General features: G+C 40.8%; 1 protein-coding gene across 1 annotated transcript; it reads right to left on the minus strand.

Moving 5' to 3' along the window:
- Nucleotides 1-45,842: 45,842 nt before the first annotated feature.
- utp11 (UTP11 small subunit processome component) lies at nt 45,843-53,915 on the minus strand. Its single transcript, XM_062992143.1, has 8 exons — nt 53,767-53,915; nt 53,362-53,423; nt 52,321-52,423; nt 51,788-51,904; nt 51,574-51,667; nt 49,298-49,428; nt 46,365-46,475; nt 45,843-45,993 (listed from the first exon to the last, which is right to left on the minus strand). The coding sequence occupies exons 1-8, from the start codon at nt 53,824-53,826 to the stop codon at nt 45,910-45,912; spliced, it is 762 nt and encodes a 253-aa protein (XP_062848213.1). The 5' UTR covers nt 53,827-53,915; the 3' UTR covers nt 45,843-45,909.
- Between the last annotated feature and the right edge of the window lie 7,033 nt (nt 53,916-60,948).

The following is a 60,948-nucleotide window of genomic DNA, read 5'->3' on the forward strand; positions in this document are numbered from 1 at the left end:
ACCTCGATATGCAAATAAATACAAGATATTGGCACAAGCTAAGGGAGAGGGGTTTCACATAGAGCATAGCATAACGATGCGGCAAATGCATGCATCATAGTGGCTATGTGCAAGTCTGCTGCTCTCCCTCGCCAGAACAGTGATGGTGTAAACAGCAAAGCAATTACAACATGGTGTGTGTAATATATATGGAGAAAAAGTGGAAAAAACTGCTTTTAGGGGTGGTCAGTAAAAAGAAGGATGAACGGTAGGGAAAGTAGGGAGTTAGATAGATTTGTTGCAAAGTCCACTGAAATGTGAGACCATAGGCCCTTGGTCATCATCAGCAGATAAGGTAGACCCATGGGTAAGTGACGAGGGGTTTTGTATTTTGCCACGTAGGTCACAGGAATGGTCTTCTCTTTCTCTAAATGCCAACAGAATGTGTTTTGGATGAGCTTTAGTGGTCTGCACATTCTTGGGTGGCCTATATTGGCAGAATATAATTTCATAAATCGCATCAACCACATATTTAACCTAATAGTTGTGGGCAATAAGTGGGTGGCAGTTTGTTCTGTTAAACATGTAGAATCATTCATGATGGTTTAAAGAACTAGTGCTGCGATGCATCAATAGTTATGTAGGCCAGCAGCTCTTTTACTATCCAGGAACAGCGTTTGCCTTGAGCCTGGTCTGTACAATAAAATAAACTGAAAGGCCTGTTGGCTTTATTCTTTACATATTCCAGATTCTTTTAGTTCGACTCTTTGTGGCCAAGAGTTCTGTCTTTCATATCAAAACATCTTTGAGCTGGAGTGACCTTGCAGGAACAGAAGGCACATGTTATTGGTTACCATGTCACTTGGACAGAATGACTTCTACCCTAGTTTTGTATACTTCCAACATGAAAGGGAGTTTGGGAGCAGGCTGTCTCAATTCAGGACATTTCTTTAGAGCTTTAAGAGCTTGAGTTCTGTAGTATTTTTTAAGAAGTACATTTACATTTTTGGTATTTAGCATAGGCTTTTATCCAAAGCGACTTACAATTATGACTGAACACAATTTTGAGCAATTGAGTTAAGGGCCTTGCTCAGGGGCCCAACATGAGCAACTTGGCAGTGGTGGGGCTTGAACTGGCAACCTTTTGATTACTAGTCCAGTACCTTAACCACTGAGCTATCATTGAGACGACTTGATTTGTACCAAGTGATTAAAGATCGTAGCTCAGCAGTTAAGGTACTGAATTAGTAATCACAGAGTTGCTGGTTCAAGCCCCACCTTTGCCAAGTTGCCACTGTTGGGGCCCTGAGCAAGGCTCTTAAGGTTTAATTGCTAAATGCCGCAAGCTCATTTGAAATGCAGCTACTCGCTTGGTTTTTAACCAACCTAAACACTGCCACATCACCCCACTGCTGCGTTCTCTTCACTGGCTTCCTGTAGCTGCACTCATTCAGTTTAAAACACTGATGCTCGCCTACAAAGCCAAAAATGGACCAGCCCCAAGTTACCTTCAAGGTCTAATCAAACCTCGCTCTGTACCTCGCAACCTCCGAGCCTCTAGTCTCGCTCGACTTGATCCTCCACCCAGAACTCAAGGAAGAAAAGCATCAAGACTGTTCTCTGTACTTGCACCCAAGTGGTGGAACAAGCTTCCCTTGTCTGTCCGAACATCTGAGTCTATCATTGTCTTCAAAAAACGATTAAAAACCTTCATCACCTCTTTACTAAACACTTAAGCTGACATGTACTTATATATTGATTTATTGAAGAGAAAGTGTTCTTGGACTGTTGTTTACTTAAACTTGAGTAAGGTAATGTTTACTATGGAAGCACTTCTGTAAGTTGCTCTGGATAAGAGTGTCTGCTAAATGCCGAAAATGTAAATGTGGTGGCACCCAAGTGGTGCAGCGGGATAATCCGCTAGCACACCAGCGCTGGGATTCTGAACTTCAGAGTTCAAACCTCAGCTCTGCTACCGGTTGACTGGGCACCCTCTAGCAGGCATAACTGGCAATAGCCATTTAAAGTCTGCCGGGTGGGTTAAAGGCCAACTAAAAAGTGGGTGGGGTCTTCGTCGCTGTGTGAGAACCTTGGTTAGGAGCCCGAAGTGCCGAATAAAAAGGGGTCGGTGGACTGCGCACGCGTCCGAGAGAGCGTGAGGCAGGTGAAAATAACCTCCTCAGACACAACCAGAGTCTCCAGCAGCAGAAGACGAAGTGACTATAGGGAAAAAATGTATAAATAAAATAGCAAAATAAAAAAACTAATGTAGGTGTGGTGCCAGACCCAGGATTAAGTGGTTAGTGAAAATAAATGGATAAATTAAACTAAATTTACATTTTAATTACTAAAAAAATACAAATACTAGTGGTGGTGCATCTATCACAAACTCATGCATCAATCTGTTTACAGCATACACAGATCAGCCATAACATTAAAACCACCTCATTGTTTCTACACTCACTGTCCATTTTATCAGCTCCACTTATCATATAGAAGCACTTTATAGTTCTACAATAACTGACTGTAGTCCATCTGTTTCTCTGCGTGCTTTGTTAGCCCTCTTTCATGCTGTTCTTCAACGGTCAGGACTCTCCCAGGACCACTACAGGGTACGTATTATTTGGGTGGTGGATCATTCTCAGCACTGCAGTGACACTGACATGGTACTGGTGTGTTAGCGTGTGTTGTGCTGGTATTAGTGGATAAGACACAGCAATGCTTATGGAGTTTTTAAACATCTCACTGTCACTGCTGGACTGAGAATAGTCCACCAACCAAAAATATCCAGCCAACTGCGTCCCGTCGGCAGCGTCCTGTGACGACTGATGAAGGTCTAGAAGATGACCAACTCAAACAACAGCAGTGGACAGTGAGTGGACACGGTATTTAAAAACTCCAGCAGCACTGCTGTGTCTGATCCACTCATACCAGCACAACACACACTAACAAACCACCACCATGTCAGTGTCACTGCAGTGCTGAGAAAGATCCACCACCTAAATAATACCTGCTCTGTGGGGGTCCTGACCATTGACGAACAGGGTGAAAGTGGCTAAAAAGGTACAGTGGGGCCAAAAAGTATTTAGTCAGCCACTGATTGTGCAGGTTCTCCTACTTAGAAAGATGAGAGAGGTCTGTCATTTTCATCATAGGTACACTTCAACTATGAGAGACAAAATGAGAAAAAAAAATCCAGGAAATCACATTGTAGGATTTTAAAAGAATTTATTTGTAAATTCCATCCATCCATCCATCCATCCATTATCTTCCGCTTATCCGGGGTTCGGGTCGCGGGGGCAGCAACCTAAGTAGAGAAACCCAGACCTCTCTCTCCCCAGCCACCTCTTCCAGCTCAACTGGGGGGATTCCGAGGCGTTCCCAGGCCAGCTGGGAGATATAATCTTTCCAGCGTGTCCTGGGTCTTCCCCGTGGTCTCCTCCCAGCTGGACTTGCCTGAAACACCTTCCTAGGGATGCGCTCAGGAGGCATCCTTACCAGGTGTCCGAACCACCTCAACTGGCTCCTTTCCACGCGCAGGAGTAGCGGCTCGACTCCGAGTCCCTCCCGGATGACCGAGCTTCTCACCCTATCTCTAAGGGAGAGCCCAGACACCCTGCGGAGAAAACCCATTTCGGCCGCTTGTACTCGCGATCTCGTTCTTTCGGTCATTACCCAAATCTCATGACCATAGGTGAGGGTAGGAACATAGACCGACCGGTAAATCGAGAGCTTTGCCTTATGACTCAGCTCTTTCTTCACCACCACAGACCGGTAGAGAGTCCGCATCACTGCTGACCCTGCACCGATCCGCCCGTCAATCTCCCGTTCCATCTTACCATCACTCGAGAACAAGACCCCGAGATACTTAAACTCCTCCACTTGAGGCAAGAACACGTCCCTGACCCAGAGAGGACAATCCACCGTTTTCCGGCTGAGAACCATGGCCTCAGATTTGGAGGTGCTGATTCTCATCCCAGCCGCTTCACACTCGGCTGCAAACCGATCCATCAAGAGCTGGAGTTCACAGTTCGATGACGCTAACAGGACCACATCATCTGCAAACAGCAGTGACGTGACTGTGAGGTCACCAAACCGGACCCCCTCCATCCCCTGGCTGCGCCTAGAAATTCTGTCCATATATATTATGAACAGAATCGGTGACAAAGGGCAGCCCTGACGGAGTCCAACTCTGACTGTAAACCAGTCTGACTTACTGCCGGCCATGCGAACCAAACTCCTACTCCGCTTGTACAGGGACTGAATGGCCCGTAATAAGGAGCCATGTACCCCGTATTCGCGAAGCACCCTCCACAAAATACCTCGAGGAACACAGTCGAATGCCTTCTCCAAGTCCACAAAACACATGTAGACTGGTTGGGCAAACTCCCATGAACCCTCGAGGATCCTGCAGAGAGTAAAGAGTTGATCCAGTGTTCCACGGCCAGGACGAAATCCGCATTGTTCCTCCTGAATCTGGGGTTCGACTATCAGCCGGACTCTCTTCTCCAGTACCCCTGCGTAGACTTTACCAGGGAGGCTGAGGAGTGTGATTCCTCTGTAATTGGAACACACCCTCCGGTCCCCTTTCTTAAAAAGGGGCACCACCACCCCAGTCTGCCAGTCCAGAGGCACTGCCCCCGATGACCACGCAATGTTGAAAAGGCGTGTCAGCCAAGACCGCCCTACAACATCCAGAGCTTTAAGGAACTCTGGGCGGATGTCATCCACCCCTGAAGCCCTGCCACCAAGGAGCTTCTTAACTTCCCTAGCAACTTCAGCCCCAGTGATGGGAAACTCCTCTCCCGAGTCCTCTGGCTCTGCCTCCTCTGTGGAGGGCCTGTTGGTGGGATTGAGAAGGTCCTCGAAATATTCCTTCCACCTCCTAATGACGTCACCAGTCGATGTCAACAGTGCACCACCTCCACTGTATACCGTGTTAGTGGCACACTGTTTTCTCCTCCTGAGTCGCCTGACAGTTTGCCAGAATCTTCTTGGAGCCAATCGAAAGTCACTTTCCAAAGCCTCACCGAACTCTTCCCATGCCCGTGTTTTTGCCTCTGCGACACACAAAGCCGTGGATTGCTTGACCTGTCGGTACCTGTCAGCTGCTTCTGGAGTCCCACAGGCCAACCATACCCGATAGGAGTCCTTCTTCAGCTTGACGGCATCTCTCACCCGGGGTGACCACCACCGGGTTCGAGGATTACCGCCACGACAGGCACCAACGACCTTGCGACCACAGCTCCGATCGGCCGCCTCGACAATAGAGGAACGGAACATGGCCCATTCAGACTCAATGTCCCCCTCCTCCCCCGGGATGCGGTTAAAGTTCTGACGGAGGTGAGAGTTGAAAGTCTGTCTGACGGGTTCTTCTTCCAGACGTTCCCAGCAAACCCTCACTATACGTTTGGGCTTGCCTGGTCTGACCGGAATCTTCCCCCGCCATCTGATCCAACTCACCACCAGGTAGTGATCAGTTGACAGCTCAGCTCCTCTCTTCACCCGAGTGTCCAAGACACATGGCCGCAGGTCTGATGACACAACAACAAAGTCGATCATCGAACTGCGGCCCAGGGTGTCCTGGTGCCATGTGCACTTATGAACACCCTTGTGCTTGAACATGGTGTTCGTGATGGACAGACTGTGATTTGCACAGAAGTCCAACAACTGAACACCCCTTGGGTTCAGATCGGAAAGGCCGTTCCTCCCAATCACGCCTTTCCAGGTCTCACTGTCATTGCCCACGTGAGCGTTGAAGTCCCCCAGTAGGACAACCGAGTCACCAGGAGGAGCCCCCTCCAGCACCCTCCTCAGAGACTCTAAGAAGGCTGGGTACTCTGAACTGCCATTTGGCGCATAAGCACAAACCACAGTCATAACCCGTTCCCCAACCCGAAGGCGTAGGGAAGCTACCCTCTCGTCCACCGGAAAAAACCCCAGCGTACATGCGTCAAACTGAGGGGCTACAAGAAGACCCACACCTGCTCGACGCCTCTCACCATGGGCAACTGCAGAAAAGAACAGAGTCCAGCCCCTCTCAAGGAGATTGGTTCCAGAGCCCGAGATGTGCGTTGAGGTGAGCCCGACTATATCTAGTCGGTATCTCTCAACCTCCCGCACCAACTCGGGCTCCTTCCCCGCCAGTGAGGTAACATTCCAAGTTCCAAAAGCCAGTTTTAGCAGCCGGGGATCGTGACACCAAGGCTCCCGCCTCCGGTCACTGCCCGATCCACAATGCACCGAACCCCCATTACTACCCCTCCCACAAGTGGTGAGTCCATGGGAGGGGGGACCCATGTAACTCCTTCGGGCTGGGCCCGGTCGGGTACCATGGGAGAGTACCCGACCACCAGGCGCTCGCTGGCGAACCCCTCCCCCGGGCCTGGCTCCAGGGTGGGGTCCCGGTAACCCTAATCCGGGCAGGGTACACAGGTTCCTGTTATTTTTCTTCATAGAGGTTCTTTGGACCATGGTAAATTATGGTGGAAAATAAGTATTTGGTCAATAACAAAAGTTCAACTCAATACTTTGTAACATGACCTTTGTTGGCAATGACAGAGGTCAAACGTTTCCTGTAAGTCTTCACCAGGTTTGCACACACTGTAGCTGGTATTTTGGCTCATTCCTCCATGCAGATCTCCTCTAGAGCAGTGATGTTTTGGGGCTGTTGCTGGGCAACACGGACTCCACAAATTTTCTATGGGGTTGAGGTCTGGAGACTGGTTAGGCCACTCCAGGACCTTGAAATGCTTTTTACGGAGCCACTCCTTTGTTGCCCGAGCGGTGTGTTTGGGATTATTGTCATGCTGGAAGACCCAGCCATGTTCCATCTTCAATGCTCTCACTGATGAAAGGAGGTTTTGGCTTAAAATCTCACGATACAAGACCTTGTTCATTCTTCCCTTAACACGGATCAGTCGTCCTGTCCCCTTTGCAGAAAAACAGCCCCAAAGCATGATGTTTCCACCCCCATGCTTCACAGTAGGTATGGTGTTTACTCAGCATTCTTCTTCCTCCAAACACGACGAGTTGAGTTTTTACCAAAAAGTTCCATTTTGCTTTCATCTGACCACATGATATTCTCCCAATCCTCTTCTGGATCATCCATAAGCTCTCTGGCAAACTTCAGACGGGCCTGGACATGTACTGGCTTAAGCAGGGGGACACGCCTGGCACTGCAGGATTTGAGTCCCTCTCGACGTAGTGTGTTACTGATGGTAGACTTGGTACTTTGGTCCCAGCTCTCTGCAGGTCATTCATCAGGTCCCTCCGTGTAGTTCTGGGATTTTTGCTCACCATTCTCATGACCATTTTGACACCACGGAATGAGATCTTGACCCCAAGGGAGATTATCAATGGTCTTGTATGTCTTCCATTTTCTTACAATTGCTCCCACAGTTGATTTATTCACACCAACCTGCTTGCCTATTGTAGATTCACTCTTCTCAGCCTGGTGCAGGTCTATAATTTTCTTCCTGGTGTCCTTCGACAGCTCTTTGGTCTTGGCCATGGTTGAGTTTGGAGTCTGACTGTTTGAGGCTGTGGACAGGTGTCTTTTATACAGATAACGATGTCAAACAGGTGCCATTAATACAGGTAACGAGTGGAGGACAGAAGAGCTTCTTAAAGAAGAAGTTACAGGTCTGTGAGAGCCAGAAATCTTGCTTGTTTGTTATTGACCAAATACTTATTTTCCACCATAATTTACAAATAAATTCTTTAAAAATCCTACAATGTGATTTCCTGGATTTGTTTTTCTCATTTTGTCTCTCATAGTTGAAGTGTACCTATGATGAAAATTACAGACCTCTCTCATCTTTCTAAGTAGGAGAACCTGCACAATCAGTGGCTGACTAAATACTTTTTGACCCCACTGTATGTAGAGAAATAGATGGACTACAGTCAGTAATTGTAGAACAAAGTGCTTCTATATGGTAAGTGGAGCTGATAAAATGGACAGTGAGTGTAGAAACAAGGAGGTGGTTTTAATGTTATGGCTGATCAGTGTATGAACATAATGATCAGTTTTCAAAATTCTTTCCCTGTTGCAGCAGATCACAATAAATAATTCAGACTGACGGTTAAGTCCAATTCCTCTAGAAATTTGACACGTTGACCGATAGGTCTGAGGTTCGTCCTCTTGGCTGAGCACCAGTTCTTGAACTTGCACTATGCTGTCAAAGGTGCACATGCTTTTCAGTCGGCTGCTTTGCTTTCGTCTTTTCTAGCTACCAGTTTCACAGATCTAACACGGCAATTTTTAAATCCTCCTTTTCCATTTTATTTTTGGAAATTCAGCAAACAATCCCATACAGTGAATAATGTATTAGCAGAAGTTCTCAGTGATAAAAACCATTATGATTGTGTTATATCAGCAGCAGACATTGAGCAGAAACACATATGATTGTCATGGTAACCAATATTATAAATTAGTAAAATGACCTTGTTGTCGTATCCAACAGTGAAAGAATTTTGAAAGTTCATTAACATTTGCCAAACTTATGGGCAATGGTACAGAGATCCCTTTTTTATATCACAGTACACACTACACACAGTGTCTGAGAGTCATTTCTGGTCTGCCCTGCCCTCTCTCGCACTGTCACTGGAGAGAAAACACATGTGCAAATGAGCCCTTCGACTCCTGCAACAGCCAAAATAACAACAAAAAAAAGAAAGACACGAAAAAGATGAAACGACAGAAAGCAGAAGAGAGATGGTGCGAGATGAAATGGAGACCTGCCGCTGAGCTCAAGGACGTGGCGCGCGACTGCGTAATTAGAAATGTACACAGATGATTTAGATGCGGAGATCTGATTAGGGAAAGCAGCCCAGTCTTAATCTTAATCAGCTCACTTCTGAGAGCCACTCATACACTCCGGGGGTGGGAGTGAAGCTGGAGAGGGGAGCACACACACCCCTCAAACATACTAACACTCTGAGAAAGGAGTGGAAGGACAGATTGACAAAGAAAGATTAGATGATGGACAGAGGAACTTTCATATACATACAACGGAGGGATGCAAAACACGAATGTATAAAAAAAAAAACCCTAAATTGAAAAATCTTATCTACAAAGCATTTGACATGGTTAATTTTACAAATGTATAAGATGTCCAAAATGGAAAGACACAAAAACATCTGCAGCCTGCCAAGGTGCATCCTGGCGCCATGTGTTCCCCAGGTAAGTGACGCACACGCACCCGGCCATCCACGTGATGTAAAAGAAAACGTGATTTATCAGACCAGGCCACCTTCTTCCATTGGTCTGTGGTCCAGTTCCGATGTTCACATGCCCATTGTTGGTGCTTTCGGTGGTAGACAGGGGTCAGCATGGGCACCCAGACTGGTCTGCGGCTTTGCAGCCCCATACGCAACCAACTGTGATGCACTGTGTATTCTGACACCTTTCTATCAGAACCAGCATTAACTTCTTCAGCAATTTGAGCTACAGTAGCTCGTCTGTTGGATCGGACTACATGGGCCTTCGCTCGCCACATGCATAAATGAGCCTTGGCCGCCCATAACCATGTCGTTGATTTACCACTGTTCCTTCCTTGGACCACTTTTGATAGATACTGACCACTGCAGACCGGGTACACCCCACAAGAGCTGCAGTTTTGGAGATGGTCTGACCCAGTCGTCTAGCCATCACAATTTGGCCCTTGTCAGACTTTTTCCTGCTTCTAACAGAGATGCTTCACACAGCAACTTCAGACTTGACTCATTTCAAATGACTTGTGGACAGCAAAAGTCAGCAACATTAGTTATGTGTGACAATTATATATATATAGATACATACAGTGGGGTCAAAAAGTATTTAGTCAGCCACTGATTGTGCAAGTTCTCCTACTTAGAAAGATGAGAGAGGTCTGTAATTTTCATCATAGGTACACTTCAACTATGAGAGACAAAATGAGAAAAAAAAATCCAGAAAATCACATTGTAGGATTTTTTAAGAATTTATTTGTAAATTATGGTGGAAAATAAGTATTTGGTCAATAACAAAAGTTCAACTCAATACTTTGTAACATAACCTTTGTTGGCAATGACAGAGGTCAAACGTTTCCTGTAAGTCTTCACCAGGTTTGCACACACTGTAGCTGGTATTTTGGCCCATTCCTTCATGCAGATCTCCTCTAGAGCAGTGATGTTTTGGGGCTGTTGCTGGGCAACACGGACTTCACAAATTTTCTATGGGGTTGAGGTCTGGAGACTGGCTAGGCCACTCCAGGACCTTGAAATGCTTTTTACGGAGCCACTCCTTCGTTGCCTGAGCGGTGTGTTTGGGATTATTGTCATGCTGGAAGACCCAGCCACGTTCCATCTTCAATGCTCTCACTGATGAAAGGAGGTTTTGGCTTAAAATCTCACGATACATGGCCCCGTTCATTCTTCCCTTAACACGGATCAGTCGTCCTGCCCCCTTTGTAGAAAAACAGCCCCAAAGCATGATGTTTCCACCCCCATGCTTCACAGTAGGTATGGTGTTCTTGGGTTCTTCTTCTTCCTCCAAACACGACGAGTTGAGTTTTTACCAAAAAGTACCATTTTGGTTTCATCTGACCACATGATATTCTCCCAATCCTCTTCTGGATCATCCATATGCTCTCTGGCAAACTTCAGACGGGCCTGGACGTTGATTTATTCACACCAACCTGCTTGCCTATTGTAGATTCACTCTTCCCAGCCTGGTGCAGGTCTACAATTTTCTTCCTTGTGTCCGTCGACAGCTCTTTGGTCTTGGCCATGGTTGACTGTTTGAGGCTGTGGACAGGTGTCTTTTATACAGATAACGATGTCAAACAGGTGCCATTAATACAGGTAACGAGTGGAGGACAGAAGAGCTTCTCAAAAAAGAAGTTACACGTCTGTGAGAGCCAGAAATCTTGCTTGTTTGTTATTGACCAAATACTTATTTTCCACCATAATTTACAAATAAATTCTTTAAAAATCCTACAATGTCATTTCCTGGATTATTTTTTCTCATTTTGTCTCTCATAGTTGAAGTGTACCTATGATGAAAATTACAGACCTCTCTCATCTTTCTAAGTAGGAGAACCTGCACAATCAGTGGCTGACTAAATACTTTTTGGCCCCACTGTATATACGTATATATATATATCTGATCGTGTCATTTTCTGCTCTCTAATAACGCTCCGGCCGTCTTAACCCGCAACTCACGCAATGGCTAAATGTTCCAGCTTCCGGTGAAGTGATGAAGCGTCGCTCCCTGCTTAAAATGGTGGAATACCCTACGTAGTGCACTTCACAGTTACAGATAATGTGAATGGAACACGCCTACAGAATTGGCACTAATGATTTTAAGAACCGCTTTCTGAACCAATCAGACCTTCTGATTTTTAGTAAGAAATGCTGTTATTTTCATGTATTTAGTTTGCAGCGTCACACAGATGATGTATTATTGAAACGCTTGATTGGCTTTCTAACGAGTTTGTGTTTTACTTCACAACCGGGAAAAGTTTAGAGGTTTTTAATTATAAGCACATTTACAAAATAACGGATTATATTTTTAATGAGACACACAGTTATAAATTTAATAGCAGCTGGAACAAGGTAAGGTAAGCAGTATTATGGATTTTTTGCTGTGTTTGGGATTTTGGCCGCTGTGCAGTAATTTGCAATGAAAACAGAACGTCAGTTTAAGCTTTTAACTGGTACCTAGGAAAGTAAAGGCACTAAGTAAAACGGCTAAATACAGTCGCTAATCTATTGTTGTTTTTTATCTGAACTTACATATTATTTGTTTATTTCTACGCTACACTTGCAATATATGTTTTGTCTATATTATATTGACTCGTGACTTGACTCGGACTCTAGCGTAAAGACTTGTGACTCGACTCGGACTCGTATTTTGTGACTTGTGAACATTGATGAAGAGATAATCAGTTTTATTCACTTCACTTGTCAATGGTCATAATGTTATGCATGATCCGTGTATGGTATATATTAAATAAATTTTTTCATGTATTCATTTATCAGCAGTGCTCACTTTATCCTGATGGATCTTATCCCATCCTGGAAAAACTGGGTGCAAGAGCCATCACAGGGCCAGAGAGAACTCAGAGACACAAAAAAATCCAAACAGACAGTAAACAGAGTGAAAAATAGAAACCAGGTCCTTGGAGCTGTTTGAGACAAACTCTGTGTAATGTGCTACTATGTAAAATTACCTTGGTATTATTGTGTTTAACTTTGAAATACATGAAAAATACAGGAATACAGTACTTCATGTGACATACACTTTAATGGTCAGATCAATAAATGCTATAATGGCAGCTCAGGCTGTTTTTACTAAAATAGAAAGTAAAGTCACCAGTGATCACTGATATAGAGCGTAATGTACAAATATCTGTACTCATTATTAGTGTATACAAGAAAGCAAACATGTTGTGTTTAATGTGCAACCAAGCAGGTGGAAATGGGACAGTGTCTGACTCTCACTGCAAATATTGGCCCATTGAATACACAGACTCAGTTACTGGGATTTGTCACTCCATAATACCAGTGGAATTTCATCAGTAATTGAAGAACAGGGTAAAAGCAGGTTAAAAAAGTATGTAGAGAAATAGATGGACTACAGTCAGTAATTGTAGAATCACAAAGTGCTTCTATATGGTAAGTAGAGCTGATAAAATGGACAGTGAGGTGGCTTTAATGTTATGCCTGATCGGTGTATATTGTTTATTATATTTATAATATAGTTTATTATCTTGAATATATCCCCCATATTCATTATCTCTGTACAAAGTCTGAAGAATCCTGCCATAAGGTTTTTAGCTCCCTTACACCTGTGTGTACAAGCATGTCACATTAGTATCCATTCTCATTTGGAACAGCAAGATAAGTGCAACAAGCCAGTAAATCAGTGGCTAGTAAAAGAGTGGACAGGGAGAAGAAAAGCAACCAGATGTGACAGCTCACCATCCAGTGCTCACATACGCCTTCTACACCACCTACCAACCTGCTCAATGCACACATGAAAAGAGCAGACACAAAGAGACCAATAATGAGCGTAGCAATTAAAAAAAATACCAGGCCTCATCCACCTCGCTTCCCTCCCACACCCCCTCTCCTCCTCACAGCCTTGTTATTGATCACCTTTAACCTCTACGTTCAGCGGTGTCAGAGTTACCATTTAGGCCCTCCCTAGGGCTGAGCGGCTATCGATGGCACCCCTGCCCCATAAATCATTACAGGGCCTGCCGTGTCTGCGCCCAGGGGGCTGACATTCAGGGCCACTGGCCCGCAGTTCCCCGAGCACGCCCCAAAGGGTCGGAGGTCAACTAGACGCCCCCGTGCCCAGCACTCCCCTGGCCTACTGCTGCCACTTCTTTGATTTTTAAATCAGAACAAAGGTCAGCGGGAGCTGCGTCCCTCTCCGAGCTCTGTGTGTGTGACACTCACGTTATCCCCATTAATGCTTTTACTCTCACTCAGATTCGACTGGACTGATTGTTCCAGCAGAAGGTGCAGAAAAGGCAAGCAGTTAAAGAAGTGATTAGGATGAAGAGTTGATCATAGTCATTATGACTCGTCGTCATTAAGTGTGAGTAAACGACACTGACCAGAATATACAGCCAGACGACAGATATGCAACAAATGGTTAACATTTCTGATACAGCGGTACCTTGTAACTCGATTTCCCCTAAACTCGAAATATTTGAACCTCGACACACTTCAGGGAGAAATTTGTACCCTTAAACTTGACATTTCCCTTGAGCGGTGCACATATGAGACGAATAACTATCAAATCCCTTCTGAAAGCTCCACATGTATCTGTGTTTAGCTGTACTTTCCTCACTGTTTCATTTTTAAACTTGTGTTATAGCTCGGGGTTCAGAGAAAGTGAGAATCAGGTATTCCGGGTATAAAACGCTTATCGTTAAAATAAATAAATAAATAAATAAAGCTTAATATGGATTAATGCACTAAAAGAATGACACAGGAACACTAAACATCTCTTAATTATTACTGCTCATAAGTTCTCTGCACTAATGAAATTCCTTGCTCGTTGTTTTAGTACAATCAAGCATCTCCACGATTAAGAAGCATAAGGAAACAATAAAGAAGTAAAGGTAAAGTGCAGGTTTTATTGTATTTTTTTATTGATTTTTAACTGTTTTTCAATTCTATTTCATTGTTTTTATATTACATTTGTATTATTTCCAGTGTATAAGTGTCAAAAACAACCCCATTATTTTACATAAGCCTAAAATATATGCAGTTCCACAGGACCATGGAACGCACTAACAGGTTTCCCATTCATCCTTATGGGAAAAAATACCTTAAAACTCAACACCATTTAAACTCGACGCCACTTCCAGATCCAATCGTCGAGTTTTAAGTTACCACTGTAATTCAAATCAATTACACAAAAACACATATATTCCTTTAACCTTATGGCATCAGTGTAAATAAGACCCCTTACTGTTCCAGCGTAACTGTACACAACTGTACACAAAGCGAGTTCCATTAAGACACGTCACTAAAGAGAAAGCAATACAATTCCCCACACACCTAGGAGTGAAGAAATTTAACCCATCATGCCAAATTTTTTGTCAAGCTAGAATAATACTAAAGCTAAATGACCACAACCAAAAAAACGGGACCCTTTGGAACTGACAACTGGCCAGTGTATGTATCCAAAAAAGGAAATAACAAAACAAACTATAAGGCTCTTAACCCGCTACACAGAAACAGGGGACAGTACAAGGACAGCAAATAGATGAGAGCTGGATGCCACGATTTTGTGATGGGTTTACGGTCCACTGCCATCAACGCACCCAAACCAAACTCTTGGAAAGTATGACAGGTGAACTGGTGCTTTCTAGTTTGGCCCTAGGTGGGACTCTTGAACACAAGAGACAAGCATTGAGCAAGGTCCAAACCACTGAAACCAGAGCGAGTTTCCAGAAAAATAGACGAAATGCTGACATTTATGGTCAGCGAAAACCGGAGCGAACCTCATGGTCTGGCATCAGGGCTTCAGGAGAAAAGGGTATACACAAATATGTCTTGTGTGCGATAAGTCATTTTTTCATTTACACTCACTGTATTCTGGTTGGGGTCATAGTGGGTTTGGTGCTACCTGATGTGTAAGGTGGAATTATACCACTTACCCACTTACACATTCACTCGCTAACACATTCACACTCACACCAAACGACCACCTAGAACAATTAAAGAAAAACAGGAAGATATCAAGCCTTGAATAGAAAGGTAAAATGAAGCTGCGAAGTGGATTAGAGAGAGTGGTTTAAGAAGAAGGGGCAGTTCTTGTAGGGGCAGTTGTAGCCTAGTGGTTAAGGTACTGGACTTGTAATGGAAAGGTCACAGGTTCAAGCCCCACCACTGCCAGGTTGCCACTGTTGGGCCCTAAAACAAGGCCCTTAACCAGTCGGCTACTGCACACATTCTGGAGGGAGTGTGTGTCAGTTCGCTCTCCTCAATCGGGGCGGGGGTCAGCACCAGTAGAGAGGAAGCATAACGCAATTGGGTAAAAAAAATTGGACGTGCTAAAAATCTGGAGAAAAAAAGGGAGAAAATGCATTTTTAAAAAGCCCAATGTATTATTAGAACGACATAGCAACAATAAAACCTCTTTTAATTATTACTGCTCATAAGTTCTCTCCACTAATGAAATTCCTCGTTCGTTGTTTTAGTATAAGTCACGTTAAGCTTTGTGCAACTACATGATTAAGATGCATAAGGAAACAATAAAGAAGTAAATGTAAAGTGCAGGTTTTATTGTATTTAACTGTTTGTAATTGTATTTGTGTTTTTTATATTACATTTGTGTTATTTCCAGTGTATAAGTGTCAAAAAACCCTATTATTTTACATTAGCCTAAAATATATGCAGTTCCACAGGACCACAGAACGCACTAACGGGTTTACCATACATCCTTATGGGAAAAAATACTTTAAAACTCAACGCTTTTTAAACTCAGTGCCACTCCCAGAACCAACTGACGTCAAGTTTTAAGGTACCACTGTAATATGATACCATATACTGCATGAGGTGTAAGTCCTGTGTCCCTTCTACAACACCCAACATATAACCCAGCAGTGCTACCAGTGCTGTAGATAGGAGGTGATGGCACAGCTCATCTATCATGATTAATTAACTTTGCCCTTTTTTAAACGTTTGGCCACAGCTATTAAATAGTGGCCCTAGGCCTAAAAGAACCATTAGTGTGAAGATGCCAACTTGGTTACATATGTTTAACACACAGGTAACCAAGTCAGATGGTTGAAATATGTGACAGTGGATCAGAATGTGTGCAGTGGTTCAGGCTGACAACCAGGCCCAGTGGAAGGACCCAGGGCAGATGAGTAAAGCATGCTTCAAATGCCTACTGGGTCTTTTTATTTGGGAAAGAAAAAAAGCAACAAATGCACCCTGAAAAAGACATCAAGTGCTTTAAGTGTGCATTTGCCAAGGGGAGAAGTTTTGTGGGGGTGGGCTGACAGCTTTCACATCTTTCTCATTCCTCCTCCTCTGTTTCCCTCTCCATGGTTTCCACTCCCTCAAGCCGTCAATTAGTGAGCTTTCGCTTTTACAGGGCCCGCTTCTTTCTCACATGTGCCTTTGTTGCTGTGCCACTGGCTCCCTCAGTCTGGCTTTACGTTTGAAGGTTGGGATAAGACGGCAACCAGGTTATCTGTGGATCCTCTCTAGGGGGCTGTGTGCCTCCCAGGATAAACAGATTGTAAAGGAGGGAGGCTAAAGGCCCTTTCAACCACCAAGGCCTTCTTACACACCAGAGGAACTTGACTGGGGGCCAGTGATTGCACTCTCAGAGGGCTCCTCAAATGGTCTTCAAAAGGGTCATTGAGTGGAGGGCTGTCCTGTGACAGAAATTGGACTGGAGAGAACTTGGTCTAGGGTTAAGAGATCCAACACACACGAGGAGCCATTAATTAGAGAGTAATGATCATAAACATTCTCCACAGGAGCAGAGGAATTATATATATTACTGCAGAAAATTATATGGACAAAAGTATTGGGACACCCCTTCTGATGTTTGAATTCATGTGTTTCAACCACAACAGTTGCTAATAAATCAATTATACAAAGGTAATTAGGGAAGGCTCTTTCTTATTCCAGCATGGTTGTGCCCCTGTGCACAAAACAAGCTCTATAAAGACATGAAGAAAAGCTCAGTTTAAAGAAACTAAAGTGACCTGCACAGAGCCCTGACCTCAGCCCCACTGAACAGCTCTGAAATGAACTGGAACATCAATTGAGGCTTTTAAGCAACATCAGTGCCCAACCATAAAAATGCTATTTTGACTGAATGGGCACAAATTCCCAGAGGCATACTTTAAAGTCTCGTGAGAAGACTTCTCAGAAAAGTTATAGCTAAAAAGATCATGTAAATGTGTTTGTATGTACTGTGTATATTTTGTTTATAAAATGATGTACATGGATTTTATTTAACGTTCCATTTAATATGAAATACTTTTTAATCTAAGTCAAATTAATGCCATTTGGCAAATACACAATGGAATTGAAAAAATAAAAAACACAATTTACTTTCTTTAATAAAGTCAGTATTAATCATACTGTACCACTGATATAATGTGGGTGTGTCAAGTTACAAAGCCGTAAAATAATTAAAGTAAAATAGAGTAAAGTACAAATTAAGTGGACAAGGCATGGTTATTAAGGTTAATTTCATTTACTGAAGGACAAAAGTTATCCAACACCAACTTAGCCTCTTATGGAGTCTTTAGCATAAACCGCTGCAACCATTCTAGTACTACTACTACTACTATTACTGCTTCTACTACTATTACTACTGCCACTACTGTATTATTGCTTCTACTACTATTACTACTACTATTGTTACTACTGCTATTACTACTACTACTACTGGGCAACATGGTGGCTCAGTGGGTAGCCTCACAGCAAGAAGGTCCTGGGTTTGATCCCCAGGTGGGGTGGTTCAGGTCCTTTCTGTGTGGAGTTTGCATGTTCTCCCCATGTCTGCGTGGGTTTCCTCCGGGAGCTCTGATTTCCTCCCACAGTCCAAAGACATGCAAGTGAGGTGAATTGGAGATACAAAATTGTCCATGACTGTGTTCGATATAACCTTGTGACTACTGCTTCTACTACTACTGATACTACTACTACTATTTCTACTGCTGCAATTACTGCGTCTACTACTACTATTACTACTGATGCTATTACTTACTTCTACTACTACTATTACTACTGATGCTATTACTTGCTTCTACTACTACTGCTACTACTGCTACTACTACTTCTGCTTTTACTGCTTCTACTACTATAACTGATGATACTACTACTACTACTACTTTTACTGGTGCTACTACTGCTATTACTGCTTCTACTACTACTAATGCTACTACTATAACTGATACTACTACTACTATTACTACTGCTGCTATTACTGCTTCTACTATTACTGCTGCTACTACTATAACTAATACTACTTCTAATACTACTAGTATTATTATTGCTTCTACTTCTACCACTTTTATTACTGCTTCTACTACTACCACCACTACTACTACTTACTACTAATGCTACTACTAATGCAATTACTGCTTCTACTACTACTACTATTACTGCTTCTACTACCACTACTACTATTACCACTACTACTACTAACCTTGTGAAGTAAACCAAATTTGTATTGTGATGTATTACAAAGTTAACTGCTTCAAAGTGACCCAAACTGACATGTATAAATGTTTAAAAATGACTGACCAGTATGTGGAACTCATCTTTGTACTGACTGAATATTACCTGCCACCTTAATTTCTTTTGTTTCTTCTATTTTGTGAACATATACCAGAACCTGATCTAAAGTAAATAGTCCTTATTTTATCACATTAATAAATTACTTATTTTTTGTCATTTCTGATTACACACTGACTTAATTGTTATAATAACTGTTGTCTTGTTCATCCAGCCGTTGTAGTACCATTTCCTTAAGAAATTTCTCCTAAAGTCTCATCCTTTGACATTCACACCTACTGAGGGGATCCCCACCAGGGCTTCATCCATCACAACAAATGCCTAACTGCCCACCATGCTGAAACACACACACTATAACTCAGCTCTGACGTGGCCATCAATGACCGCCTTCAGACCAACTGCTGTTGTTTGGGCCAGTCCAGCATCCTCGTGTCATCAAACCGCCGACATGTTCTCCATCACCACTCCCCTTTTACCATCCATCAAATTCTGCCACTCTGGATTATCAGTTTTTCGACACCCTCCTGTGTTCTCGCTTACACTTCATTTGGACATAAAAGGCCAGAAAAGCCCAAAAGGGACCAATCAGAGAAATTGACAATGGTAATGGCCTTTCAAAGGAGCAGGTGGCATATTGAACATTTTATAACCAGGAGCTCAAATACACTCCGTGACAGTGAAAGATCATATAAGATTCAAATTAATTAAAGGTCTGATTTGGTAAATCTAAATGTCCCCATAATCATACAAGTGGTTGGGCTTTATTAAATGCTCTACATGAACAAATTTGTCATGGTACAACTATTGTAAATCAAGCAGTACATTTTAAATAGCTTGCTGATTTTGTCCAATGTTTTTAACTACTAGAGTTCCAGTTCATTTCAAGTACTATCATTTTAAAGAATTTACATCTAGGAGCAACAACAGCTCAGTTGTAAAGTCACAAAAGCTCAGAAGACAAAACAGCTAAATACTGCAGCATATTGTGAGTATATACTGTAAGCCTGTCCCTGGATGCAACACACACTACTGAGTTCCAGTTACAGAATGCCTTATTCGTATGACCAAGCAGCCATGCATGAGACTAGCATTACCCTGGGTGATTACTAGGGCTTGCACCGATTAGATACTCTGTATTGGTATCGGTCCGATATTGGCCCAAACCACTGGATCGTATATCGGAAAGAAAAAAGAGTGTAATCCAATACTGTTGCTTAATGTAAATAACACTTAATGTAAATAACACTTAATGTAAATAAGGTCATTGTTTGTGTGTAAAGCAAATAACACACAAAGATACGTTCAGAGCGCCGTTTATTGCCAGCTCACTTGGCAACTGCCATATCACAGTACATCTTGATGACATCATTAACATGTGCCACTGATCTACAACTCATCCGCAACAGCCATTCAGAAATTAAAACACACTGATCTACTTAAACTTTTAGCATTTTAAAAATCATCTACTACTGCCACATCTAAAAACACTGTTTAAACACAATAAAAATTGCTTTATAAATGATAAACTGCTCACCTGAGATAAAGAAAATCTATCTTGTCCCGGCTTGGAAATCTCTCACTTCCTCAACGATTAATCCATTAGTGTTATGAAATAAAACAAACGACACTGTTTCCCGTTTAGCCACAGATGTCCTCTTCAAAATTCAGCAGGGTTTAATAATCTAAAAACGTGACAGAACTTTAATGGAAAATCTCAACTCTGCGTCAATTCTAATTGGTCCATTGCGTTTGATTGACATCAACATCTTCCAATTGTAGACACTTTAGACGACGCGCCGTAAAGTGAGTCGTGTCACATGAACAACAGCTCCAATGTAAGTGAAACCAAAAATACTGCTAAATGTTGTGTGTGTAAAAGTTCAAATAAAAACAGCAGTTTTGCATAAGTGTGATGTTGTAGGTTCTGTATTTATTCCTTTAAAATGTTTGTTTCACAGTCTGAGCATTGTTATTTAGATAGCTAGTTTAACCATGTTGCATTGAGACATGTATTATTACTGCTTAGTTGTTTGAGAGGAGAAATGACGGTATCGGATTGGTATTGGTATCAGCAGATACTCAATTTGCAGTATCGGTATCGGACATAAAAAAGTGGTATCAAAGCCGCTCAGGTGGCGCAGCGGTAAAGTACGCTAGCTCACCAGAGTTGGGTTTCTAGATACATCGTATCGAAACTCAGCTCTGCCTTTCCGACTGGGTTGGGCGGCAGTATGAACAACGTTTGGCTGTTGTTCAGGGGCTTAGGGGTAGAGTCGGAGTATACTCATACTCAGTCCTCATAACTGCGGCCCCTGCTGGTTGACTGACGGCGCCTGCAGAGGGCTGAGCAATAACATTTAGGGGGGTGTGACCCTCCGTGCGCAGTGTCTCTCGGTGTATGAACTCGGCTCGTGCAGGTAAAAAATGCAGGCTGTACTGATTGCGTGCCGGAGGGGGCGCAAGTCAGTTGAGTGGCGTCCTCAGTCAGTAAAGGGGTCGAGCCAGTATAGAGGACACAATCAGGGTAATTGGACATGACTAGAATAGGGATAAAAATTGTGGGGAAAAAAAAAAGTGGTATCAAGCCAGCCCTAGTGATTACACACATTAGCTAGAATGGTAAAAAATAAAAAATTGTTATTTGACCTCTGAGCAGTGAAAATGTGCTTAAATCTTATTTAAAATATGCCAGTCTCACAAATTAATCTCTTTCTAACTAAAAGTCTAGAGCTGATCTTATGTAGGTGCTTGAAAACAACCTTTAGTATCACAAAACTCAGATTTCATGTACTTAAATGTACTAAAGCTTCATGCCTATGTACTTTTAAATAAATTAATGAGCCATTAAATTTGTTGCACAACATCTGGGTCCAGCAGATTCCCCAATCTGATAGTGTACCTCCAAAACAATGGATACACGGAGCCCTCCCTGGGGTTCAGAGGCCGAGCAAGCCCACCCACGTTCAATTCAATGAAAAGAGTTAGAGGAATGCTGAGGGTCAGAGCTTCGTAAATGCTAAACTCCAAAACCCTCACAGCCTTGCCCTTATCTGCAGTCTGTAAGGATCTCTGCCCCACTCAAGCCTCCGCCCAGTTCACACAAATGGGGTTTGTGAATAAACACGTAAGAGGCATGAAGACTGGATGTTCTGGAGAAACACTATCCCGTGGTCGCCAGGAGTCGGAATGAACATGATGGCACTTAATAATAATAATAATAATAATAATAATGCTGGAAGCCCTATATCTTTAAGTTAAGCATACAATGTAATCATAGTACGTGTGTGAGAGTTTGTATGTGTTGTAGGGAGGAGTGAGGTAAGCAATCGGGTCCAGATGTCCCATGTTAGTGGCATTTGAATGTGGCTGTTGTAAGTGTGACGGGGAAACGCGTTGGAGGCCAGTCCTACGCAGGCCTGCCATTTGAATGAATGGAATTTAAGATGGCAGGACGGACAAGCTTATCGTGTGCATGTAAAACAATGCCCTCTCTTTCTCTCTCTCTCTTATTCTTCTACTCTTTTGCTCACTCTTAGTCCCAGCCAGTAGTTTTTATTATTCTCTTTCCTATTCTCTTTTCTCTTGGTGTCCCATGTGCCATTATCATAGCGACTGAGACCTATGCACGGTTCTTTGCAACACACGGATATGAGGCATTCCCAATTCCAGTTCATAACCACAGAGAGGCTTTAAGATCAGTAGTGAATCAAATGGATATTTTATAATTACGTTGGTGATATTAAATAGATATGGAACGTCTGAATATGGTGCTGTTTCCTCTCTGATCCTTCTCTGCATTATTCCAAGTCTCTGTTCTAGCAGCCCTACTTATTCCACTGTACCATCAAAAGAGCAGAAAACCTGAGGAAACCATAACCAGTAGTACAGGATGATTAATTACAGGACATAATTTTATGATTGATCGATTGATTTTGTGCCGAGCAGGTTCTACATGTTAGCAGAAGACATATGGCTTTACTCATGGGACATAAACCATGCAACCAATTCCATGATGAACCTTCTTCTCATGCATCACCTTTCCAGCTGTGATCAGTTACACAGCAGGAAAGAAAAAGGAAAGAAAATGATACAATACAAAGAGAACTTTATTCCAATGTAAAAATTGTGTTTTCATCTCTTATCAGGTACATAATTATGGGGCAAAGTAAAAAGGATCTTGACTGAAGTAACTAAATCACAATTACAATGATTGTCTGTTAGGATTTTAACGTCATGTTTTACACTTTGGTTACATTCATGACAGGAACGATAGTTACTCACTACACAAGGTTCATCAGTTCACAAGGTTATATCAAACGCAGTCATGGACAATTTAGTGTCTCCAATTCACCTCACTTGCATGTCTTTGGACTGTGGCTTTTACATTTACATTTTTACATTTTTTATCCAAAGCGACTTACACAATGAGCGGAACACGATGAGCAATTGAGGGTTAAGGGCCTTGCTCAAGGACCCAACAGTGACAACTTGGTGGTGGCGGGGCTTGAACCGGCAACCTTCTGTTTACTAGTCCAGTACCTTAACCACTGAGCTATCACTGGCCCAGAGTAAACCCACGCAGACACGGGGAGAACATGCAAACTCCACACAGAAAGGCCCCCACAATTACAAATAGAGCTGCACAGATGAATTATGCTACCACGTAGGCAATTGTCAAATAAATGTAAATAAGCCATAATTGATCAGGGAGTGTCTTTCCGTACACAGGCTGATCCACATTAGCACTCACCTAGTGCAGGTGAAAAAATGCATACGGCTGCTGCCCACATGTCAGAAAAGGAGTGGGTTAGCTTCATTCTCCTCAGTCATATTGCTCCAAAACAAGTTGTATTTTATCAAGTGTAACCCACATTACATACTACAACTCAGAGCAGGGATCGGCATTGGTGGAGAGGAAGCGTGATGCAATCGGGCAATTAGACGCGCTAAAAAAGTCGGGAAAAAAAGGGGAGAGAAAGCATAAACAAAATACAAGTCTCAAAAATGTAATAATAAAAATAATAAAGTCTCAAAAACTGTCAATTTTATTTTTACAAAGCTGGAATTCATGGTCGGTCTGCCATCCAAAAGCCTTTCTAATGTACCAATGTGTAAAGAACACAAACCTTTGAGCATTTAAAAGTGTTCAGTAATATTAAAGCCTGATAAATTCACTTTTGTTTTTCACATCTGGGTGGGTTTTCTTTTTTGTTTTCTGACTGTGCAGTTAGGACAAACAGTACACAGAAAAATTATAGAAAAAATCTATAAAGCTACAGTAAAAATTGCAAAATAAAGTCAAATGTATTTGTTTTTTGACAATATATAATAGATATTGTCTTAAAGCCACTTTACAGCATCCAGGACCAATAACCTTTGTTGAGCAAGCCAAAGGCTTGCCTGTGGCAAGACGACAATGCGACAATATCATCCAAGTTAGAAACAATTAAAATATAGTTAAGAGAGAGATGTAAGAAAGTATGTAAAGGAAGAAAGCATGTGATTGTGGAGTAGAGGCTTTTTTCTAACATTATTATAACAAGCTCACTTGACTGTGGTCAGAGTCGCCTGGATTTCAGAAGCTTTTTATTCCTGAATGGCATACATACACTGATCAGCCATAACATTAAAACCACCTCCTTGTTTCTACACTCACTGTCCGTTTTATCAGCTCCACTGACCATATAGAAGGACTTTGTAGTTCTACAATTACTTACTGTAGTCTATCTGTTTCTCTACATACCTTTTTAGCCTGCTTTTACCCTGTTCTTCAATGGTCAGGACCCCCACAGGACCACCACAGAGCAGGTATTATTTAGGTGGTGGATGATTCTCAGCACTGCAGTGTGTGTTTTTAAATACTGTGTCCTGGCTTGTTTGGAAGCTGGGGTCAGAGCGCAGGGTCAGCCATTGTATGGCGCCCCTGGAGCAGACAGGGTTGAGGACCTTGCTCAAGGACCCAACAGTGGCTGCATAGCAGAGCCTGGATTTAAACCAACAATCTTCTGATTGATAGCCCAAAGCTCTACCCACTAGTCTACCACTGTCCCTAGCACTCATCAAAGAGCCAAGAACTGGCGTTATCATGTTTGCCCTGGCATGGGGACCCTCTCCTCTGGATAACTGAGTTGCTCTTGTCCCCATGAATAAAGTGGCTGCTTGTTGGAGAAAAACCCTGTGAGGGCAAAGCCTCACCACATCAGACATAATGCACAGCTCCAGCGGTTCAAGCCCGGCCACGTGCTGGTTATTCCACTCCCACAAAGACATGCTTTATCTCACAATTTAGAGTCCCATAAAAACATTATTGTCCAGCATTGGGAAGCATTTGTCCAGTCCACAAAGGAATCGAAAACCAAAATGTTGACCTCTCCGGTCCTTCGGGGTGCATTTTTCAAATTCTGTTCCCCCCTGTGCCACTCTTGCACCCACGCTGATGTCCTTTGCTGCCGTCCCTGCCATGCTCCTACGCACTCAAATTCAGAACAAAGGTATTTAAAAGGTTGCATGGTCAAAGCCTAAACCACAGAGACATTTTGTGTTTTGGTTGACTAATGGAGTCGAACAGAAGATCCTCTGTCTCGTATTTACGTCCATGCACCGCTTTTTTACATCCCTGTCACTTAGTTAGTCTGAATTGCATGTTTCTGTAAAGGTCCCACAGTGGCCTCCTTCTCCTCCACTTCAGCACAAGCATGAATCTACGAGCTTCATTAATGTACTAAATATGGCCACTTAAGCTCACTGCATACCTGCCGAGCAAATGGGCAAGGTCAAATCAACCTATTAACTATATTAAATCTTGCAATTATGGTAATTGGCATCTAGTAATGTAAGTTTAGCTAGCTCTGCTCCAGGCAATTAATCATAATGGATTAGCCGATGACAGGGTGATGAGTGGTGCAGGTCACATGTTATTCGTTTTCCTCTGACCAGAACAAGAGTGACCATGGGTGATCTAACCTCAATATTCATTTTATCTATTACCATTAAATCATCATAACATCGTACACTTCATTCAGTAGTTGCTGTAGTGATGAGGTGGTGTGGATTTGCTAATTGCAAAAATGCTAATTAAATCAGGGATTGACTACAACTTAATTGACTACGAATTCAGCTCGTTTTAGTGCTCACTGTTTCCCAGATGCCGTTGTCCAGCTACATTTATGGCATTTAGCAGACGCTTTTATCCAAAGCAACTTACAACTGTACAGGCCAAGCAATTAAGGGTTAGGGGCCTAACAGTGGCAGCTTGGTAGCGGCGAGGCTTGAAACAGCAACCTTTTGATTACTAGTACCTTAACCGCTGAGCTACCACTGCACATCTACTATAATTAAAATATATGAGACACCATATTGGGTTGGTGGGTAGCACTGTTACCTCAAAGCCAGAAGGTCCTGGGTTTGATTCTCAGGTGGAGCAACCCGGGTCCCTTCTGTGTGGAGTTTGCATGTTCTTCCTGTGTCTGCATGGGTTTTGTCCAGGAGCTCAAGTTTACTCCCACAGTCCAAAGATATGCAGTCAGGTACATTGGAGATACTATAATTACCCTAGGTATGAGTGTGTGTGTGTGTGTGTGTGTGTGTGTGTGTGTGTGTGTGTGTGTGTGTGTGTGTGTGTGTGTGATCTATGATGGACAAAACAGACAATGAATGAATGAATAAGAAGCTACACCGATCAGGCGTAACATTATGATCACCTTCTTAATATTGCATTGGCCCACCTTTTGCTGTTGGTCCCCCTTCAGCAATTTGAGCTACAGTAGCTCGTCTGTTGGATCGGACCACACAGGCCAGCCATGTCAGGACCACTTTTGATAGATACTGACCACTGCAAACCGGGAACACCCCACAAGAGCTGCAGTCTTGGAGATGCTCTGACCCAGTCGTCTAGCCATCATAATTTGGCCATTGTCAAACTCGCTCAAATCCTTACACTTGAACATTTTTCCTGCTTCTAACACATCAACTTTGAGGATAAAATGTTCACCTGCTGCTGTAATGAAGAGATAATGGGTGTGTTCGAAAACCTAGGGAGCTGCCTTGCTGTCTTACTGTCTACATAGGCAGCTGCCTCAGTAGAGAGGATTCTAATAAGTCAATGACTTATAAGGCAGGTTATTCGAACACTACTTAGACAGCGCTTCCATCGGGTTTCGCGTTTAGCATCTTGCCATTAAAACCAATGGATTAAGGTATCACAGCACGCTAACGTCAATATAACACCTCCCTTCGTGTACCGATAACGGTTACATTTCCTGACAAGCTCGAACTTGCAAATAAAAACACTCGGTACAAGTTTATACAAGTTAAAAATCAGTAATATTTTATTTACGTTTGAAAATAACTCCATTCGTTTCTCCGCCCTGTCAGCCATGTTTATTTTTCTGTTAGAGAAGAGCACCCGACCCGCAATGAATGCTGGGATTGCCTTGATGACTAAGGCAGTGTCAGATGCTCACTCGTTCTTGAGCCAAAATACCATAATTAATATTAAGATGCCTCAGTAGCGAGGATTTTAAGGCATCTAGGATTTCGAACAGCCTCCTTCTCGGGAGCGCCCACAGGATGACGTAAAATGCTGCCTATGTAGAGAGCACACTAGCTTTTCGAACACACCCAATGAGTGTTATTTACTTCACCTGTCACTGGTCATAATGTTATGCCTCGCCGGTGTATGTTTTCCTTCTTCTAATTTCAGTCTTCCATAAACAGCAGAACATCTTGTTTGCAGATCTTGTCTATTTTAGCTTAAACTTTATTATAAAACCTTTCGCTTTCTTCCTTGCTGGCATCTTTTGTTGGGCCATAAACCTGGATAACAGTAATGGTAAATGCTTGGGCATGAAATTGGATTGATATCAATCATTCAGAGCATTGATACAATAATGGCTTTGTTGACAACCTTGATGATTATATAAGTCACTCAATTTTTTTCTTTGTTGTTCATGACCTGAGTAGTTTGTAGACAGTAAGTTCTCCCGTGTCCTAATTAATAGTGTCCTAATCCTGTCCATTTTACAGTATTTTGCTGATCCCATGGATGTTAATGTGTAGATGATCCATGTTCAATGTTCATGTCTTCTAGCTTGCCATTTGAATTCTCTTTTGTTGCTACTTGGCATCAAAAAGGCTCCAACCTGGCCGTGTCATATAAATGCAAGCTGCCATCAGAAGGATCCTTAAATCATTTATTTATTCATTATCTGTTTTACCACCGCTTTATTCTGTTCAGAGTCACGATGGGTACAAATCACTAGGCGAAAGAGAGGAAACACCCTGGACAGGTCACCAGTCCATCATAAGACAAACACATTTTTTACATTTTCAGCATTTGGCAGACGCTCTTATCCAGAGCGACTTACAGAAGTGCTTCTATAGTGAACATTTTATTTCTCAAGTTTAGGTAAACAACAGTCGAAGAACATAAATCTGCTAAAACCTGTTAGAAGAAGTGCCCTTTTTTTTTTTTTTTTTTTTTTTTTTTTTGGAAATGGAAAAGAATGGAACAAAATGTTAGTAAATAAGTACAAGTCAGCCTAAGTGTTTAGTAAAAAGGTGGGTTTTTAATCGTTTTTTAAAGACAGCAAGAGACTCAGATGTTCGGACAGACAGAGGAAGTTCATTCCACCACTTCGGCGCTAGAACAGAGAACAGCCTTGATGCTTGTCTTCCTCGAGTCCTGGGTGGAGGATCAAGTCGAGCGAGACTAGAGGCTCGGAGGTTGCGTGGTACAGAGCGAGGTTTGATTAGGCCACGAAGGTAGCTTGGGGCTGGTCCATTTTTGGCTTTGTAGGCAAGCGTCAGTGTTTTAAACTGAATGCGTGCAGCTACAGGAAGCCAGTGAAGAGAACGTAGCAGTGGGGTGATGTGGCAGTGTTTGGGTTGGTTAAAAACCAGACGTGCAGCTGCATTTTGAATGAGCTGTAAGGGTTTAATCGTGGACATGGGTGCTCCAGCCAGAAGGGAGTTGCAGTAGTCCAACCGTGAGATTACAAGTGATTGCACCAGAATCTGGGTAGCTTCCCTGGAGAGAAATAGACGAATCTTCCTGATGTTGTACAGGAGGAACTGACACGCTCTTGTCATGTTGGCTATATGAGGAGAGAATGTCAGCTGGTTATCAAGGACAACACCAAGACTTCTTACCTTATCAGATGGTCTGATCTGGGAGTCATCCAGAGAAACTTCACACAGAAAGGACCCAGACCGCTCCACCAGGAAACAGAACACAGGACCTTCTTGCTGTGAGGTGACAAAGCTACCCACCAAGCAAATTTTTATCTCCAATTAACTTGACTGCATGTCTTTGGACTGTGGGAGGAAACCAGAGCACCCGGAGGAAACACACGTGGCACAGAGAAAACATGTAAACTCCACACAGAAAGGACCCAGATCGCTCACCCTGGGAATTGAACCCAGGATCTTCTTGCTGTGAGGTAACAGCACTACCCACAGAGCCACCGTGCTCCCCAAAATCCTTAACAGTTCCTCAGTAACAAGTTTTAGATATTATTACCAGTGTCACCTTCATAACTGTCCTATATTTTTGCTGCCCAATATAGATGCTAGGTTCAGTCTGGCACCTCTGCTTAGACCTTTCTGTCATGGGGAGAACCTGACAGGAGACAAAACTCCAGGCAGCAGAGCTCTCTGCTTCCCTGGTGCACACAAGCCTTCTTGCTTCAACTACATTAAAAGGGCAATGGATGCTCTACACCATTAATCAAATGTTGAGATCTCAAGCTGCACCACCACCAAGCTGCCACTTTTAACTCATTGGTTGTATCTGGTTTCAAGTGGTATCAATTCTCACTGAAAACCATTCTCACTGAAAACCTGAAGCCTTGCAATGGAATGGTACCCTGTTCAGGGTATTCCTGCCTTATGCCCAGTGTTTCCTGGTTGACCCAGACCCGCCACGACCCCAACCTGGGTAAGTAGGTTGATGCTAATAAAATAAAAAATTAATGATTGTGATTAGTAAGTTATTACTCTACTAATTAATAAAAAATGTTGAAGGGTATTTTGAAGTATTCACCAGTCCCTGGTCTCCACTCGCTTCTCCAGTGTACCCCCTCCGCTCCCCTCCCCCGTCTTTCCAAGTGGCCCTGACTGGGTCGCTTTGGGAGAAGAGCGCATTCTCCTTTCATCCCCTCTTAGAGGACAAACATCAGTCCCATCTCGCCAGCCATCCATATTCATGAGCCTCTTATAAATATCTGATAGCAGCCGATCTACAGCTGTTTAGCTCTGAGAGCAACGCTGAGATTTTACACACACACACACACTAGCATAAGCACTTGCTGGTTGGTGCCCAATCGCAGCCCCTCATCTCGCTGTGTGCCCGAGCTTGCCCCTGATAACATCAGCTCATTGCTCGGGTATCGTTTTCAGCTTAATTAAAGCCTAAGTGTCACCGCCAAATGAGAGAAGAATGCTTAAGAGCTTTATTTGCTTCTTCCTGACAGCACGTGGCTTATCTCAGAAATAGAAAGAGTAAGATAGAGAAAATGCTGTAAGGGGCCTCTCATAATTGTTACACTTAAACTAGCTGTTTAAAGCACCCATATATCCGAATATATGCATTTCTATATATACAAATATACCAAAAAATAAAAAAAGTTTTTTAACAAAATAAGCAGTTTGATATGTATGTTTGTTAACTTCACAATGTACTGTTTCTGTTTTAATATATAAAAAATAACTTTAATAAATAACAATCAGCATATCTTATAAACCACAGTTCATCCTACAGCAATTTGGCATTCCCAGTCACACTGCAGTCTGGGTCAGGACTACAGTATTACAGCAAATATGTAAGGAAAATAGCTAAATATTGCATTATGCTGTAACACTATAAACCAAAGGTGTCATTTTAGCTTTTCAAAGGTTTAAAATGTCAGAATGTAATAACATATTTTAAATGATATTAGAATTTCTGCCTGAAATTCAAATGCTGTGAATATAACACTGTGATTCAGGTTTTTTTCTCACCACTTTTATGTGACGCAATGATACTGTGGGTACTACACAGCTTGTGCCCAGGGTTTCCAGGTGGCAACAGTAACAGCGACCCTGAACGTTTTTTTTTTAAATAAAGTGGTTATTAATAATAAATTTTACATTTACATAAATTTACAAACAATTATTGTCCATTGTGTCTCAAACAAGGGTTTGTTTTATTATTATTTACTGAGAGTCTATGTGGCTCTGGGTCTGTGTGGCCCCCATTTATTTATATTTACTGAGAGTCTATGTGGCTCTGTGTCTGTGTGGCCCCCATTTATTGATATTTACTGAGAGTCTATGTGGCTCTGTGTCTGTGTGGCCCCCATTTATTGATATTTACTGAGAGTCTATGTGGCTCTGTGTCTGTGTGGCCCCCATTTATTGATATTTACTGAGAGTCTGTGTGGCTCTGGGTCTGTGTGGCCCTCAATTTTCAAAAATCTCTGAATTTTATTAAATGATATTATGCACTGTAAAGGGTTGTCTTTGTACAGATTTAGTTTGATACAGGAATATACAAAAAACACTGCTTTTTGTATTTTATTTGAGTTTTATTTACTGCCCTAGTGTTTTGGAACTGAGATTTGTGTTAAATACTCATCTATGAATGGAGATTTCCAAAACTGTGGGTACTAGCAGTGACCAAAATGGCTAAAGAATTAAGCAAAGTGTTGGACAATATTGTGCAAATAATAATACAAATAAAACAGAATAGCAAAATTAAAGCAAATTCTGAAAGGTTTACTGGAACTAAGAGAGACTGGAAAACCTGGGGGAGGGGAGAGGGGTTTATTGGTAGTGCCTATTAGCCATGCAGAATGCCTGGCTTCTCTCTACACCTTCCAGCTCAACCCATCCGCCAAGCTTTAGCTGCCAGTGCAGCCCGTTTCCTCCCTCCCTTCCTAAGCCCCCCAAATCATGCATGCAATCACAGCCTCTAATTAGGTTAATTAATTTGTATCAACCCTTGTAGGGACTTGGCTGATGAGGCTGCAGTCATAGCATTAGTGCCCGAACTCCTCATAAAAATTGTCGTAGGTGGGAGGAAGAAATTGTTGTTAATGTCATAAGGCTTCTGACAAGATTTGGCTTTGCCCACCCCAGCCCACAAACCCACACTTCTCTTTTCTACTATCAGTCTCTCTTCCAGTTCTTATAGTAATGTTAGCAGTGCAGAAGTGGCCCTATTCAGTGCTGTGTAGGCAGTAAAGAAAAGGTGCAGAGAGGAGGGGTGACGCTGAGACAGAGGTACCACGTTACAATCAGCGAGGGCCGCTCATCAGGACACTGACGAACACACTCTGATTAACCGAGTGATCTGATTACAGTAATCACACAGCCTTCAAAGACCAGTCCCAGTCTGAGAGAGAAGTGTGAAGAAGACAATGAAGCTAAATCGAACAGAGGGGACAAAAATATAGAGTAAACAATTATTAACAATCAACAACCTTGTATTAGGACACATAGACTCTATACAGCTGTTTATGCAGCTCAAACTGCACAGCGAGTCTGTTTAGACAGATGCCCAGGCTTTGGTTGGTTACTTGTGCCCTGCATGTCCTTGAGGTCAAAATGTATATTTATTTATTTATTAGGATTTTAACGTCATGTTTTACACACTTTGATTACATTCATGACAGAAACGGTAGTTATTCATTACACAAGATTCATCGGTTCACAAGGTTTAACATCAAACACAGTCATGGACAAATTTTGTATCTCCAATTCACCTCACTTGCATGTATTTGGACTGTGGTAGGAAACCGGAGCTCCCAGAGGAAACTCACGCAGACATGAAGAGAACATGCAAACTCCACACAGAAAGGACCCGAACCACCCCACCTGGGGATCGAACCCAGGACCTTCTTGCTGTGAGGTGACAGTGCTACCCACTGAGCCACCGTGCCGCCGCAAAATGTGTAAGATCCATTATGATAGCAAAATAGGGTGGCCACTTTCATAACCCCAAAAAGGAGGGCATGACAATGGGTAGTCAGGATAGTGTCTACAGCACGCAAAATAAAAACCTTAATTGATATAATTGGGATGCAACCAAACAGACATGGCTGCTGTAGCCTAGTGGCTAAGGTATAGGACTAGAAATCAAAAGGTTGCTGGTTCAAACCCCAGGCCAGGTTGCCACTGTTGGCTCCTTGAGCAAGGCCCTTAACCATCAATTACTTAGACTATATACTGTCACAGTACTGTAAGTCGCTTTGGATGAAAGCGTCTGCTAAATGCTGAAAATGTAAATGTAGACTGCACTGTGGCTCTGTGGGTTGCACTGTCGCCACACAGCAAGAAGGTCCTGGGTTTGATTCCCAGGTGGAGTGGTCTGGCTCCTTTCTGTGTGGAGTTTGCATGTTCTCCCCGTGTCTGTGTGGGTTTCCTCCAGGAGCGCCAGTTTCCTCCAACAGTTCAAAGACATGCAAGTGAGGTGAATTGTGGATACGAAATTGTCAAAAATTGTCTGTGACTGTGTTTGACATTACAAGACTTGACAACTGATGAATCATGTGTAACCAGTAACATCATGGCATGAATGTAACCAAAGTGTATAAAACATGATGTTTAAATCCTAAAATGAATAAATAAATGTATCTTTCCTACTCTTGAAAATTATCATTTACATTTTCAGCATTTAGCAGACACTCTTCCAGAGCGACTTATAGAAGAGCTTCTACAGTAAACATTTGCCTACTCTAGTTTAAGTAGACAGCAGTCGAAGGATAAGAATCTGCAGAACCTCTGTTAAAACAAAGTGGTTTTGTTTGTTTTTTTTGGGGTTTTTTTTAAATAAGATGTTAAAGAAGGGTTAGTAGGTGCAAGTTATTAGTCTAAGTGCTTAGTGAAGAGGTCGGTCTTTAGACATCATATGAACGCATTGAGAGACTCACAGTCTTCAAAATAAAAAGGGAGCGTAATGGTGGCTAAGTGGGTAGCACTGTCACCTCAAAGCAAGAAGGTCCTGGGTTCAATCCCCAGGTGGGGCACTATAGCATTTCAGGGCTGGACATTTCGCATTAAGGTGGTGGATGTCTTCACAGAAAGTGGGGGCTTTAAACCAATAAAATTCAAGTAATTTATTTTGACATGTTTGTAAGCCAATAACAAGCAATTTACTTATGACTGTTACAAGCATCCGGTAGCTTCCAAACAAATAAACGTCCATCCAGGCATTGCACCGGACTGTGGACAGGCAATTGGTCTTTCTGCCCTAAAACCAAGTGTATGGACACCCTATGATTTTTTTCTTTAAAATTTGTATATGTACAAACCCCATTTACAGAACAATTAGGATATTTAGTAAAATGCAATAAAAAAAATAATCTGTGATTTGTAAATGTAATTGAATCTTTATTTAACAGACAAAAGTAGAAATAAATTGTTTCCAAAGTTTTCAGTGATTACCTTTGTATTCATTGTATTCTGTAAATACTACCACATTTAGAATTAAATGCCTGCAAAATACTTCAAAAAGTTAGGACGGGGCAAAATAACAGTGAGAAGTTTATAGAATATTGAACTTACAGTGTTTTTAAACATTCCACAATAAGCAGGTGAACTGGTAACAAGTGAGGGAATCATGATTGGGTATCAAAGAAAAATCCACCAAAGACAAATCAAATGATGGATCAAAGCTCTTCATGACAGAATTGCCGATTAGTTTAAAAAGAACATTTCTCAATGCAAGAATGTGAATAATTTAGATCTTTCACCATCTACAGGACATAATATTGTAAAAAGATTCAGGAAATACAGAAAAATATCAAGTCTTTGTAGGACAAGACCTGAAATTACTGTAGAATGTGCATGACCTTTGAGCCCTCAGATGGTACTGCAGTAGAAACCGTAATGCTAATATGACAAATATAGCCACATAAACTGATGTGCTCTGTGTATGTGTACAAACCATAAACTGGTGACAAAATGACACTCTAGCATGAGCAGTTATATTTTAATGGTTTTTTAAGCCAGTTAATCAGTTTTGTTTGCATTTTTCCAGGGTCCAGGTACAATGTAACACTGGGTTTTAATACTTTCATAAATGACACAGATACTTTGACACTGTACCTGTCTTTTTGTGTTAGGATATAGGAGTTAGTTAGATCTAGTAGTTAAAGCATGATGAACATGAGCCCTGAGTCGGTTGCTGCCAGAAGGAGACTGATGTACTAATAGCAATACCCAAGCGGATGGTCAAATTTCATGTTTTATACCCATCCCATCCTGTCCTCCCACCCACAGAGACCCCTCTTTCTTTGCAGAAATTCTGAAGAAGCAGATTCCACCAGGGAGGAGGCCTTACCATGATTTAGACTCCAATGCAAATTTAATCAATTCAAGTACCTCTTTCCTACCAGCCTCTTGGCTCATTAGTAACAATTTAAAGGGGTTCATATGATCGCACCTCTCACTATCTCTCTAGTTTTACCTCTCTCTCACTTACAGTGGTGTAAAAAAAAATGTTCCTTCTGGCTCATATACCAAACCCCCTCCTGGTCTCTCTACAGCCTTCTACTTCAAAAGCTCAGTGATACCCCACACAGTTGCTAAAGGGACCAGATATGAGGTGCTCACCACAGACTCAAAGCTCCCTCAGCCACTTGTTCGTCCTTCTCCTCAGTAATTGGGGAATCGATTAGTGCCGGTTTGAACCTCTTGGATGAAGGAAGCCTTTTGAGGAGCAGTAGAGGTGAGAATAGGAGTCACTCCACTTAGCTGAGACCTTCACCCTTAGGAGCTTTTCTGAAGAAGAAAAGAGTTGGGACTGAGCATTGAATTAAACTGCACTTTTTTACTAACCAAAATATCCTGTAATTATTACATATACACTGATAACATGTTGTTCTCTAATTAAAAAATAAGTTGTACACATTAGGCATTAAAATACGGCATATAGTTATAGATAATATAGGATATAAATATTCTAGCCATGTATTTTATAAGTAATACAGCTTGTGATTTTAAGTCATTAAAACTGGTGCCACATGCAAAAAGTGCAGGTCAGTGATGACAACACAATAGCAACCGTAGCACAGCTGATCCCTATTCAATTTATCAACACATACTGCTTGATTGGTTAATTACTGGTTTTAAGTTACTGAGTACTGGAGAAAAGAAGAATGAGTACACTTCCTATGGATATTTTTGTATTACTTAAAGTAGCTCACAAGGGCGGCACGGTGGCTAAGTAGGTAGCACTGTCACCTCACAGCAAGAAGGTCCTGGGTTCGATCCCCAGGTGGGTGCATCTTCTCCCCGTGTCTGAGTGGGTTTCCCCCGGGTGCTCCAGTTTCCTCCCACAGTCCAAAAACATGCAGCCAGGCTAATTGGAGACACTGAATTGTTCTATATGTACCTAGCCACTAGGATGCATAAATCAGTGCATTGTAGTGCCTGTCCCAAGCCCGGATAAATAGGGAGGGTTGTGTCAGGAAGGGCATCCGGCGTAAAAACTGTGCCAAATCAATAATGCGGATCACGATCCACCGGCAACCCCTAACGGGAGCAGCCGAGGAAATAGATAGACTTACACCTTAACATGTGAAATACATATAATGGTAATAAATCAGGTAATGATGTAAAAATAAAAATACAGTGGACCCATGAGTTACGAACAGTTTACCATGCGAACATTTCGGGTTACGAACGATTTTTTTTCAACTTAACGTACAAACAAATTTTGGATTACGAACAGAAATTCGCAAAACACGTGACATCACGAACAAGTTGACTCCGACCGCCTCTCTCTCTATATATATATACAGTGAGCGAACATTCGGACAGAGGACGATTTTTTTCCGGTATTTTCTTTATATTTTGTAAAATTAAATATTAAAATGTCCCCAGAGAATGTGCAGAGGAAGCATAGTGGTGAAAAAAAAAAATCACTATTTGTTGTGTTGTATAATTACTCCTGCCAGTAGCTGTCATTGTGTATTTTTTTTTTTTTTTTCGTGCAATTGCACCTACAAAATACAACACTATTAAAATAAAGAAGGACATAATAGAGAAATATGAGAGTTATTGTTGTTTCTGGTAGATACATTTTATATAAAAAGAAGGAAATGTATTATGGTGTATAGTACAGCACACGTACTATACTGAAATGTGATGTGTGTTTTATGTACAGTACTACTGTGTATTGTTGTTTATTATTGTTTATTACAGGAATGTCTATTCTAAAATTTAAGATTAAGGGAAAATCTGGCACGGATTAAATCCTATAAATAATTATAGGATTTACAGTTCAAAAAATTTAATCAGTCGCATGTAATTTTTGAAGCTGATTATGGTTTTCTTTAGATTTACAGCCTATAGTAATTTATATAAAAAATATTATGATTATATTATAATTATCAGTGCCAGAGTGGTATTTTAGGCACTAGATGGTGTTATGTCCTAAGCTACAATAAAAATAAATAAATAAAAATATACAGACTCTCTCATTTGGGACAGATGGCATCACTGAACAAACTCATGATTATCTTCTCCATATATTTCATATCAACAAACTACAGCCTCACAGCGAGGTCCTGACTTCGATTCCCAGATGGAGCAGTCCGGGTCCTTCCTGTATGGATTTTGCATGTTCTTCCCGTGTCTGTGTGGGTTTCCCCCCACAATCCCAAAACATTTAAGGTGATTTGGAGATACAAAATTGCCTGTGATGATGTTTGACATTGAACTTGAACTGATGAATCATGTGTAACTTGTCCTGTTATTAATGTAACCATTAAAATCCAAATTAATTCATATTTATAATATTATAAATGTTTATACAGTATATATATTTTTTTTTCATGCTAATTTTAACATAGTATCGAAAACATCTTTCCCCAAGTAGAACTGTCAGCACACACGTACAATCTCAGCCTAATTCTTTTCAGTTGTGACAAGGCCTATTAGCTTTGCTTTTACCAGCAATCTGCTTCTGTACTGATCTGCTTGCTTTCTAAACCGCCACCCTCCAGCCCTCCAGAAATATACAGTGTATCACAAAAGTGAGTACACCCCTCACATTTCTGCAGATATTTAAGTATATCTTTTCATGGGACAACACTGACAAAATGACACTTTGACACAATGAAAAGTAGTCTGTGTGCAGCTTATATAACAGTGTAAATTTATTCTTCCCTCAAAATAACTCAATATACAGCCATTAATGTCTAAACCACCGGCAACAAAAGTGAGTACACCCCTTAGTGAAAGTTCCTGAAATGTCAATATTTTGTGTGGCCACCATTATTTCCCAGAACTGCCTTAACTCTCCTGGGCATGGAGTTTACCAGAGCTTCACAGGTTGCCACTGGAATGCTTTTCCACTCCTCCATGACGACATCACAGAGCTGGCGGATATTCGAGACTTTGCGCTCCTCCACCTTCCGCTTGAGGATGCCCCAAAGATGTTCTATTGGGTTTAGGTCTGGAGACATGCTTGGCCAGTCCATCACCTTTACCCTCAGCCTCTTCAATAAAGCAGTGGTCGTCTTAGAGGTGTGTTTGGGGTCATTATCATGCTGGAACACTGCCCTGCGACCCAGTTTCCGGAGGGAGGGGATCATGCTCTGCTCAGTATTTCACAGTACATATTGGAGTTCATGTGTCCCTCAATGAAATGTAACTCCCCAACACCTGCTGCACTCATGCAGCCCCAGACCATGGCATTCCCACCACCATGCTTGACTGTAGGCATGACACACTTATCTTTGTACTCCTCACCTGATTGCCGCCACACATGCTTGAGACCATCTGAACCAAACAAATTAATCTTGGTCTCATCAGACCATAGGACATGGTTCCAGTAATCCATGTCCTTTGTTGACATGTCTTCAGCAAACTGTTTGCGGGCTTTCTTGTGTAGAGACTTCAGAAGAGGCTTCCTTCTGGGGTGATGGCCATGCAGACCAATTTGATGTAGTGTGCGGCGTATGGTCTGAGCACTGACAGGCTGACCCCCCACCTTTTCAATCTCTGCAGCAATGCTGACAGCACTCCTGCGCCTATCTTTCAAAGACAGCAGTTGGATGTGACGCTGAGCACGTGCACTCAGCTTCTTTGGACGACCAACGCGAGGTCTGTTCTGAGTGGACCCTGCTCTTTTAAAACGCTGGATGATCTTGGCCACTGTGCTGCAGCTCAGTTTCAGGGTGTTGGCAATCTTCTTGTAGCCTTGGCCATCTTCATGTAGCGCAACAATTCGTCTTTTAAGATCCTCAGAGAGTTCTTTGCCATGAGGTGCCATGTTGGAACTTTCAGTGACCAGTATGAGAGAGTGTGAGAGCTGTACTACTAAATTGAACACACCTGCTCCCTATGCACACCTGAGACCTAGTAACACTAACAAATCACATGACATTTTGGAGGGAAAATGACAAGCAGTGCTCAATTTGGACATTTAGGGGTGTAGTCTCTTAGGGGTGTACTCACTTTTGTTGCCGGTGGTTTAGACATTAATGGCTGTATATTGAGTTATTTTGAGGGAAGAATAAATTTACACTGTTATATAAGCTGCACACAGACTACTTTTCATTGTGTCAAAGTGTCATTTTGTCAGTGTTGTCCCATGAAAAGATATACTTAAATATCTGCAGAAATGTGAGGGGTGTACTCACTTTTGTGATACACTGTACTTGATTCATACATCAGTGTCAATCCTGCTTGAACAACATAAAAATGACGAAGGGGGTGGAATCTTTGAGGGGGAGTCTTTTGATAGTCGATCACAGCACAATTCTACCAGACAGTGTATGTCAAGTTTCATTTTCATTTTCAAATGCCTAATCATGGTCAGGGTCGCGGTGAGTCCAGCAGGAAACACTAGGCACAAGGCTGGAATATCACAAGGCTTCGGCTGTTAACTGGCCTTTCCTAAAAACAAAATCATGTATAGGCACCCAGCCATCCAAAAGTATCACTGGGCCTCGAACCTGGATTAGCTTAATAGACTGCCGTTCCACCAGAGCAGGCATAGCAAGGTGAGATTACTAAACCAAATCCAGAACTATTTATACCCGTGTTAAAAATATGTTCTAGTTTTCCATGACACAAAGGTACAGGAGGCTTTCTCTGTCAGGCCTTATTTATTTTTTTAATCACACGATCCTAGTCAGGATCCCAGTAGGTCCAGTGCCACTCGGGAAACAGCCTGAACAGGGTGCCAATTCATCGCAAAGCAACACACAAACACATTTACCCTCTCACTCCAACCTATGTGCAATTTAAAAGTAACAAGTCTATTTATTCATTCATTCATTGTCTGTTTTACCATCACTTTATTCTACTCAGGGCCACAGTGGGTATGATTCCCTTGGGCGAAAGGTAGATAAAATGTTGGAGAGGTTCACAATTTTGGTAGCTCCATTTAAACTGACTGCATGTCTTTGTACTGTGGGAGGAAATTCCTGCAAGTGCCACACAGAAAGGACCCAGACTGCTCCATCTGGCAATCAAACCCAGGACCTTCTTGCTGATCCACCATGGAGAAAAGAAAAAACATGAAGACCTGCCAAACTCCTGATTGACAGTGACCAAAGGCAGTAATCAGGACCCACACAGATGTGCGACACCAACTGTACCAGCTGCACCATCATGTCTGTTACACCATTTCTGATTTATTTTATCCCACACTGACAAATACAGTGATTTCCCATATCATGTCACAAATTATTGCACTCTGATCACTAATGGGCATTTTTGACTTATTTGTGACTGTTGGTTGTTTTTATTCTTTTATATATGTGGTATTATGTGTCACTTAATTAACACCACAGCACAAAGTATGTGGACATCTGACCATGAGACCACTAGTTGGATATTCCATTTCAAAACCATGGGCATTAATATGGAGTTCCACCACCTCCTCTACTCTTTTTAAAAGGCTTTTACAAGATTTTGGAGTGTGTATGCTGTAATTTGTGCCCACTGAGTCAAAAGAGCATTTGTCCATTATTGCTGTTGGAGAAGGAGGCCTAGTTTGTAATTACATTACATTACAATTCATCTCAAGGGTGTTCTGTGAGGTTGACGTTAGAGCTCTGTGCAAACTCTTCATGAAGGTTGCTTTGAGCCAAGGGTAAAGTTTTAGTATGGATGCTAACATACTTTCTGGACATATAGTGTATTTGCCAAAAAACAGTATTGTTTATATACACTGATCAGCAATAACATTAAAACCACCTCCTTGTTTCTACACTCACTGTCCATTTTATCAGCTACACCTACCATCTAGGAGCACTTTATAGTTATACAATTACTGACTGTAGTCCATCTGTTTCTCTACATACTATTTTTAGCCTGCTTTCACCCTGTTCTTTAATGGTCAGGACCCCCACAGAACCACCACAGAGTAGGTATTATTTAGGTGGTGGATCATTCTCAGCACTGCAGGGACACTGATATAGTGGTGGTGTGTTAGTGTGTGTTGTGCTGGTATGAGTGGATCAGACACAGCAGCGCTGCTGGAGTTTTTAAATACCGTGTCCACTCACTGTCCACTCTATTAGACACTCCTACCTAGTTGGTCCACCTTGTAGATGTTAAGTCAGAGACGATCGCTCATCTATTGCTGTTGTTTGAGTTGGTCATCTTCTAGACCTTCATCAGTGGTCACAGGATGCTGTTGGCTGGATGTTTTTGGTTGGTGGACCATTTTCAATCCAGCAAACTCCATCAGCGCTGCTGTGTCTTATCCACTCATACCAGCACAACACACCACCACTATGTCAGTGTCACTGCAGTGCTCAGAATGATCCACCACCTAAATAATACCTACTCTGTAGTGGTCCTGGGAGAGTCCTGACCATTTAAGAACAACATGAAAGGGGGCTAACAAAGTATGTAGAGAAATAGATGGACCACAGTCAGTAATTGTAGAACTACAAAGTGCTCCTATATGGTAAGTGGAGCTGATAAAATGGACAGTGTGTGTAGAAAAAAGGAGGTGGTTTTAATGTTATGGCTGATCAGTGTACATGTAGATTCTAACACCTTACATTAAAATACCAGTTCTACACAACATCATTTAATAAATGTGAATATTTTCATAAAGAAAGACTGAATAAATAAATGAATAAAAAACACAGTCTGCCAGCTTTGGTTTGATTAGATTATGCCAAAGAAAAGTTCAACTTATTTTCACTGGTCACAGCTGTGGCTGCGGTCAAAACCCTTAACAAATTTCTGGCTTCAGGCCTCAGGAAGCTTCTTACACATTCGCCTATGAGAAGAACATTATAAGACAATGAGAGGATTCTGACCTATATCTTTCAAATCTAGGGGTCACCCTCAACACACCCCACTCACTGACCCTCAGTCATGGTTCCCTAAGCTGAGTTGACGTGAATGAAAGGCAGGCTTCAGTCTGAACAGTGGGCCGACTGTGTAAGGGCGGGCGGAAGCATCGTGGTACTGCGCACACGGCTGCTCGGCGCCCCCTCCTTATGCCCGCACCGATAGAACCGCAGTGACGTGCGCATTCACGTACGGGCCGCGGTCGAGGGGGGCCGTCCCGCTATCTCCGGGTAGAAGAGCGTGCAAAGACACAAGGTCAATATCGACATGTCACCAAGTGGCTGTGTGCTAAATATCAGAGGTTGCGTAGGCAAGTCTGTCAGTCAGACCTTTCAACATTCATTCATTATTTTAGTAAATAAAAAGAAGTAAAAAGAGTCAAATTGAGAGACAAAGTGTATATCATAATTACTACATTTTAATAAATTGAACATAAGCTACGCTTTGAGCCAGGCGAAAGTAAACACTGTTACTTTTTGGCAGATGCACGTGCCTTTGTAGCGGCCTGATCTGCTCCTTTTATCTTCTCCTCAACATAGTGACATTTCCTGTTGTTGGCTTTTCCCTGTCCCTCCATCCCAGGAGAGGCTGATGGATGGGGCCAGATTATGAAGCTGCTGCCAGCAGTGTGATCGATCAAGCCTCACTGAGGAGAGAGTGCTCTGAACGTCGTCTACAGCCTGCAAGAACAAGTCCAAGAACATCGCAATACAAGCACACGCCTGTAGAAGACTAATTATGGCTATTATAGACTCATCTTCTGTATCAGCTTCCACATTAAAACAGTTTAATCGTTAAATTGAGCATTATTTTAAAGCAAGCTTTAAAAAACTTTGATCACTTTGTGAAAATGTAAAAACAGATTATTATTAAGCTTCAAACATTTAGTAAGGCGTTTTCAAAACAAAAAAACTCAATATGCAGTTGACGATCATTTTAAAATTCACTCAGTATTAGTAATACAGTGGTACCTTATAAATCAATGTCAATTGGGTCTGGGACTGACGTTGAGTTTTAAGGTATTTTTTTCCCTAAAGGATGTATGGGAAACTTGTTAATGTGTTCCATGGTCCTGTGGACTTATATATATTATTATTTTTGGGCAGACGTACAATAATGGAGTTGTTTTTGACACATACACTGAAAATAACACAAATATAATTAAAAAAACACTGAAATAAAAAGCCGATTCTTACAATTTCTCAGAACCCCCAGCTGTAACACAAGTTTAAAAGTGAAACAGGAGTAAAAATCCAGTTAAACAGAGATACATGTGGATGTTTTCAGAGTGAATCTGATGATTATTCCACACAAATGCAGTTTAGTCTCATATGCACACTTTGATGACATATTGCCACACCCCTCAAGCCGAGCGCTGAACAATGCAACTGTTCATTGCTAATTTTAAATTAAATAAATAATTAAATAAATGTTTTATTAAGCTGAACACGTTGAATTTCAAAGATTTTGAGTTTAGGGGACGTTGAGTTACAAGTTACCACTGTATTAGTAAAACATTTATAAACTGTGGAGCTCTGATGGCACAGCGATGCTATCGGCCAGTCACACAGATATGATTGGCTATGTCTGAGGGGGATTGAAGCCCTGCAATGGATTGCCACCCTGTCTAGTGTATTCCTGCCCTGCGACTAGTGTTTCCTTGTGTAACCCAGCTTACCGCAAACACATCCAGGTTAAAGTTGATGAAAATGAAATACAGGAAACGAAAATTCATTGTTTTGGTACAGTGTTGGGCCACCACAAGTTACTAGAACAAAAAGCTTCAAGCTTGCTTCAGATACTGCAAATCTGCTTGAAGAGATTCCATTATCTGGTGTTATAATGACAGTGGTGAGAGGCAATGTCCAATATGTCCATCCAAAATCTCTCATAAGTGTTTAATTGGTTTGAGATCTGGTGTATGTAAAGACGCATGGCAAATGTGTGCAACTTCCCTTCTGATAATTAATGATTTTATGTAAATGTATAAACGCAACTACACAAAATAAATAAAACTATTTTGTTGCTACAATTTAAGAAAGGACCTTTTCTTTTCTAGCACAGCTGTGCCCTTATGCATATAGTGAGGTCCATAAAGACAAGGTGTGACGAGTATGAACTCCAATAGCCTGCACAGAGCTGTAAGATCAACTCCACTGAACAGTGGAATGAATTAGGGTGCTCATTATGCGCCAGGTCAACATCAGTGGCTCAGACTTTACACACTTTAAAGTCTTGTGGAAACTAAGTTATGGTCTGATGACACTTCAAGACCCCATTACTAAAATAATGGACACCTCCAAGAACAAGCAACTCAATGCTTGCATTGACATCTTCGGCATCTAGCAGACGCTTTTATCCAAAGCGACTTACAGTACTGTGACAGAATACTGTCTAAGCAATTGAGGGTTAAGGGCCTTGCTTAAGGGCCCAACAGTGGCTTGAAGCAGCTACCTTTTGATTACCAGTCCAGTACCGTAAGCACTAGGCTACAGCTGCCTACAATGCCAAGAAGAGAATAGAGCTCCATCCAAAAATATAAAGCCAACCGAGTCCAGGGACAAGAAGTGTCCACCGATAAAAAGACTAGAGGAAGATTATCACTTAGTGTGCATAAATAAATAGTTCTACAGCCACAACAAGTTCTAACAGGGTATGAGGCCAGTAAGTTTGAAGTTTGGCGTTGTTAGTTTGTTTTTGGAGGAGGGAGGATTAAAAGCAGGAGTACCAGTTTGAACCCTGGTACTTCATCCTGGGCATGGTCACTTTGGGTGCAAAGCCACCTTGGTGCACGAGAGCAATATGTCCTGGCCAGGGCACCAATTTATAGCAAAACAGCAACCTTGTACAGTGTACCTTTATCAACTTACACTGATCCTTCTGTATGTTTTTGGCTGGATCCCCACAATGAGAATATAACCAAACACCTCAACCAGTGCTAAGGACAGAACCCATATCCCCAGCTTTTATTTAATTATGCATGTAGTTTTAAACAAAAAAAATGTTGAATAATAATATCATTTTGGATAACATCAATAGAAAAATTAATTTATTTAAGCATCAGAGCACAAATCCTAAATGCTTAAGAAATGAGATTAAAAGAGATTTTTGGCATAAGTGTAACAAATTCTATAACTAGGGTTCAAATCTCAGCAGTGCCATCAGCCGAACATGAACATGGGCATCTACATGGACATGATTGTCCTGGGGGGGATGAGGGGTGAAAGGGACCAAAACAGCCTAGCTTTTGTGAGACACACTTTCAGTGCTGGTCCCAAGTCCGGATAGAAATAGGCTTGTGTCTGGAAGGCTTGTGTTTTTTTTTTTTTTTAAAAAGGGATAATTACTCAAGAGCTCAACTTTCAAAAAAGCATTGTACAGTAACAAGTATTTACAAAAAATGTATTAATTATTAATAGTTTTGTATAATATGCAGCCTTCAATTTATTGGACATTTATTTACTTTTGAAATATAATCAGATTCCCCAAAAAAAAAAGTCAAGGACTGAAATGAACCGTCTCGTTTGTCTCCATTAATAGAATTCACCAAGTGCGCTATTGTGCAGTGCGCTATTCTACTGCCACCTACTGATATGTATTAATACCTACACAATTGTACTACATACAGATTTGTTTAATGAAGTACAGTATAACTCACAGCCATAAAAGTTCTTTGCATATGTACACACATTTATAGAATAATCAAAAAACACCTTTTTGAATGAAGGTTGCTATCAAAATCCATCTTGCACCAGATAGAAGTCGGCCAGAGCAAAGACCTAATCACCAATAAACATGAGGGCTTTGTAACATGGTGCTGTTTTAATCAAGTAATCAAAATAATACATTTAGACAGATGGTTATTAAATATTATCTTTTCCTCCTGGCTTCAAATTTGTAGATAGCCGGAGCACTGGACGTCTCCTTTCGCACTTTTACTTTCTTGTTCTTGTCCTGTGGGCGATAAGCAATAGCCTCTATTAATCATAAAGCTTCAAGTCATCTAAGTATTCAGATTTAAGATAATTTAAGATAGCCTTTTTATTATCCCACAGGGGAAATTTGCAAAGTTACAGCAGCTTTCAGGAATATAGAGATATAAAAAATGTTTATACATACATTAAAAAAATGGAAATGTAAAAAATTAAGTCTTTAAAAAGTATTGCACTGAAAGGTACTACACAAGTTAACAATTTTAAAGGTATTACACATGGTTCAAGTTTACTTTGAATGCAGATATAAAACCATATAATTTAAGTGATGGTGATTTTGTGATTGTCTAAATGACAGGAGTAGCTGCATATATAATTAAATGGAGTGCTCACCTGAAGGTCTTTGCGAGTTTGGATCTTTTGGCTGATGACAAACATTTTTTTCTCTCTGTCAATACGCTGGGAAAGTTCCTCATACCGAACCTTTCTCTGCTTGGCCAGACTCTGGAGTTTGAAATAAGCAATAATTACTACATAAACACACTTACATAAACATACTTTTTTTGTCTCCAGATACCACTGTCAGGACAGTGGTGACCTAGTGGGTAGAGCTTTGGGTTATCAATCTGCTATGCAGACCCTAGTGGGTCCTTGAGCAAGGCCCCTAACCCTGTCTGCTCCAGGGGTGCTGTACAATGGCTGACCCTACGCTCTGACCCCAGCTAGCAGACAAGTTGCGATATGCAACATACATAAATAGGTTGGAACAGAGGCAAAATAAGAGTAAAACGGTACAAAATGTTGAAGTTATACCCATTATCATTTGCACCTGCACTTTACATAAAACTTTCTACCTCACACATTTCAGCATAATTATATATCTATATACGTATGTATAGTTACTTATTTTACATACATTATACATACCTAGCATTCCCATTCCTATGCTTTTTATTAGAGATGGGACGATCGGGGTTTTTGGCACCGATTCCGATCTCCGATCTCCTTTCAGGGACATCGGCCGATTGCGATCGGGGGGGTGGGGGATTTAGCAGTAAATAAAATAAATAAACTTAAAAAGAGCCTCACAGTGAAGATAAACCGGAGCAGCGCGTGTGTGTGTGTGTGTGTGTGTTTGTGCCTTTAGAAGAGACGCTTTGTTCACTGTATCGCTATAAGTGATTCATTGATTCACGAGTCATTTTTCGCGAAGCGTAAGTTTCTCTTCTCAGTTATCTCTCCGTGTTTACTGTTATTAATTAAATGTCGTGGTTTTAAATAAACACCAACTAATACAGAACATTTTGTGTGACTCTCTTACATTAAAAAGCTTCATTAAAAAGCTTAATTAAACTGCTATTACCACAGATCTGTAACCGACCGTCAGACTCGTTCCGTCTAAGGAGCTAAAAGTTCAGCAGATGATCCTGAACTAACGAATTTGGTAATGAATAAACTTTTGCCTCTGATTGGCTCTGTAACGTTTTCTGTTCTCATCTACATCACAAGTAAGAACCGCTTACGATTTACCAAAGTGAACCAGGAGTTTATATAACGTGCTGATAGAATCGACTCAGATGTGACCGGGTTGAATTATCTTTTTAAAGTAAATATTACAATCAGCAAAATTACATCGTATGTATGATGCACAACGTTAATGATGTTATTTAAGGTCATGAAGAGCTTTCATTGTGGTTTCTGTACGATGGTTGATGAATGGTGATGTGATGGTTGGTGCTTCGTAGCTCAAAGTCCGGATCAATCCACTGAGCTGTTAACTTAACGTGGTCTTTATATATCACACGATCGGATCGGCTACTTTTAGGAAATGTCGCCGATCGCCGATAGCATATTTTGATTAAAAATCGGCCGATACCGATTCATATCCGATCGATCGTCCCATCTCTACTTTTTATTATTGTTATTATTATTATTATTATTATGTATATATTACTATGTATATAGACCTAATATATGTACCATAGATATGTACGTTTACTTGTGTTTTTTGCACAATGCTACTATGTAACTGTACTGAGCAATAACAAAGTTAAATCAATCTATCCATCCATCCATCCGTCCGTCCGTCCGTCCGTCCATCCATCCATCCATCCCACAAAAAAGCAGGTGAACTGGTAACAGGTGAGAGAATCATGACTGGGTATAAAAGGACAATCCACCAAAGACTCAAAACTTTACAAGCAAATCATCAGTCATGGCTCACCACTTTATCAGCACAAACTGCAAATCATTTTGGTCTTTTACCATCTGTGATACAATATATTGGGTAACCAACAAAATCTCAGCGCGAGTGACCTTCAAGCCCTCAGATGATACTGCATAAAAAACATCATACAACTGTGATGAATACAGCCGCATGGGTTCTCCATCCCATAGACAAAAAAGATCAAACATCAAAATTCAACATCTGTCATGTTAATAAGGTGCAACAGTGCTCAAAGTTGATTTGCATTTGTTTGAGGGTAACATTAACATGTTATGAAGGCAAACAGTGCAATGTGATTTTTGAAAGACATGCTGTCATTAAGAAATCATATTCTGGTAAGTCCATGTGTTTTTTCAGTAAGACAATGCCAGGCCTCATTCTGCAAGCAATGCAACAGCGTGGCTTCATAGACGCAGCGTGTCTTTGTTTTACTGTGGTGTCTGCAGTCTGGATCTTTCTCCTATTAATTATTTATTTATTTTATTAGGATTTTAACGTCATGTTTTACACACTTTGGTTACATTCATGACAGGACAGGTGGTCACTGGTTACACAAGATTCATCAGTTCAAGTTTAATGTCAAATTCAATGTCAAATTTAGTATCTCCCAATTCACTTCACTTGCACTTCTTTGGACTGTGGGAGGAAATTGGAGCCCCTGGTGGAAACCCACACGACATGAAGAGAACATGCAACTACACAGAAAGGACCCGAACCTCTCCACCTGGGACTCGAACCCAAGACATTGTTGCTGTGATGCAACAGTGCTACCCACCGAGCCACTGTGCCGCCCTATTGATAATTTATGATGCATAGAAGAGATGAATCAGAAAAACTGCCACCACAGATTGTTAAGCAGCTGAAGCTGAAATTTGTTGCAAAACCACAAGTTAGTATCCTGTTTCCCAAATCATTAAAAAGTGTAATTAATAGGAAACATAATGTAACATAGTGGTAAACATGGCTCCGTCCCAACTTTGAGTGTGTTTATACCATGCATTAGAAAATATAATTAAGTTGGTCAGTAAAAACATATATTTTTTACATGTCAGTTAAGTGTATTCCAGACATCTATCAAAATCACAGATTCGTTTTCTACCTTCAATTCCCGTGAAGTCACAGCTCCCAGAATCTTCTTGTTTATTAGAGTGTCCACTGTAGGTCTGTTATAAACTCTGTCTACCAGCTCAGGTACTGTGTTCAGGTGTGTGACTAGGTCAAAATCTGCCACTGTCAAGAAATAAAGCTGGTTTTAGTAACACAAACATCTGTAGAGGAACAGAGAATCATTATACTGAAATGAACATTAGAAACAACAAATAACTAATAGGTTAAAACAGCGCTGTTTTAATGTCATTTCATTACAAATGGCAAACAATTAGTATTTTCATTAAGACAGGCACTGAGATTGAAAGTGTACTTTAGCATCTATACATTAGATTGGTAGTAGTGGCTCAGTGGTTAACGCATTACACTAGTGATCAAAATCAAGACCCACCACCACCAAATTGCCAGTTAGACCCCTGAGCAAGGCCATTAACCCTATGTTGCTTGCATTTTATTTAGTAACAAATGCAAGTTGCGTTGGATAAAAGTGCCTACTAAATGCCATATATTACAAATGTTCAAATGTAGGGATGTAACGATACACTCTACCCATGATGCAATGCGATTCACGATACTGGGTTCACAATACGAATTTTTTCCCGATTTTTCAAACTGAAATTGAAGACAAATTATGACAAAGTTTCCTTTTATTATTTCTCTTGAAAAAAATCAAATTAAATAAAATACTGATTATCTTTTATTTTTCTAAATAATGAATGTCCTTTTATTTCTGAGGTAGGTACAAACTATGCAAAACAATTTTCAATTAAGCCCAATTTGGCTGAAAACCCCAGAATCTGGCAACCAGGCATATAGCGCCAGTGACGTCAACCAAGCAAGGTGTATAGCGCCAGTGCCCTCTGCTCTTTAAAGTGAATATCGATTCATTTTACATGTCAAATCAATTTGAATCATGGAATTTTTACACCGGTTAACTGTCTTGTGGTGCATCGTTACATCCCTTACTTTCAAAAAATTAAAGACAGCAAGTCCTTTTTATGCTTTTTGTCATGAAACCTATGCTAAACTATTAGGTGTAAACAGAGACAATTTAGGGAGAACTAGCTGAGATTGAAATGATTTCAAGCATAATAGTGAACATAGCAGTAATATTACATGGAGTCCCTTTATACAATATTTAGAATTTAGTTTTGTAGAGGAACCAGAATTGCCAACCAGCAGGGCAAATACCAAATGACTTAAACAGAATAACTATTCATAAGTCTTTTTTATTTAAATATTAGTCTGGCTTACAGTTATAGACATCTCCTAATTTAGATTTATTTATTTTTTAGGATTTTAATGTCATGTTTTACACTTTGGTTACATTCATGACAGGAACGGTAGTTACTCATTACACAAGATTCATCAGTTCACAAGCTTATATTGAACACAGTCAAGGACAATTTAGTGTCTCCAATTCACCTCACTTGCATGTCTTTGGACTGTGGGAGGAAACCGGACAACCCGGAGGAAACCCACGCAGACACGGGGAGAACATGCAAACTCCACACAGAAAGGACCCGGACTGCCCCACCTGGGGATCAAACCCAGGACCTGCTTGCTGTAAAGCAACAGTGCTACCCACTCAGCCAGTGCAACCCACTAGCAATTCTTAGAAGTGCTAGTGCTTCCAAGAATTTAAGCAGTTAACTGGCTGAGATAGAAATGGTTTCAAACCTAATAGTGAACGTGGCAGTCTTACAGTATTACAGGGTGTCCCTATATTCAATTGCCAAAACTTAGTTAAAAAGAAATAGTAAGAACCAGAATTGCCAACCAGCAGGGCAAATCCTAAATTACGTGAATAGAATAATACAACAGCTGAATTGTGAAGAATGTCCTGGATTGCCGAATCTACAATGTAAAAGCAGTTTAGTAGAATAAAATGTTGGGAACAATTGAGCTCGACTAACACAAACTTTTCATAAGTTTTGTGTAATATTTTTATTTAAACATTAGCTTAAAGTTTGGCAATCATAGACATCTCCTAATTTAGAAAGATGCCTGATTCCATCTGTTCCTTGTATGGTATCTGGCATAAATATGCTACCTCTGCTTTATTAGCCTATTCTGTCTAATTCAACAAAGCTCAAAGCTCTGTAGATGTAAAAATATTACAAGATTACAGTGTTACGGATAATTGCAGAGATAGACAGTTATCAGTTCAATTAATCTGACAATCCCCATGGCAGCCCACATTTTCTATTATCAATTTACAACAATGTTATTTTTATCTGTCAAACTGGTTCCATAGTTTAGGCTTACCTTGCTTTTTGGTATCCACAAAAAAGACATGATTGTTTTTCTTTTTACCATTTGCGTCCAAAAGATGCAGTTCAGACTTTAATCTCTCGATTTTCTGCAAGAACAAACTTCATTTTAAGTCTGAACTCATGAAAAAATAATTCCAGAGACCAGATGTAAACATAGTACTTGTCTGTCTTGATAGTGTTGGTACAGAATTTAAGAGGTTTACTACCTTCGCCTCTGCCACCCTTTTCATCTCCACATATCCAATATCCTGAGTTCTCATGACTTTCTTCTGCTCCTCAGTCATTTCTTCCTCTGGTTTTGGTTTATTCACATGCACACCATCCTACCATCAGGTAAAGATAATGAAAACATATGCATTCCACACATTCAGTAAGATTTTCTTTTAATTTTTAATTTTATTTTATGAATAAAGACAAGAGGACTTGAGCTTCTGAAAAAAAGTATTCTTAGCAGAAACCAAACCGAGTCTGGTAAAATAGGTGTGACTGGGTAGTGATGTACTTTTTTCTTGTCAATTAAATAGACTTTTAAGCGGTAAATTACAAAACACAGTTTACTGTTTTTTAACATTTGTTCCCAGGATCTTAGCTACCTACAGTATTTTATGTGAAACTGCCTGCAACTCAGGAAGGTTAATCACAAACTAATCAATGAAACATCGTCAGTGATTAGGGTAAGTATATGTCTGATTATAAAACAGACAAACAAATAAATACATTTAAAAAACAGAAAACATACCTTTAACTGAGTGTTTATCATTTTATAGTAAAATTCATCTGGGTTCTTGTCCATTGCCTTCTTACGTAAGGCATTAAGGGTCTTCTGTTTACGATGGTAGTCACTAAGTAGAAAAAAGAAGCATAAACATTACTGGTCAGATATATAAGGTGCATTTTATCAGCTCCAATTACCGTATAGGAGCACTTTGTAGTTCTACAATTGCTGACTGTAGTCCATCCGTTTCTCTGCATGCTTTGTTCGCCCCCTTTCATGCTGTTGTTCAATGGTCAGGACCCCCACAGGACCACCACAGAGCAGGTATTATTTAGGTGGTTGATCATTCTCGACAATGCCATGGTGGTGGTGTGTTAGTGCGTGTTGTGCTGGTATGAGTGGATCAGACACAGCAGCGCTGCTGGCGTTTTTAAATACCGTGTCCACTCACTGTCCACTATATTAGACACTCCTACCTAGTTGGTCCACCTTGTACATCTCATCTATTACTGCTGTTTGAGTTGGGTCATCTTCTAGACCTTCATCAGTGGTCACAGGACGCTACCCACGGGGCGCTGTTGGCTGCATATATTTTTGGTTGGTGGACTATTCTCAGTCCAGGGACAGTGAGGTGTTTAAAAACTCCATCAGTGCTGCTGTGTCTGATCCACTCATACCAGCACAACACACACTAACACACCACCACCATGTCAGTGTCACTGCAGTGTGGGGAATGATCCACCACCCAAATAATACCTGCTCTGTGGTGGTCCTGTGGGGGTCCTGACCATTAAAGAACAGCATGAAAGGGGGCTAACAAAGCATGCAGAGAAACAGATGGACTACAGTCAGTAATTGTAGAACTACAAAGTGCTTCTATGTGGTAAAGTGGAGCTGATAAAATGGACAGTGAGTGTAGAAACAAGGAGGTGGTTTTAATGTTATGGTTGATCGGTGTATGTAAATGAATGCAGTAAATGTAAATAACTAGAACACTAATAGATATAATAATGAAATTGTTGATCAATCGTTATATAAAAGTTGACTTAAATGGGAGGTACTCACTCTGCACGAAGTTTGTAATCCTTCTTCTTCTCCAACAGTCCTAAATGTTTTCTGGACCCCGGCTGCGTAATAAACAAACAACAAATCAACAATCAACAAGGTTGTGAATCAAATGAAGTGAGTCGACTCCGTGTCAGCTTTGTTTTTAGCTCATACCGACTCAGTAAACATGCTAACTTATGAAGGAAGCCTGCTTACACTAGCTGGTTTTGCTACCACATGGTTTGCACCGATTGTTTGCTTAACATTTTATCTAGTTTATCCGGCTTTTACATTTCAGAAACAAAGCTGAATGAAAACATTAGGCTGTTGTGGTTGGAAGCTAGCTAGCATACATAGGCTAACATAGCCTTGTTTTCTAGCAACACCAACAGACATGTTTAAACTGTTATACACAGACATTACCTGAGATCGCTCTTTGTGATCTCGCTGTTTGGATTTCAGGGCTTTTCTAAACGAAGACATGTCTGTTAATACTGATGTACAATCCCACAGCAGTAAGAAATGACTTGATCAGCTGAACAGCTAGTGTAATCCTACCGGTAACTGCTTCACTCACATGTACAGCGATGCTACTCACACGTGGGTGCACTGCAGCAATATACTTATGATTCACATCAGCAGATTCGAATGTTTTTATGTACTCTTAATATATATGCGCTGTAGCGATACAAAACATACATTGTAAATTATATTTGTTTATTTAAATATTTGAGAACATTCAAGTAATAAGAGGAAAAGAAAACGCTTTTGAAAATTAAATAAAAAAATAAAAACTAGAATAAAAATAACATAATAAAATAATAAAATAATAATAAAAAATAAAATAATAATAATAATTATAATAATAAAAATGAAAAATAATAATACAAATAATAATAAAAATAAATAAATAAATAAATAAATAAAAACAGGGTTGGAAAACTGACTAGTCCCAGATTTAGTAGTTTGTAGAGCCACTTTTTGCTTTAATTACAGCCATTACTCTGTATATGTTCCAAACAGCTTTGTACACCTAGACTGGACAATATTTGCACATTCTTCCTTATAGAATTTGAGTTTTAGTTACATTTTCTAGGTGTCTAGCAATGTACTTCTCTCAAGTCCATCCACAGATTTTCAGATTTATGTTAGGGCTCTGGCATGGCCATTAATAGACATTCAAGTTCCTAAAGCCACTGCTTTTTTTTTTTCTTTTCTTCTTTGAAAGGAAGTGTTTTTAGGATTATTGCTTTGCTAAAAGGTGAACCTCCTTCTATTTTCAGCTGTCTTTCATATGGTTGCATAGAGTTAGAGTTAGTTTTCCTTAACGATTTGGATGTACTTGGCATCCATATTCCCTTCAGTCCCAACCAATTACCGAATACCTCCTGAAGAGCAACATCCCCATAACATAATGTTGCCACCTCTGTACTTTACTGTATGTACAGTGTATTTTCAGTGGTATGATGTGTTTGGTTTTTTGGTTCAGTCCATAAAGTTCAGTTTGTTCTCAGAGGTCATAAAACATGGCATTAGAGTGTTAAGCAAAGAACTTTTCAGGGGCAGTTACTTTCTTGCCACCCTGGCATACAGGTAAAAGCTTGTAAGATTGTTGTCACATGCACAGACCAACCAATCTCAGCCATTCCATACATGCTTATACACCGATCAGCCATAACATTAAAACCACCTCCTTGTTTCTACACTCACTGTCCATTTTATTAGCTCCACTTACCATATAGAAGCACTTTGTAGCTCTACAATTATTGACTGTAGTCCATCTGTTTCTCTGCATGCTTTGTTAGCCCCATTTCATGCTGTTCTTTAATGGTCAGGACCCCCACAGGACCACTACAAAGTAGGTATTATTTGGGTGGTGGATCATTCTCAGCACTGCAGTGACACTGACATGGTGGTGGTGTGTTAGTGTGTGTTGTGCAGGTATGAGTGGATCAGACACAGCAGCGCTGCTGGAGTTTTTAAACACCTCACTGTCACTGCCAGACTGAGAATAGTCCACCAACCAAAAATATCCAGCCAACAGCGCCCTGTGGGCAGCGTCCTGTGATCACTGATGAAGGTCTAGAAGATGACCAACTCAAACAGCAGCAATAGATGAGCGATCGTCTCTGACTTTACATCTACAAGGTGGACCAACTAGGTAGGAGTGTCTAATAGAGTGGACAGTGAGTGGACACGGTATTTAAAAACTCCAGCAGCGCTGCTGTGTCAGATCCACTCATACCAGCACAACACACACTAACACACCACCACCATGACAGTGTCACTGCAGTGCTGAGAATGATCCACCACCTAAATAATACCTGCTCTGTGGTGGTCCTGTAGGGGTCCTGACCATTGAAGAACAGGGTGAAAGCAGGCTAAAAAAAGTATGCAGAGAAACAGATGGACTACAGTCAGTAATTGTAGAAGTACAAAGTGCTTCTATATGGTAAGTGGAGCTGATAAAATAAACAGTGAGTGTAGAAACAAGGAGGTGGTTTTAATGTTATGGCTGATCAGTGTATTTATACGTTATTCAACCAAAGCATTATAAGTCATTTCTTTGTACTTTTGTCTGTTTAATTAAGGTTGAGGAGACTTAACAAATTACATATTCTTGTTTATTACAATTTACAAAATGTCCCAACGTCTGTTTTTTAATGTTTAAAAAGTACTTGCAGAAAGGTTCGATCCATGACTTTGGTAGATACTGTTCAGTCTGTTACTGTTACATAATTAAAATTTGAATATGCATTAAAATGGGTTAAGGCACAAATGACAAACTGTATAGTAAAATATTTTACAGTTAAAAATACTAGGTTAAGTATGCCCAAAAGTCCTACAATGCCTAAACATGTACCTACAAAATCTCAACACAAGGGGGCAGTGTTTTCTATATATAAACCTCGCCCTGTACACTGTATTTATTGCTCGGAGTAGAGAAAGCACATTAATTGAGTTGATTCACCGCGACCATGTATGGACAGTAGAACTGTAAATAAAACTTCAGCTTTCTCACTATGACACATTTTGATTTAAACCTGCTGCCGCTTCTTGCTCTCATCCCTCTCCAACTCCAGGTCACCAGGACACTAAGCATACACCAGCACATTCACTTTATATGGCCATCTGATCAGTGGCATTTATCATGAGAATCTGTTTTCTCTGCTGTGTTGCATAACCTGGAGTCTGGAGAAGAGCATCGTAACAAAAGCACATGCTGATCCACTAAATTTATGTGTTCTTGGCTGCAATCTTGGCTGCAGTGTTGACACTTTGGTGACAGTAATGAAGGCCTGCATCTGTCACAGAGACTGGTTAACACTAACACATAATAACTGTGTTTCTGTAAAATGTTTGTTTTATTGTCCTGAGACTCAGATCTCCAATCCTAACTTCCTTCCAAACAGTTTCCACATATCAGTGTGAGAATTCTCAGAGACAGAAGACACCTGTATATATCTCAGTCATTACAGTCATTTATTCCACTTGTGCTTCCTGGAATAAATGGAAAAAAAAACACTGAAAGTTATCATCAACGTCAAAACAAGCAGAAAAAACACACTAGCAAACATTTATACAAGAGTCTATTGTTTTGATTCAAAATGAGTAGTCATCAACAGAGTCACAACAGACAGTGCAATTGGTGTGACCGCACCGAGGTCATGGTAATCTGGCCGGTTGTTGATGGGATTAAATATATATTTTAAAGGCAATTCAAAACTAGACACATTCTGCAGTGCTGAGAATGATCCAACACCTGACCATTGAAGAACAGGGTGAAAGCAGTCTAAACAAGTATGTAGAGAAATAGATGGACTACAGTCAGTAATTGCTGAACTACAAAGTGCTTCTGACAAAGTGGAGCTGATAAAATGGACAGTGAATGTAGAAACAAGAAGGTGGTCATAATGTTATGCATCATCAGTGTATATTGTGTCATTTTGTGGGGCCAAGCAAAGCTTATAGTACTCAAAACCTTTATTATATACATGATGAAATTAAAACTTTTTATATTCCATGACAGTAGAATAAGCCACAGACATATAAAAAGTCCCAGTCATACAAAAAACCATACCGTAATATACCGTAAAACCTTCAGAATCTTAAAAAATACTGTAATACAAATTTTTGGTCATACCACCCAGCCCTGAAACAAACCATAATTAACAAAACTAATTCAAACATATTTGAGAATAAATGTAAGGTGATCATTTTGCCTGACCGACCAAGAGCAGATTCAAACTCCCCATCCCTCAGCAACAGTGGGTCACCATACACCCTACAGCTGTCCCATACAAAATCATGTTCCCATATGGCCCAAAGTGTGTAGACAACTGCAGATATCATAAAAATCCCTTCCACTATTACAGCCATTACTAATTTTCTGGGCTGATTTTCCACAAGATGTTGGAACGTGTCTCTGGGAATTTTTGGCTATTTAGTAAAAAGTGCATTTGTGAGGTAGGGTACCCAATATAACAGACAAACTAGTGCTGGGCAGTATGACGGAACATTCGGCAAACCGTCTTTGATTCCTCATACGGTATGGATTTTTCATATACCACCATACTGTAACATAGTTCATTTTCACAGCTGTAAGCTTCAATAGGGTGCAAATCATATAATATTGTTCGTCGATAAAAGCACTATGGAGCGCCGGGCAGATTAAGCTCACAGGTAGCATAAGCATGACAGTGTTAACAGATGAGAGATGTTTCCTCAATATGATGAAAAAAAAAACATAAACAGATGGAGGATAAAGAGAGGAATATATAAACCAAATATGCACCGGAGGAACCAGCCGAAGAAATTAGCCATGTCGGCAGTTTAGAACAGACTAAAACACTATTATCTGTAATGTTTGTCGAGCCACGGCTGTTGAAAACAACAACATTACGAACGCACTTACAATCCACATATGCAAGGACACGATTCCCCTATAGACCGTCAAGAAAGGAGCTTTCAGAGCAATAATTAAAACACTGGATTCCAGGTATGTCTTACAGGGCGAGAATATTTCAGCTCAGTCGCTATTTCAACATTACAAGTGAATTGGAATCGGAGATATTTAAAGTCGTCCACTTTTTTACAACAGACCTGTAGTGAAGTTGTACAGTGGAGTTTGCAAACGTTGTTTTATTAGTTAAATGGAGAATTAAGGTTAATTGTACAATACTTAAATATTAAATAAACAATAAACATGGTATTTATTGCAACTGTTTCACACGTACTGATTCCATCATATACTGTGTTTGTGGGGCCAAGCAAAGTGGTCCCCAACCTTTTTTGCATGATGGACCGGTTTCATATAAGATGTAATTTCATGGAACGGCAGGGGTGTGGGGATTTGAAATAGAATAACTATAAAATGGAAAGTCAGTGAATCCTGAGCTTTTTTCACTGCAACGAGACGCTGCTCCCATCTAGTGGTGATTGGGGACAATAACACCCAAAGAGTATTGCAAATGTAATTACTCTTGTAGGGATCTCTAATTATTTATTCTTTCTGTGCGGCCCGGTGGTTAGGGACCACTGATATACATGGTGAAATTAAAACTTTTTATAATCCATGTACTTATGACATGAGAATAAGCCACAGACATACAGTAAAAGCATCAGAATCTTAAAAAATACTGTGATACAAATTTTTGGTCATACCGCCCAGCCCTAAAACAAACCATAATTAGAGTATTAGAGTAACCATTATTAGAACAATAATTAAAAAGAAGATATGTAATCCACAGTGTTTTCCTCTTAACTGCAAACTTTGCTTATTTTAAATGACAAGAAATTCGTTTATACATGGCATGCAGAATGGAAGAAACCCTGGATGCAGTCATTTTTTCCATATTGAGACACATCCTATTATGTCCTGGCTGAAATGGGATTTGGGAGGGGTCCACCACTAGAATACCTCACAAAATTTAACATGGATAAAATCAGGAGTCTTGCGCACAGCTCAAGTCAAGTCAAATGTATTTGTATAGCACTTTTTACAATGAACATTGTCTTAAAGCAACTTTACAGAATCCAGGACCAACAGACCAAAAAACCCTGTTGAACAAGCCCAGGGCAACAGTGGTAAGGAAAAACTCCCTTAAAAATACAGGAAGAAACCCTGAGAGGAACCAGACTCAGCAGGGACCCCCATCCTCCTTGGGTGGCCTGGAGAATAATTTGAATAAATAGGATTTACACAAATCAAACATACACAAAATTTAATTAAACTAAAAGTTATAACTAGTAAAAAATAATTGGAGTTCTTCATTATTTGTCTGTGATGAAGTCCGTAGTGAGTTCTTGAAATTTTTGGTGCAAACAAGCCAGGTTTCCGTCACATCTAGCAGGAGCAGCATTGTTGGCACAGCAGTCTCGATGTGCAGTCTTTAACCTCAGGGTAAAACAACAGAAGATGTAGTTAAAATGTGAAATCAGTAAGAGTAAAATGTCAGTTTTTCAGAGAGTAGCTTTAGACTCCGGCACCCCTAATTATTACAGCATAACTAAAAAGGAGAGCGAGCAGGTAATAAAGTCATAAAGGTAACCAAGCTACTAGGCATTATGTCTAAAAAGTGTTATGGAATGTAGGTCTGTCCTTCAGTCTATGTGGTTAGAAGATAACTGCTAGGATATAAGATGAGTCAAACAAAGTGTTCAACAAAGGGCAAATGCTAAAATAATAGGACATGGGGGCAAGGCTGGTGATGGACCAAAGTGTGAAGAATGCCTTTTCTTGACAGACATATTACTGTTTGGTTTCTAAGAAGGCTGAGAAAGTAACACAAATGACATAATACTGCTGGGCAGTAGCTGAGCTCACAGTGCTGGAATGTCTATGTTGGCCACAATAATGTTCCTTCAGCCCCCTACCCAGAGGGGAAGACCATTATCATCAGAGGGGCCCCATCTCCCACATTCTTCCTGTATGTGCCATAGGCTTCTGCAGCCATAACTCAGCTTCTTAAACTTAGTTTGACTATTGTTATTTTTTCTTTTGATTCTAGTGATTTACTGTATATGGCCAAAATATGTATGTATAACACATTTTAATAAGCTTGTTGGACACCTTATTCCATAACACCAAAAACAAATATGGAGTTGGTGTCAACTTTGCATCTATAATAGTCATAGGACTTAAAATTGGAAAAGAATTTAGATTTTATTAGCAGCTTTTACCAAGAGGTCACTTTGAAAATTGGAGTCCAGGTTGTATCTACCAGTGCACTGTTAAACAGTGTATTACAAAAGGTAAATAAGCATCATATCTCTGCAATAATAATAAGCTGCTAAACTATTATATAACTATTTGGCTAAGTCTTACCAGGGAGAACATGCAAACTCCCCACAAAAAGTACTCAGACCGCTCCACCTGGAAATCAAACCCTGGATCTCCTTGTTGTGACCGCCATGCCACCTGAGACATACATCACTTACCTGTATATAGATGACCCTTCTAAGGTACTTTAGTCCGTTAATGATGTCATGTCAGACCATAATGCAGTTCTTCACCTCACATATGATGGAGAATCTGGAATTTTTCAGCGTCTGAAGGAAGTTCAGGTACAGTTCAGCGTCCCCTTCCCATTTAATTACTGTTTT

The sequence above is a fragment of the Trichomycterus rosablanca genome, chromosome 3 (genome assembly GCF_030014385.1).
Source record: "Trichomycterus rosablanca isolate fTriRos1 chromosome 3, fTriRos1.hap1, whole genome shotgun sequence".
In the NCBI taxonomy this organism is placed as follows: domain Eukaryota; kingdom Metazoa; phylum Chordata; class Actinopteri; order Siluriformes; family Trichomycteridae; genus Trichomycterus; species Trichomycterus rosablanca.

Excerpts from the sequence above, each read along its gene's own strand:
- utp11 (XM_062992143.1), bottom strand. The coding sequence starts at position 53,826 with ATGTCTTCGTTTAGAAAAGCCCTGAAATCCAAACAGCGAGATCACAAA. Across the intron at positions 52,424-53,361 it reads GATTACAAACTTCGTGCAGA|TGACTACCATCGTAAACAGA; the intron begins GTGAGTACCTCC and ends TTTTCTACTTAG. Across the intron at positions 45,994-46,364 it reads AAACTCGCAAAGACCTTCAG|GACAAGAACAAGAAAGTAAA; the intron begins GTGAGCACTCCA and ends TATCGCCCACAG.